Genomic DNA, 72089 nt, shown 5'->3' with positions numbered 1-72089 from the left:
ATAGAACTGCAAAAGAAAGTACTCCAGTGATGGATGGGCTGGAATTAATGTTGTATTTTATGGAATGTAAGTTAATACCTGCCCTATTGAGTCACTCAAGGGAGACCAGACACATTTCCTAAAATTGGCCATTTGGAGTGGAGTTTATAGAACTTTAAAGAAGATTAGCATCAGATGCTGAGTCATTTCCAAAGACAAACTCCAAAAATTTCTGAAAGCAGTATTGATTGGAGATTAGAAAGCAGTAGGAGCTAGAAAATGTGGTTTTTCATGAATGAAAATGTTTGTGCCAGCAAATTCCTTAGCAGAGTGAGCTATGTGAAATTCGTTTCGGAGGTCCAGAGCAACTCAAAGGGAAATTAACCCTTTCTTCTTTTCATGTTGTTAGTAAGAAAAAACATCAAGCCTCACAAATGCTAGGCAAGAGCTCCACCACTACTGAGTCTCGTTCCCAGCCTGGGAAATTTCTTTAAAACACTAGTTACGTACATTTCTGTTTTCCACTTTTGTCAATTTCAAAACTATAGGAGAATCCACTGTTCCTTTATTTGAACAGAAGGGAAGCAATAACCAGTCCATAATACGGAAGTCTCCACATTACCAGCATAGGATCCAGACCATAGTTTCTGAATTTGAATGCTATCCCTACCATTTATTAACAAATTGGGCATGGACTCTTTGATAATCTCCCTTTCTCATAAGTTTACTCATTCAAAAGATAGAGCTAGTAAATCATAGACTTTATTGAGCATGGAAAATTAACTACATTTCTTGCTTCACAGTCATCTTCTCTGGAGTAATCCAGTGCCTCAGGTCTAGAGAAGCCAGAGAGGGTGACAACTTTAAGGGAAAAGGTCTAAATAAGGATGCTAAAATTAGGCAACATGATTATGTATTGTGCATTTCTGACTGATAGTCCTCATTTTCTGACTTTTGACTTTCCTGGAAGTCTGGATGCTTCAGACATTTATTTGTGTGTAAGATTAGGGACCTAATAACATTTACCCCATCTATGACCTGCAAGAGTGTGGGAAGGGACTAATCCCATGAAACCATGGCTGCAGGATCTCCTTGACTTGGGACAACAGGAGATGTTGGAGAGGAACGTTGGTGAAAGTCCTGGGTTTTTTTGTTTGTTTGTTTGTTTGTTTGTTTTTTGTTTTTGTTTTTTGAGACAGGATTTCTTTGTGTTGCTTTGGTCCCTGTCCTGGAACTCGCTGTGTAGACCAGGCTGGCTTTGAACTCACAGAGATCTGACTGCCTCTGCCTCCCGAGTGCTGGGATTAAAGGCATGCGCCACCAACACCCAGCGTTTTTTTTTTCAATTTTTTTATTTTACATACCAATCCCTGTTCGCCCTCTGTCCTCTTCTCCTGCCCCTCTCCACCTTCTCCCATCCCTCCCCAACAGCTCGGGAACTTGCATGGACTTAAATAGGCCCTCTGAATGTGGGTTATAGTGATGTGGTCTGATCTGTTGGGTGGGGGAGTGGCAGTAGGAACAGGACATGGGAATTATCCCGGGTGTATAAACTGGATTTTTGTAGGGCTCAGTTTTGATGGTATACAAAAGCCAGAGGCCTTACACCTGACCAAAACCTCAATATACAATGAGCATTTGCAAGTAAAGCTGTTTGGGCAAAAGGGTATAGAGCGTGATACACAGCAGCTCCCAATGCCACTAAGATGAATGATGAAGTTACGGGGAGGAAGGAAAGGCAGAGTAGCAGGGTGTTTTTCCTCTTTTACAAAATTATTATTATTTATTTTTATTCTTTTTTTAGATTTCCTTTGGGGAGGCATTACAAGGGTGAGGGGTGGATATGGAGGAACTGGGAGACAAGCTGGATTGGGGTGCATGATGTTAAATTCCAAGAATCAATTTTAAAAATTACAGGTCTAATTTCCAGTAAGTTCCAGTTGGTTCAGGTTTCACAAGAACATTGGAATTTTTTTTTTTTTACCAGTAATAACTTATTTCTAATTTTTTGGGTACCAATATCTGAAGGCTTTTTGTCAGGAGAGAAGATATTTTATCTTCAGTCCAGAATCTATTGGACTAGGAATGCTCATGCAGAGAAAGCTCCTACTGAGTACAAAAGGAACTTCACCCCCCAAAAATAAAAAAAATATAAAAACCCTGTATGACTTGGCACACTGGGGATATACAATCATTTCAGGGAGTTTTGGAGATAGAGTCAGTATCATTTTCCTTCAGCTACTGCCTCTGCTGGATGTCCTAAACAAATACACTACCAATGATCTTCATACTCCAAGGGGAAAAAAATCCATTCATTCCAAATGGTTCATTAGGCTGGACTAAAACATTGATATAATCAGAAAGGAAAAGACTACATGATTTCAATGTCATACTATAGTGAAAAAGAAATTATTATTTTTACAGAAATAAATAAATCAACTTACTACTCCCTGGAAAGTACCACAAAATAAAGGAGATTAAATTTAGTAATTATTCAGTCAAACATGTGTCAAGCATTCATTTGTCTTTAAATCAGTACTTGACATAGTATGTATGGTTCTAGGATCTAGAAAAAGTGTATGTAAAATAAATATTAATTGTTTCACTGAGGTATTTTTCACAGGGAGAAAAATGTGACTACCATGGATAAAGTGAAAGTAATTAATATAAATAGCATAGTATGAGGAAATTATTAAGTGTGCATTAAATGATAGTTTATACTTTTATTTTTAAGGCTTTATTGAGATATTTTAATGTACAAACATTTCAAAGTGGTCTTGGAAAATTCATGGGAATTTAAAATTGTCACTGCAGTCTGTTTTCTTTTTTGCCCATGAAAATATCTATTGACAGTCAATTGTCATGCTTATAAACTAAAGACCTTGGAGAACATTAGACCCTGCATCTTTGCACATTTGGGTGCTTTATATAAATTATATCATACAATGCAGGAAATTGCTTTCAAGGTTTCTCCTGTAGTGTGTATAAGAACTTCATTTCTTTTGATTGATGGTTTGTGTTGTGGCAAGGTTTCCTATGCTGTTTATGCAGTCATCAGTGTAACAAGTCCTTCCCTGTTACTCCAGCCAGCTCCCACATAATGGCATAGAAACGTCTTATAAATTATGAAAGTCAGCCTATAGGTTAGGCTTGTTCCTAACTAGCTCTTATCAATTAATTTAACCCACATTTTTATGAATCTGTGTTATGCCATGTGATTTTTCCTCTATCCCATTCTGTGTGACTGACTCATCTGGCTGGCCTCTCTGCCTCGCTTCTTCCTCAAATCCTCTCTGTGTCTTGAAATCCCGCCTATACCTCCTGCCTAGTGATTGGCCATTTATCTCTTTATTAAACCAATCTGAAGGCACACATCTTCACAGTATACAAAAGGATTATTCCACAACATATCTGTTCATATCCATCATTGTTTCAACTCTATGTTTTCATTGCCCTTGGTACACACCTAGGAATAGAAAAGTTGGTTCATATGGTAAAGTAATGTCCAGGTTATGCCAAATTTATAAGAGTTGCATTGTGTGAAAATCCATATTTTCCCATGTCTAGGTTTACACCTGACTTGGTCTGTATTTCTTAAATTTAGCTGTCGTAGTTGTGTGAAGTGCTGTCTCATCTTGTCAATGATTTGCATTTCCCAAATGACTAATGAACTGAATCTTTCTTTTATGTGTACAGTGGACATGTATATTTTCTTTAGAGGAATTACAAAGCAAGTCTGTTGCCCATTTTTAAACTGAATGGTTTTTCTCTTGACTGAAATATTATTCATAAAAGTTTTTTCCTCTGCTTTTGAAATGAAACTGTTTTAAAAGTTTGTGTAGTCTGATGTATCCTTATTTTTTTTTTCTGCTTGTGATTTTGGTATTTGGTGGCCTATCTAGAAAATTTATATTAATGAGCTACCATTGGCATTTATCTCTTTAGTTCATCATTTCATGTCAGCTCTTGTTTTTTTTTTATTTTTTTGGTTTTACTAGACAGGATTTCCCTGTGGCTTTGGAGGCTGTCCTGGAACTAGCTCTTTTAGACCAGGCTGGTCTCAAACTCACAGAGATCCGCCTGCCTCTGCTCCCAAGTGCTGGGATTAAAGGTGTTCGTCACCACCACCTGGCACATGTCAGCTCATTTATATTAGCACTATCATTTACTTTGAGTTACTTTCTCTATATGCTGTAATATAAAAGTAAAAATGTAATGTAAAATAAAATATAAATGTAACAAATTCCATACCAATTGCAAAAAGAGTTGAATGGTCTTGATATAGTCATTAAAAATCAGTTGATGTCATAGTGAAAACATCTACATTTACAAGACACAAAGTTTTACCTTTTCCTATTTTAATCTGTAATCGTACAGCTTGTCAGTGATAATTGCTAAATATAATTTAGTTTTCTGCAGTGTAATAATTAACTTCTGGCTTATACAAGTATGCAGACAAAAGACTTGCTTTCGGCAACATTGGTTGTAACTAAACTTTTGTTTGGAATAAATGTCATTTTAACATAAGCCTTCAACACGAATTCAGTTTCCTTGAGTGGGCTTGGTGATTCATGTTTTTAATATCCCACCACTCAGGAGGCAGAGGCAGGCAATCTCTTTGTGTTCCAGGCCAGCCTAGTCTGCAAAGGGAGTTCCAAGACAGCCAGGGCTATAAAGAGAAACCCTGTCTCAAAAACCAAACCAAACCAACCAACCAAACAGACTATTGGATATACATAATTTTTGTATTTAAATTTCATTCCATCAATCTATGAGTTTATCCTCATACCAGTATCACACAATTTTGATTATTGTTTTGAAATGAGGAAACATGAGTTTTCCAATTTATTCATTTTTTAATTATTCACTTTGAGGTTTATATGTAATTAAATAATTGCGCTTTCACTTTTCTCTCTCCAATACTCCCTCCTTGTTCTCTTTCAAATTCATGATATCTATTCTCATTAAATGTTACTTATATTTATATTCCTAAATATTCATTGTATAATGTTACTTGTGTGTATGCTTTAGGGATGACCATATGGTATTAGATATCAAACTGGTGTTTTCTTCCCTGGAGAGTATTTCTCCCACTCTTAGAATTCCTTAGTTTTCTGTAGTTCTTTGTATAGGTTTGAGTTTTTTTGTATAGGTTTGGGTTTTCCTTCTTCTACAGAAGCATTGTATCATTGTTGTCCTTATTTAGTTCATGTGGGCAGTGATGTTGTTGAGACTTTATAGGTGTAGGTTCTGAAATTACTAGGAGACATGATATCATAGAAAATTCCTGATCTTATGGCTCTTATGATCATTCTTCCCCTTCTTCCACAATGTTCCCTAAGCCTCAGGTGCAGAAGGTTTTTGTAGATGTATTCATTGGGACTGGGGTCCACAACTCTGCATTTTGATTGGTTGGGATTTTACATAATGGTCTCTGTTGAAAAGAGTAGTGCCCTTCATGAAACGTGAGGACAACACTTATATGTAGGTATAAGGATAAATATTTACAATGTAGTTAGGTAATATGATGGTTTAGTAAAAAAGAAGTTACAGATTCTTCTCCAAGGGTCATGACCTCATAAGCCCAGGTAGTTGGATAGATTTCCAGTACCACACATTGTTTCCCTCTTGTTGAGTGTATCTTAATTACAATTAGAAAATTATTGGTTAATGCCATGGTATGTCAGACACTACTGCAACTTTAGGGTTGTTATGTCATGCTGATGTTTTTGTGTCTCATAAGCATAATAGCTAGGAACAACTCTCCTTCTTCTCTCCTTTGGAAGCTTACATGGTGGCAGTCCCCATGGAGAAGGCTTTCAGGTCAATTCTATCTGAGGGACTTCCGGTCCCTGATTCTGAAATCCATAGTGTCTTCCACAATAGTGTCTTCAAATTCTGGGTATCAACCAAAGGTAGTGTTTGAGAGTCTCTCAGACAACTCTCAACAACAATCCAAAGTAGGCCTTCTTAATTTCAGTGTTGAAGTTTTTGTTAGTTGGTTTTAGGTTTGGGGGGGGAGCATTGCCATGCCAGATAAGAAAATTTATTTAAACTTTACATATATATATATATATATATATATATGTGTGTGTGTGTGTGTGTGTGTGTGTGTGTGTGTGTGTGTTTTATGCTTTTTAAGGTAGTTAGATAATGTTATGATTTCTTATGACTTTTTCAGACATCCTTATTGTCATTTCACCTTCCTCTCCCCTTCTTCTGTGTTTATTTACCTCACATTTCCATTTCCCTGATCAGTTCACTTATACCCTACTATTAGTCTCTATTGTTCTTCCACCCCTATCCTGGCAATGGGTCTTTTGTTACTATCCTGATTTCTACAGTTATTCTAGTGTATGCATACACATCTGAAGCAAGAAGCCTCTGATAAGACAACATGGACATTTTTCTTTTTAATTCACTTATATATTCATTTCAATTATGTATTTCAGTTTATCTTTATCTTTTCATTCTTTCTGTTTGTTTTGGATTGAAGTTGCTTTTTACTTTTGAGCTTACTTTTGAACTATTATATAAAAGGATTTATTGTTTTTAAATATAAGAATTTACAACAAAAAATAAAAAAAACTAATATTTTGGTATGCTATATTTTATTGTTTTGTTATCTCACGGCACTTTTAATTCCCTCTTTAATTTTAATGGCCCATTGAGTGCTAAAGAATTTAGTATTTAGATTTTATATATGTGTTAACTTAAAAATTTTGTTGTTTTCTTTTTTATTGTTTGGCATTGTAAGAATATACTTTATTATTTCAATCATTTGAAACTTACTAGTGTTTGTTTTGTGGTCTTGCCTGGACCATGTTTTAAATGCTGGTCAATTCTTTAAATTCTTTGTTGATATTCTTCGCCTTTGATCTATTCATCATTTACATTGGTTTGGTGAAATCTCTATACGCTTATTAAGTACTATAAGTTATAATGTCATATATGTTTGAGCTCTCTCGTTAGGTATATTTTTAATATAATTATTATACCTTGATTATGGATTTGCCTATTTATGAAATATAACTTTTGATATAAAATATTTTTCATGTAAACTGTTATTATCTATGGTTATTAATTAAGCATTTATAATTGTTTGTTTCTTTACATATAGAAACTGAAGAAGAACTTTTATTATGAAATTCCAGGACCAGGTCCATTGGTAAATTGCTTACTGTATAAACACAAAGACCCATGTTTGATCTCTAGAACCGAAGACAATAATCAGGTACCATGGCATGTGCTTGTAATCCCAGTTCAGAGGACCTAAAGACTGGCACATTATTGGGGCAGTCAGCCTAGCACAATCCTGGAGCTGCAGGCTAGTGAAAAATCCTTGTTCAGAGGAATATCTGATACTGCCCTCTGGCCTCCACACTCATGTGCTCATGTGCATCTTCACACATGCCCATGTGCACATACATACACATTAACAAGGACACCCATGTACACAACTATATACATTGAATATTTCATCTATAACATAGACACCAATTGCTTAATTTATCTTTACATGATTTATATTGTCTTTGGGAGCATTGTGGTGACAATGCAAAAGTCATGACCTGGTATTGTACTAATTATAGCTGCTAGTGTGCCATAACATGTCGAAGCTGGTCTAAATTGAGAACACCTGTTCCTACACCTGCGTCAGGTGGTGGATTATCATAACTTGAAATGAGTCTAAGTTGGAGTGTTTGTACCACACAAGTAAGCAAAGGCTACAAATGAAAGACTATTTTCTTTACAACTGTTTTGTAAGTACACTGCCAATCATTGATGATTTGTTTGCATTTACCTTATTAAAAGTCTAGTTTTGTTAGTTGGCACACGGTTGACTTTCTTATGAGAGTATTTATTTTTTGCACTTGTATTTATATTTTCAAATTCATAAGTGGGTTTTGTCAAAAAGATTCACACTTTTTTATTGTTAGACACATGGAATTATTAAATTCTTCAAGCTATAAGCAATAAGCACCTTTAAGCTCAAGGTCAGAATACCTTCTTGACTAACATTTGACCAACAATCTCATTTTCCTTTTTAAATTATCTATGGTGATAAAATTTTAACATGACTAGACAGAAATTAATGTTCAGACCCTTCTTACACATAAGCATTTTAGCTGAAATAAATGGATGTGTAATTTTTTGTCTGCTGGCTGTTTGCTTACTTTCTTATAGTTGCAAATGTACAACAATCATCTTCTGGAAAGCATAAAGTAAATATTTAAGTTGGATGTCTGGTTTTGAATTACAGTCAAGCGAAAAAAGTAGCCTTATTCAGAATCCCAGATTCTAGTTAAGTTCACTGAAAAGGAATATTTATTTTAAGGTTGCTCTTGTGTTCTAACCTTTATTGATAAACCTCTGCCCAAATAGATTGATGATGACTGAGTTACAAAGTGTCCCTTTAGCATTCAAAATGGAAATGCTGACTGTGTGTGTTTTTAGGACTGCTAGATTAGCAGGTGTGGCACAGCTGTAGTTCACAAGACAGTGAAGCAAGCATTTGAAGCTGGAAAAATTATTATGAATTTCTTCACATAGATATTTATCCATGGAACATTCTTTTTCCACTTGGAACTTAGGAACTTATTTCAGGAAAGCAGATACCATATGTATGATAGATGATAACTAAAATTAAATTAGAAGAACTATTTAAATATATTTTTTACTTTGTCTATATTGATATTATGCATTGGCATTTGTCTAGGTCCATAAAGCTGTGTTTCCCTTTCTTCCTTAAATGGTGAAAATGAGTAATTTCTTCTAAGTGACCAATTGAATCTATTTCTGTGAAAATATCTGTGAATGTATTATAATAATTTCTATAATTATCATTTCTTAAAAGTAGGATACTATTGTAGCCCAGTCTTACTTGGAACTCATTCTGCAGCCCTTTTTATTTTTGGTTTTTCAATACAGGGTTTCTCTGTGGCTTTGGAGGCTGTCCTGGAATTAGCTCTTATAGACCAGGCTGGTCTCGAACCCAGAGAGATCCACCTGCCTCTGCCTCCCAAGTTCTGGAATTAAAGGCAAGTGCCACCAATGCCCAGCTTCAGGATGGTCTTTAATGCATAGCAAACTCCTGCCTCAGGATTCTAAGTCCTAGGATTCTAGGTATGGGCTACTATAGCTGGCCATTTTTCACTTCAAATTGCTCCAACAGAGATTGTTCTATTGTGTTCCTTCTTTTCTTTCTGAGAGTCTTGGAAATATTTCCCATGTTTTACCACCTTTAAACTTTTACATCCTGAAAGTATGTGTCATTATAACCCCCATTTCGAAGAAGAGGAGTTGTAGTTGGCTGTGTGATAAAGCTAGGGTTTATGGTGGAATTGGGATTTTGAACTAATATTTTGTTTCCAACATATTCATTTTAAACATTTTTTCTCAGTTTGTGTCCTGATGTCCAGAATTGCTTGACTTTAGCTGAAAATGCCTTTTGTTGTCCTACCTTACATGTACTGAGAATGTAACAGAATCTCCCATTCTCATGTGTACTCATGTTCACTTAAATGTTAAGAAGTCATGGACAGAAATGTGAATCCAGTTATCCAACATATGTATTTTTTCATTTGAAATTAACAGTGTACTACACCACTAGATAAACTTGTACCTAAGAAAAGTAAGAAAACAAAAAGGTGCATATATCTATACTGTAAATAGCTTTGAACTCAGGGGCTGGAGAGATGACTCAGCAGTTAAGAGCACTACTGCACTTCCAGAGGACCTAGGTTCAATCAACAAAATCCACATTGCAGCATACAACTGTCTGTAACTCACATATATGTTGCAGTTTTATATGCAGGCAAAGCACATACAATATGCAAATAAGTTAATTAAAAATAACTGAACTCATGGTGAGGACACAACTATGTTGTCAGAAAGCACTATGATCTAGCTGGCAAATTTCCCTAAGGATATCAAAATAAATTTCCTAGTATAAACTGTAGGAAAAATTATAGCGTATATACTCTGTGCTCATTGAAACTAAAGGCAATGAACCAACCTCCTTGTCTTTGGGTCTCAACAGGGACAGAAATTGAAAGGGGAAATAATATAAAATTGAGATATTATAAAGTCATCCGAATACAAAGAGTTTGGGGTCATGGTTCCTATAATGTAAGATGTGCTCAGCAAATTATAAGTGAAATAATATATAGGCCTTTAAACATTTTGTGTGTTTTAAAGTAATTCCAAATAAACTCAAGTTAGCAGAGGAAGAATTCTTTGCTCATCTGAGAGTAGATGATATTCCATAAAAATGATCCTCTGTATGCCTGTTAGGAAAGCTATTGAGAAAATCAGCTGTTTCTCTTTCTAGTGAGGAGATGGGACTTAGAGTATAGTCACATCCATTGTCTAAGGGAATTAGGGGTTTAATATGCCCCTTCTAGTGATGTCTGCAGATGTGAGTCTCTTTTAGCACTTAGCTGAAATTGGAAGCACTCTAGTTTGACAAAAGGCAGGAAGTAATTAAAGAAGAAGTTTCCCCTCTATTGAAGTTGAGTGGTATTTCTCTAGGGAAGAGCATCAAGGGACTGGACTTGAGAACTTGAAAGACAAGGCTTTGTGGAAATGATTGGTTAGTGAGGGAAGAGAAAGCAAAGGGAGTTTGATGAAAGAATGTTCACATGCAATTTCTTCCATGTTTAGAAGAGTTTCTCTTCCATGAAACAAGGGAACAGTCAAATACAGTAAGTTCACAATTTCTGTTGGCCCAATATTGTGTTAGTGTTTTGAGTTGTATATATCCTCTGCATAAATAATGTAAAAAGGCGGTTCAAGGAGAAATAAATAATGCAATTCTCTTAGAGACTGAATTGACAGCCAGGGAGCCTACATGGGACTGACCTAGGCACTCTGCATATATGTTACAGTTGTGAAGCTTGGTCCTTTTAGGGGACTCCTAACAGTGGGAACAGGGGCTGTCTCCTACTCTTCTACTGGCTTTTTGGGACCCATTCCTTGTACTGGGTTGCCTTGCCCATCCTTAGTACGGGGGAAGTGTTTAGTCTTATTGCAACTAGATATACCTAGTTTTATTGATACTCATAGGAGACTTGTCTATTCCTGGATGGAGACAGAAAACAAGGGGACTGGAGGGGTATGAGGGGGAAATGAAGGAGAGGGTTTGGTAGGGGAGGATGGATGGAGGCTGCATCTAGGATGTAAAATAAATAGATGAAGATAAAACGTATTGTATTTTAATATGAGTTTGATCTGAGGGAAACTGGAGAAGTCATAGAAATTTTCTCCCAGTTATTTTCATATACTCCACAGATACTAGGGATTTAAATGGATCAGAAATCCTAGCCAATAACTAAGTGGGGTTACTATGTATTGAAACCAGTGATAATATCTACTTCTCAGAAAAAAAAACTGAGTAGTTTTATGACTGGTTAGCCATGGTAATGCTAACTAGAAATTAAGACAGGCATTAAAAATTCTGTTTTGCTCATATCTTAAAAGCAATAAAACTTCAGTTCATTTAGAAAATTTATTAACTCATTGATAATTTTATACATATACATAATCTATTTTGATCATATTCATACCCCACTCCTTCCCATAACTCCTCACATATCCATCTTCTAAAAATCTCTTAAGGTAGATGGCTCATTCTTGCCATCACCTTTGCTATATCTGAAAGGTCAATCTCATTCTCATGTGATAAAAAGGTTGGTATTCAACTTTCTACTATTGGAAAGATTTCATTCTAATTGAAATATTAATGTCTGTCTTTTGACATATTAATTCCCATCTTATGGAACCCCTAGTAAAGAACACAAAGTTAAACAGCCTGAGATATTAAATGTGTATTATGTTACACTTGCTATGTTTCTATTATTCTTTGTACAGATTGTCTTGTTTTCGATGCTAGGTTTTATTTGATTCATTCAGTATTTCTTTACTGAATAGCTTTCAACACTGCTGACTTTTTCACTAATATCACCAATTTAAAATTAGTTTGCTGATGTGGACCTTCCTCTCTGAGTCCCGGGTTGAATTCATCTACTTGCTTATATCTATTTTGAGATCTTGATCACTTTTACTCGTAAACATATGAAAACTTTACTATGTATTTTCTCTATTTTGATATTTTTTAAATTCAGTTATGACATTGGGTGTGGTCTTGTTGCCTTTCTTTCTGTTTCCTGTATTCTTTTTGTCTTATATTTATTCTTTTAGAATTTCATGCAACAAGGTTTGATCATATTCCTTCTCTTATTCCTATTTCTTGTATTTCTGTGTTGTGATTTTCATATCCGCTTCTTTGGATATGTCTCCAGTTTTATTTGGGCATCTTCTAGTGATAAGCCTATTCTTTCAGACTCAATTTTCAGTAGCATTGAAAGAAGAGAAAACAATATGATATAATAACAACAAAAGGCATGATGCAGAGATACATCTAAAATTCCGATTTTCCTCTTGCATCTTAATATTTATTAGATACTGCCCTAAGGGGCTTTCAGGCAAAAAGTCTCAGGCTAAACAACTTTCCCAAGCACTTTCCTGAACAGAGGATTTTAGAGACTCTGTTATCTCAAATAAGTCAGAATGTATCAGGGTATAATAGTCAATCATTTACGAGACGGTTTTGTTTTTGCTTTGAGACAGGGCTTCTCTGTATTGCTTTGGATAGTGTCCTGGAACTAACTCTGTAGACCAGGTTAGTTTTGGATATTTTTATTTTTTAATTTCTTTATTTTAATTAGAAAGAAGATTATTTTACATGTCAAATCTAGGTCCCTCTCCCTCACCCTCTCCCCTGCCCCACAATACTAACACCCTACCTATCCCATACCTTTCTGCTCCTCAGGGAGGGTGAGGTCTCCCATAGGGGGTCTTCAGAGTCTGTCAAATCCTTTGGGATAGGGCCTAGGGCCATCCCCATGTGTCTAGGGTCAGGGAGTATCCCTCCATGTGGGAGGGGTTCCCAAGTGCATTCTTATGCTAGGGATAAATACTGATGCACAAAGGGCCCCATAGATTTCTGAGGTCCCTACATTGACACCCACATTCATGGGGTCTGGCTCAGTCCCATGCTGATTTCCCAGCTATCAGTCTGGGAATCAAGAGCTCTCCCTTGTTCAGGTCAGCTGTTTCTGTGTGTTTCACAAGCCTGTTATGGACCCCTTTGCTCATCATTCCTCCTTCTCTGCAACTGGATTTCAGTTCAGTTCTAGGATTATCTGTAGATGTCTGCTTGTACTTCCACCAGCTCCTGGATGAAGGCTACTGGATGGCATATAAGTTAGTCATCAACCTCATTTTCAGGGGAGGGCATTTAAGGGAGCCTCTGCTCTGTTGCTTAGATTGTTTTTTGGTGTCATCTTTGTAGCTCTCCAGACATTTCCCTAGTGCCTGATTTCTCTATAAACCCATAATGTCTCCCTCAATTATAGTATCTCTTTTCTTGCTCTCCTCTGTTCTTCCCCCAACTCAAACTCCCTGCCCCATCATTCTTCTCCCTGTCTCATTCTCCTAGTTCCCTCTCCACTCCCCCATGCTCCCAATTTTCTCAGGAGATCTTGTCCCTTCCCCTGCTTCAGGGCACCATGTATGTCTCTCTTAAGGTCCTCCTTGTTTACTAGTTTCTCTGGCAGTGTGGACTGAAGACTGGTTATCCTTTACTCTATGTCTAAAATTCACATATGAGTGAGTACATACCATGTTTGTCATTTTGTGACTGGGTTACCATGCTCAGAATGGTTTCTTCTATTTCCATCCATTTGCCTGTGAATTTCAAGATTCCATTGGGATTTTTCACACTGAGTAGTACTCCATTGTGTAAATGCACCACATTTTCTCTATCCATCATTCAGTTGACGGGCATCTAGGTTGTTTCCAGGTTCTAGCTATTACAAATAATGTTGCTATGAACATAGGTGAGCAGATGTTCTTGTTGTATGCATGTGCTTATTTTGGGTACATGCCTAAGAGTGGAATTACTGGATCTTGTGGTAGACTGAGTCCCATTTTCCTGAGGAAACCACCATACTGATTTCCAAAGTGGCTGTATGAGTTGGCACTCCCACCAGCAGTGGTGTCATTGGTGTTATTGATTTTAGCTATTCTGACAGGTGTAAGATGGCATCTCAGAGTTGTTTTGATTTGCATTTCGTTGATGGCTAAGGATATTGAACACTTTATGTGTCTTTTAGCCATTTTAGATTCCTCTATTGAGAACTGTCTATTTCTAAAAACTGTACCCCACTTTTTAATTGGATTATTTGGTGTGTTGGAGACTAGCTTCTTGAGTTTTTTTGTGAATTTTGGAGATCAGCCCTCTCTTGGATGTGGAGTTGGTGAATATATTTTCTCAATCCATGGGCTGTCATTTTATCTTGTTGACTGTGTCCTTTGCCTTACAGAAGTTTCTCAGTTTCAGGAGGTCCCATTTATTAATTCTTGTTCTCAGTGTCTTTGCTGCTGGTGTCATGTTCAGGAAATTGTCTCCTGTACCAATTCTTTCAACGGTATTTCCTACTTTCTCTTCTAATAAGTTCAGTGTGGATGGATTTATGTTGAGGTCTTTGATCCATTTGGACTTAAGTTTTGTGCATGGTGATAGACATGGATATATCTGCAGTCTTCTACATGCCAGCATCCAGTTATGCCAGCACCATTTGCTGAAGATGCGTTCTTTATTCCATTGTATATCTTTAGCATCCTTGTCAAAATTCAGGTGTTCGTAGGTGTGTGGGTTAATATGTGTTTTCAACTTGATTCCATTGGTCTACCTGTGTAATTTTGTGCCAATACCAAGCTGCTTTCAGGACTATAGCTCTATAATAGAGCTTGAAATCAGGGATGGTGATGCCTCCGGAATTTCTTTTATTGTAGAGTGTTATTTTGGGTATCCTGGGTCTTTTGTTTTTCCATATGAAGTGGAGAATTGTTTTTCCAAGATATGTGAAGAATTGTGTTGGGATTTTGATGGGAATTGCATTGAATCTGTAGATTGCTTTTGGCAAGATTGCCATTTTTACTATGTTGATCCTACCTATCCAAGAGCATGGGAGATCCTTCCATTTTCTGGTATCTTCTTTAATTTCCTTCTTTAAAGACTCAAAATTCTTATGATACAGGTTTTTCCACTGTTTTGGTTAGTGTTACCCCAATGTATTTTATGTTGTTTGTGACTTTGCTGAATGTGTTTATCAGCTGTAGGAGTTTCCTGGTAGAGTTTTTTTGGTTCACTTATGTACTCAAGTATATCATCTGCAAACAGTGAAAACATGACTTCTTCCTTTCCAATATGTTTCCCCTTGATCTCCTTTTGTTGTCTTATTGCTCTATCTAGAACTTCAAGGGCAATATTGAAGAGATATGGAGAGAGTGGACAGCCTCATATTGTTCCTGATTTTTGAGGAATCACATTGAGTTTCTCTCCATCTAGTTTGATGTTGGCTGTTGGTTTACTCTATACTGTTTTTATTATGTTCGGGTATGTCCTTGTTATCCCCGATCTTTCCACTACCTATATCATGAAGGGGTGTTGGATTTTGTCAAAGGCTTTTTCAGCATCTATTGAGATGATCATGTGGTTTTTCTTCTTCAATTGGTGTATATGGTGGATTTCATTGATAGATTTTTAATGTTGAACCAACTCTGCATCCAGGGGATGAAACCTACTTGATCATGGTGGATGACTTTTCTGATATGTTCTTGGATTCGGTTTGCCACTATTTTATTGCATGTTTTTGCATCAATGTTCATGAGTGATATTGGTCTGTAGTTCTCTTTTTTAGTTGTGTCTTTGTGTGGCTTGGGTACCAAGGTAATTGTGGCGTCTTAAAAAAAGTTTGCCAATGAACCTCTGCTTCTATTGTGTGGAACAATTTGAAGAATGTTGGTGTTAGCTCTTCTTTGAATTTCTGTAGAATTCTGCACTGAAACCATCTGGCTTTGAACTTACAGAGATCTGCCTGCCTCTGCCTTCAGAGTGCTGGGATTAAAGGTGCATGAGAGCAGCGACAGGCCCATTTACCAGATGTGACATCACAATTACATGTTTGCCAAGGAGGAAGGAATGGTTCTGGTAGGAATGGTATATGAATAGATGAAAGGAAAGAAGATTGTTCTTCATCTCTCACAGCATAGGTTTGAATGACTGGGTTAAGCAATTTTTAAAGGGAGGAGATAAGTGGACAGCTGGGGGCAATGATCAAGGGTTAGGCTCACCCAAATCACACAGAATTGTAGAAAGAACCAAAGTATCAACTTGAGTCCTCAGGAGGAAAGTTGGAATAAGGGTGCTTCACCCATGGGTGGGAATAGCCCAAGGCTTCTCTTCCAGACTAATGAAGGGGGGGAATTGCAAAATCCCTTCCCCTTCAGAGATTTCAAAATGGTCTTTCTGAAATAGTGTGTCTTCAAAATGGGGTATGGTGAAGCAATATAGACCCAACCTAGACTACATTTCTTCCCATTCCTAGATGCCCTGCCCAAAGAAGCATAGAGTCCTAGACTCAGTGCCTGCTCTGCAGACCCAAATGAGAGAGTACAAACATGAGTACAGCCATATATAACATTGTTTCGGGGAGAAGGAAGAAGTTAAATGTCCCTAAAGGGATGCCTTCACCTAACAATAAACTGGCCTGTTTTTTTTAATCACTTTTTATTTGAATTAGAAACAAGATTGATTTACATGACAATACCAGTTCCCTTCTCCCTCCCATCCTTCACTAGCACCCCCCAACTAAAACCCTACCTATCACATAACCTTTCTTCTATTCTTCACCTGACTCAACCTGTTTCCTCATGACCTCTGTATCCTTCCTCCTCTTCTCATTCTCATAGCTCCCTCCCCCCTCTTCCCATGCTCTCAATTTGCTCAGGGGATCGTGACCCTTTCCCCTTCTCCAGGGAACAATGTCTGTCTCTTTTAGGGTCCTCCTTGTTTATTAGTTTCTCTGGCAGTGTCCTGAGTAGGCTGGTAATCCTTTACTCTATGTCTAAAAACCACATATGAGTGAGTATATATGATGTTTGTCATTTTGTGATTGGGTTACCTCGCTCAGAATGGTTTCTTCTAGTTTCATCCATGTTCCTGCAAATTTTAAGATTCCATTGATTTTTCCCCTGAGTAGTACTCCATTGTGTAAATGTACCACATTTTCTCTATGCATTCTTCGGTTGAAGGGCATCTATGCTGCTTCCAGTTTCTGGATATTACAAATAGTGCTGCTATGAACATTGTTGAACAGGTGTCCTTGTTGTATGAATGAGCTTCTTTTGGGTATATGCCTAAGAGTGGAATTGCTGGATCTTGTGGCAGACTGATTCCCATTTTCTTGAGGAGTCACCATACTGATTTCCAAAGTGCCTGTAAAAGTTGGCACTCCCACCAACAGTGGAGGTGTTATGTTCAGGAAGCGGTCTCCTGCAACAATTAATTCTAGGGTATTTCCCACTTTATCTTCTAATAGGTTCAATGTGGCTGGGTTTATGTTGAGGTCTTTGATCCATTTTGACTTAAGTTTTGTGCAGGGTGAAAGGCTTGAGTCTATCTGTAGTTTTCTACATGTTTGCATCCAGTTATGCCAGCACCATTTGTTGAAGATGTTCTCTTTTTTCCAGCATATAAATTTGGATAGTTTTTTCAAAAATCAGGTGTTTGTAGGTGTGAGGGTTAATATCAGTGTTTTCAATTTGATTCCCTTGGTCTACATGTCTATTTTTGTGGCAATTCCAAGCTGTTTTCAAGACTATAGCTCTGTAATGGAGGTTGAAGTCAGGGATGGTGATGTCTCCAGAAGTTTCTCTATTGTACAGAGTTGTTTTGGCTATCATGGGTCTTTTGTTTCTTCATATAAAGTTGAGAATTGTTCTTTCAAGGTCTGTGAAGAATTGTGTTGGGATTCTATTTGCAGATGATATGATAGTCTACATAAGTGACCTGAAAAACTCTACCAGAGACCTCCTATAGCTGATAAACACCTTCAGCAAAGTGGCAGGGTACAAGATTAACTCAAAAAAATCTGTAGCCCTTCTATATACTGATGACACATTGGTGGAGAAAGAAATCAGAGAAACATCACCCTTTACAATTGCCACAAACAACATAAAATAAATTGGGGTAACACTAACCAAAAACATGAAAGACCGTACCATAAGAATTTTGAGTCTCTAAAGAAAGAAATTAAAGAAGATACCAGAAAATGGAAAGATCTCCCATGCTCTTGGATAGGTAGGATCAACATAGTAAAAATTATAATCTTGCCAAAAGCAATCTACATATTTAATGCAATCTCCATCAAAATCTGAACTGGCCTGTTTGTAACAACAAAAACAATGATAGAGTAGTTTTTACAGAACAGATTCTCAGCTCGTATGGCATAGTCTTGAATGAGATATAGAGAATTTGGGGCAGACAGCTCCCAGAGATGACATTCCTGCCTCAGTTCCCATGAGTCCAGATGTTCCACGTGGCACAGACTAGGGGAAGAAAACATGTTGAGTTTCAAATTATCAGACAGTGTTCACCACTGGAACCTGGTGGGCCCTATAGACTGAAGGCATCCAGGTCATAGTTGAGGCAAAGATGCATCTGCCAAGCTAGCTCTTTTGGAGGATGGCTCAAATCCTGTAGTTGCTGCATCAGATGTAGCAAATCTCAAAAGGAGCCCTGTGAGTAGCCTCACTGTGAACATCTGTGTCTCAAACTTCTTATATTTTCTCAAATCACTTTGCTGCTGCTAACTTTCCAACTGCTCTGGAGGAATCCATTCCTGGTGCCACTGCAATGATCCTGATTACTTTTCTGTGAACTCCTTTAGTGATGGGTATAGCATATTCTTAGTCAGTAGGTCCTGCATGACACTCTGCATGATGGGGAGAAGATTCCTTCCCCATCTCTTTCATCTATACCCAGCTATGGTCAGTTCCTCTTTTGACAAGCCCAAGTTCTGAGGCTCAGTGACATTTTTTAGCTTGTACACTTAATATCTCTCTAGGGAAAGAAGAATATGTTCCTGAGGGTTTGCATCATTGCCCACTCTCCTAGCTGCTTCTGAAAGATTTTGGTACTGTTTCAATAGGCAGGGCCCTTCTTCGGCCATTTCTTTCATTGCCTCTAAAATCCTCAGTGGCTTGGGAAGCCAGATAGCTGTCAAACAGTTGTTCCTGGAAATTTTTCTCTTGGGATGTGAAGAAGGTATCTTGGCAGTGTCACCTGGTGATATCTTCTGGAGCCCCGAAGAAGCAGGAGCTGAGGAATGGGAGCTGGGAGCCAGGAGCTGGGGAGGGGTTGTTTTTTTTTTTTTATCAAAATCATCAAGGGTAATCCAATTCCTGGTCTGATTTGATCCTAAACTTCTGCAATGGCCACCTAAAATTCTTTAAAATCCACTAATGAATCCCTGCTGATAATAATATAGAAAATGGTAAAGCAGATGCAGAATAGGTATGAAGTTAGACATTATTGTATCTAAATATGGAAGTAGTAAATTAATGATTTGGAAGGATGTGGGGAAGGGAACATTGAGGAGCAAGATTAAGTGAATAAAAAAAGGAAGGAAGGTGATTATCATGAAATGAAAACAGTAAGTGATTAGAAAAATCCATAAACAGCAAGAAACAAAAAAGATTGTAAAATAATGAGAAAGTCTGAAAACAATATTAAATAAATGCAAGAAGGGGCTATAAATCTAAAACCATGAATACTTTCCTTCACCTGTTTGAATTTTCTTTGTTTTATTGTCATTCTTTAAGGAATTTGTTGATTTCAGCTAATATTTGTGTTGCCTTTTCCTGCATTTCCTTAAGGTATTTTTTAATTTCCTCTTTATGGACCTCAATCATTTTAATAAGTTGGTTTTAAGGTTGATTTGTTGTGCTTTGGATTCATTGGAATACTCATGTCTTTCTTGCTGTCATAGAATAGCTGGGCTCTGGTGGCACCATATTGCCCTGGCTCTTACCGATTTTGTTCTTAAGCTGGCATCTAGGATCTGGGTTGGGGATGATTAGTTCTGAATTTGTCTTTGTTGGATGGATGTTTTGTTCCTTGGTTCTTGGGGGTCATAAATATCTCTCCATATCAGTGGACTCCACTTACCAATAAAAAGACAGATGCTAACAGAATGGATATGAAAACAGAATCCATCCATCTGCTCCATATAAGAAACACATCTCAACATCAAAGAAAGACATTACCTCAGAGTAAAGGGTTGAAAAAAAGAATTTCCAATAAAATAGACCTAATCAGCAAGCTAAATGCAACTAGCTATCCTAATATATAACAAAATAGACTTCAAAACAAAATTAATGAGGTTTCATATGACATGTGTCAGAATGACTAAGGTAAAAACAAATACAAGTGACAGTTCATGCTGTAGAGAATATGGAGCAAGGTGAACAGTCTTCCACTATTGGTGGAAATGCAAACTTGTACAGCTACTTTGGAAATCAGTATGGCGGTTTCTCAGAAAATTAGGAGTTGATCTACACCATCAATACTATAATACTCCTGTGCATATTCCCAAAGGATGCTCCACCGTACCACAAGGACACTTGCTCACAAATGTTCATGGCAGCATTATTCATACAAGCGAGTACCTTAAAAAACCCAGATACCACTCAACTCAAGAATGGATTAAAAAATGTGGTACATTAAAACAAAGGAATATTATTTAACTGTTAAAAATAATGACATCAAGAAATTTGCTGGCAAATGCATGGAACTAGAAAAGATTATCTTGAGTGAGATAATCCAGGCCCAGAAAGACAAACATGTTGTGTACTCTCTAATAAGTGGTTATTAGCTGTTAAGGATAACTCTGCTACCGTCCCACAGACCAAGACAAGTTAAGTAACAAGGAGGGATCAAGGAGGGAATGTGTTAATCTTACTGTGAAAAGGAAATAGAACTGACTTTGCCAGTGCATGGGAGGAGAATGTTAGAAAGGGTGATAGGGATTGGAATAGGAGGTATCAGGTTTGGTGATGACGGAAGGAGAGACAACTGGAATCTGTGTCATCTCTGGCATGAGCTAGAGACCCTGAGCAATGGAATCTTCCAAGAATCTACGAGGGTGACCCTAGTTAAGGCTCCTAGCAATAGAGGATATGGAAGAAGCCTGAACCAGCCATCTCCTGTAATTAGGCAAGACTTGAATTGAAGGGACTGGGGCAACAATCCAGGCACAAACACCAATTTGTCCTGCCTATAAGATGTTCTGGGGTAAAGGTTATGCAGAAATTGTGGGAGTGAACAAATAATGACTGACCCAGCTGGAGACCCATACGCTGAGAGGGAACTCACCACAGAGGGCCAGGACCCAGAGGTCAGATACCTCAGAGACCTAGATAAAAACCAAACATGACTGGCCAAAAATGTCAAGGAAATGATTCCTAACTCTATTCCCCTATACTCAAAGATTAGTGCCTAGCCCAGCTGTCATCAGAGAGAAGTCATCAAGCAACTGGTAGAAACAGATGCAGAGATCCACAATCAAATTTTAAGCAGAGCTCAGGAAATCCTGCAGAAGAGTGGGAGGAAGGATTGTAGGGGTCAGTGAGATAAAGGGTACTACAAGAAAACACACAGACTCAACTAATCTCAACTTATCTAGGTCTCTGAGGGTTCTGGTTCTCGGAAACTGACTCAACAACCGGGGAACCTGCATGGGACTTACCTAGATATTCTGCATATATGTGACAGTGTATAACTTGTCTTCTTGTGAGACTCCTAACAGTGAGAGCAGGGCCTGTCTCTGACTTTATTGCCTGCTATTAGGACCCTTTCCTCCTTCAGGGTTGCCTTTCCAGCTTTAATAGAAGAGGGGGTGCCTAGTCTCATTGCAACTTGATAAACCATGACTGACTGGTATCCATGGGAGTCCCTCCTGTAGCTGAAGAGAAACAAGAGGAGGAGTGGGTAGGAACTAGAAGAAGAGGAGGGAGGGGAAACTTTGGTTGGGATGTAAAAGCATCAACAACAGCAAAAAATAAACAAAAATGAAAACAACAAAAACCTAAAAACATGAAAAAATACAATAGTATAAAATCAAAATGGTCTTTAAAGTACAGTAGAGAGAAAAAAAGGATCCACAGTAATTTAAACATAAGAGGAGAGGCAACACCAAAGAAAGAAAATGTGCGTAGGCGGTAGCAATAGATAAATGAGCGCCCTAAAAGGCAACTTACGATCACAAGATCTCCCAAAGTCCACACCTATGCTAGTGATAAGTGCTCAACTACTACAGGACGTCCCTCACTGAAACCCACGTTCCTGGGGTCTGGATCAGTCCCAGTTGGGGGGTAATAGGGGAGGAGGAGAGGGAGTGGGAACTGGGATTGACATGTAAAACCATCTTGTTTCTAATTCAAATAAAAAATAAAGAAAAAAGTCAAAAGATCTGCAGCTAAACCCTTTATGTATCACAATTTTTTTTCCCCTGAGGATACATAGCACACATGTCGATTCACCCCAGAAAGGCAAACCACAACAGACCAATGTAATGACTGCAACACAGTTCAACCTGATGAACAAGAGAGCTTCTATTGGGATTACTAATGTGAGTCTGAATGTGGGAAACTTACGGGACTACACCAGTTGATGCACCAAAAAGAGCACGTGGACTTGGAAGCTCTAACCCTGGAGGTCTCTATGCAATCTCCAGGCTGCTCAGGAGCTGTTTGCGAATCCATTCATCTCTGCACATGGGCTATTCAGAGTCCATTCTTCTAGCAGTTGTTTACTCCTTCTGTAACACTGGGGCAGCCTTGGAGAATCTTGCAAGTTTCCACTTTCTCAGACACTTAGTAATTTTGTTTGTTTTCAGAGTCTTATGAAGCTCCAACTCTCTCCTAGAGGAAATGTTTCCATTTAGAGGAAACTGCTCTACAGCACGCCCTTATTATTTTCTTTAGAATCAACTTAGTGCGGCTCCTATGCGAATGGCTATAGGACCATTTACTAAAATGTGGGTAACCCATCAAGAGGTTCAGTCAAAGTAAACTGACTCATTTTCCACCAGCAGCTGAATTATTAATAATTTCTCCGTTAGTGTGTCTTGCATCCATGCATTAATTTTGGCTGGCTTGATCTATGCAGTTCCTATGCATGCAGTTACAACACAGAGGCATATGCGCAATGGACCTGGTCAAAGTGAAGAGAATAAGAAACTGTAGAATTCTCAACCATAAACTGGGCATTAATATCATATCCCCTGTCCTCAAGTCTCAGAGATCGTCACAGAAGAAGGTGAAGAAAGACTCTAAGAGTCAAACACAGTGGTGAACTGCTGGGGAAGTGTTTTCTCACAGGGCAAGAATACTACCTAGGAATTGTTTATCTGTTAAGTGTTTTTTAGTATTGCTTTATTGTGCTAAATATCGCTGTGATAGAAAAAAGAAAATTTCAAATTTCATTTGAAACCTAAATTTTATTTAGCTTATTATTAATGATTTCACCGAGTAAACCTCTACAAATTTTTCTCACTCAATTCTTTGATTCTCTTCTTCTGAATTTTTTTTAATTTTCCCAATATTAGATGACCCCTATTATGTTATTCTCATTTTCATTGCATTTTCCTTATTCAATGTACATTTTAGGTTACTGCCTGTTTCTAGGAAGATATATTTTGTTTTCATTTCTTCTCTGGTATAACATTTCTTTTATAATGGTTTCACATTCCCATGGAGGAAAGGAGCTCTCTAGATTCCAACTCCTTGTAGCCTTTTTGTGTCAACAACATGAAAAAAAAAGTAAAGAATGTTGAAGGATTTACAAAAGTACACTTGAATTTTGGTAGAATGATGATATAGCTGGGGAAAATTCCTTACAAAATTAGAAACACTTGAATGGTCCAGCCCAAGTTACAGGCTCCTGGAAATATGGAGATACAATCATAAAACTGCAGAACTCTTTTCTAGCCCATACTTTACAACCACATCAACAAGGCACTAAAGTAGTTAAAGTGTATTCTACTTGAAAGAGCTATAAAAACAAATATTTCTGTTTTTGCACTTCTAGGGAAGACAAAAATCAAGGCAAAAATATAAAATGATATTATAGTAATTTGTGAGAACTACAATACATTTCCTAAACTGTAAAAATTAAATCCCACTTGCCACAATTATTTCTTCCTATATATTTCTAAATTTCAATAAAAATCTATAGGGAGCCAGGTGTTGGTGGCGCACGCCATTAATCCCAGCACTCGGGAGGCAGAGGCAGGCTGATCTCTGTGAGTTCGAGGCCAGCCTGGTCTCCAGAGGGAGTGCCAGGATAGGCTCCAAAGCTACACAGAGAAACCAAAAAAAAATCTATAGGGAATGTTAGTAACATTAAAAAACAGAGTGAACTTACTAAAAATGTCAGTTGATTCAAATCTAAAACACATTTTGTGGTTATTGGGCATCAAATTTCAAGTGAATATAAGTATTTTCAGTTTTATGAGAAACATAAGCTATATGCATTTAAGACAAAAAGGGAAAAGATGTGTTTGCTTGACAAGGGGTGAAGTCTATACTCATCTGTGGTTATAAGGACAAATGTTTATAGATTGTTGTTTGGGATTATGCTGTTTTAGTAAATTATATGTTGTAGATTTTTCAGTAGCCATTTAGTATTGACTAGTTGGCTACGTTTCTAGTACCAGGCATAGTTTTCTTCTTGTTGAGTGGGTCTTAAGTCCAATTAGAAAGCTGTTACTGCCATAGTATTTGTGCCAGTACTACCCCTTTAGTATTATCATGGTATGTTGGTCTTTGTTGTGCTTCATAAGTATCATAGCTGGGTAGGAATTTTGTTTGCTTCCCTCCTTCAAAGCTTGCATGAGCCTTTCTAATGCCATGAAGGCTAGTCTTGAGAAAGGAGGTAAGTTACAGATCAGGAGTCTCTGTTAGCTTTTATTTCTGAAGTTCATGTTGTCTCCAGCAATAGGGACTAACCTTTCACCTCTTGTGAGTAACCAAAGGTAATAACTATAAGCTGTATATTTGGGGAGTCCCTTAGCCATGACCAACAACTCAAAAGAAGACATCTCATGTCTGGTATTGTGTGTGTGTGTTTTTTTTTTGGTTAGGTGGTCTTTGACTCTAGAAAGGTGCATTGTCAACCCAGATGAGAAAAAAATTCACTTAAACTATATAGATATATTATTTCATGGAATTACATATATTATATTTTTTGTTTGCTTGGGTAAATAGTAAATAATATGATTCCTTGTGACATGTTCTCTCTTACTGGAGAGAACTTACTTACCAATCTTCTGATGTGACTATATAGTATGTAGTAACTACAGAAACCAAGAAAGTAAAATAGGACCACTGTCAGGACGGGGGGATTGGGGAGCAATAGAGGTGGAATAGTGGAGGGAAAGTGATTTGATCATGGAAATGGAAAAGCAGAGAAAGGAAGGGAGTAAATAGAGAAAAGGGTGGGAGGAGAATAGCAGGGTATAAATGACGTGACAGGGGAAACACTGTTTAGGAAGTAGAGGGAGATAAATACAGAAAAGGGCAGGAGGAGAGTAAAGGTCAGTAATAGGATACAAGTGGCCCTGACAGAGGAAATGAAAACTGGGATTCTCTTTAGGGAAAGGGTAGGGAGGAAAATACAGAAGGTGGAGTGAAGTGGATAAAATAACAACAAGGATATACTGTCCAAAAATGAACTGAACAAGGAAGCTAGTCAAGAGCTATAGGCAACTGAGCAAAGCTCTGGGAGACAGAGGTGTTCTTTGCTAGGTAAGAGTATACCAACCTGTTGACTGGTGACAAATGATTCAAAGTGAATACTTACGTATAAGTAACTTTATAAAGACTGAGCAGGTTGTGTTTAGGAATACTGTATATATGAATGCAATAAAAATTCATGAAAAAGAAGCCAGAAATTCAAAGGTGAATGTAAAGTGATATATAGCAGGGTTTTTAGAGGAAGATTGGAATTATATTATAATCCTCCAAAAAGACTTGATGGGGAATGAAAGTTGAGAGCTAGAATCTCAAGGAAAAATCAGCAAAGAAGTAGAAACACTAACACTCCCATGGAAATAAAGTATATCACTGCTAAGTTCATCAGTAAATGAGTCACAGACAAGAAAAAAATCAATGACTGTAAAGAAAGATTAACACAAGCTTACCCAAAATGCTGAGGTTAAAAATAAAAAATAGAAAATTGAATGAATGTGAGAAATTGTAAAATAATATAACATACACAATTGGAATACTATAACATGAGAAAATAAAGCATAGGACATTTGAAATAATAATCCCAAAGACCTTCCAGATTTAAGGAGAGAAACAAAAGCACAGAATGAAAGAAACTCAAAGAAGCAAGATTAGAAACTCAGACACGCGCACACACACACACACACACACACACACACACACACACACACACACACACACACAGTCTACACCTAGTCATGTATTCATATTACAAAATAAGACAAAGACAAAGATTAAACCTTTAAAGAACACATGCCACTCGGGAGGCAGAGGCAGGCGGATCTCTGTGAGTTCAAGGTCAGCCTGGTTTCCAGAGCGAGTGCCAGGATAGGCTCCAAAGCTACACAGAGAAACCCTGTCTCAAAAAACCAAAAAAAAAAAAAAAAGAACACATGCAGTGAGATCTTATTTCTAAAATAATGAACACATGAAGAAATATATTCTTTCTGATTAGATATGAGACCCATTCCACAAGGGGGATTTAATGTCCAATACTATAAACATGGCCAAGAGCTCATGACTGGGGAGACAATAGGTCCTAGCAGGAACCTGTCATTTTACTAAGTGGTCATGCTGTCAAACTATATTATAAATTTATTCTTATACTTGTAGATTTGTACTGCCCTCAACTTTGGCCAGAGGTGCTTCATTTTGCAGTGGGTCATGGTTAATACAGAAACTAATAAATCATCAGAATGCCAAGTATAAATAGCACTAAGTGCTCATTTGTGGATATGTTAACCTTTGCAACATTTTATGGTCTAAGGCTCAGGAGAGGAAATCAAAGAACATAAGAGCCATAGGTAAGGAAAGACATTTCTGAAATATAGACTTCTTGACCTGACATGATTGTTCTACATATCAATTCACAATAGCTATACCTACCTGCACAACATTAAGCCAGTCAAAATTCCGGCATGAGTGGAAGAGGGTTCCCTCAGCCATAAGTCTATCAGAGGAGCTATTAGCAATTGATGACTGCTGAGTGAGAGATGAATTTAGCCTCCTCTGGGAATGTGGAAGCTGGGATGTTGCTCATGCTAGTGGATTGCTACACATCCATGAAGATGTGAACAGCACAAATTCATTTAAGGGGTTATTAATAACAATAAAGTGGAAGACATGAAATTGGGGAGATATGGGGTAAGGAGCACTAGGGGAATTGGAAAGAGGCAGTAATAGATAATTATGACCATTATACAGTGTATGAAATTTCTAAAGAATGAAATTTTATTTAAAAATACGGTATTTGTCTGGGACATAATCTTAAGCCATAGTCCACACTGTCTCATGGGACTTATTACATAGCCCCAGTTGTCACTGACTTTATCATATCATCTACCAGATTCAATGACTTGAGTGCTGGGATTATTGGAGTGAGCTACCTACCATAAATGGATCACACTCTTCTCATCACAAACTATATGCAAGAAAACATACTAAATGTTCTGAAATAAATATGTAGAAAACATATTCAGTGACTTTACTATTCAAAAGTAGGGATCATGCTATATAATGAGACAGTCCCAAAACTGAAAGAGAAATAATAAAAATTTCAGAAAAAGAGTCAAATTAATAAAAACAGAGATGAAAAGGTGTTGAGTACACTATGTCATTGTGTTCAAAGATAATCACTTAGGGAAACCAGGAATGTTAAACAGTCAGAGTTGTCTCTTCAACGAAAGAGATGTATAGCCTGTTTTCCACCCAGAAGGTTAGGAATAGATGTGATTAATAGCCTGGTAACCTCTGTGCTATCTATATGGCTAGGCCACATCTGGCTACCCTAGACTCTTCCTCCCTAGACCCTTACCTTGAGCATTGTTTTTCAGTCAATAGAACCCATCTTTATAGAAAAGGCCATATTACTTTGGAAAGAGTTTCAATGTAATCATATCTTAAGATTTGTTGTATACATGGGATTGAGTTCTTATCAGAAAACTTTTTTTAATGTGTTGTGCTTAATACACTTAAAATAAACTGTGTGGTGTCACACTCTTGAAGTTTGAACCAACACAGGCTACTTAGTCATGTTGAACTGAATGTCCTTCTTTCCCCATGCAGATTGTTATTCCACTGGCCATGGTGGTTGCAGAGACCCCACAACAGAGGGATATTACAACAAATACCAATTCAAATCAGAAAATTACTAGGGCTATAACTTCAAAACTCATATTCCATAAAAATGTAAACTCTACAAGAAATGGATACTTTTCTAGGTTATTATGATCTGTGAAATTTAAATCAATATGAGATAAATAATTTAAACATGTCTATAGCAAACAGCAATGTTTATGCTGTAATTAAAACATGTGTCATAGAAACACATTCAGGTACAGAACTATTCATCAGTGAATTCTACCAGACATTTAAATAATTAACAGTGGCCTTTAACCTAGTCTGTAAAATAGGAAAGTAAGAAACACTATCAACGTCTGTTTTTATGAAGCCGGTATTATTCTGGTACCCAAATCAGATAAAGTCAAAACAACAAGAGAACATTATAGGCCCATCTTCCTAGTGAACATAGTTGTGAAAAGTATCAAGAATAGTTTTGTTGGGGCAGCAGTGAGGGAAGAGTGTGTCTATGCAGGAGAAGGGAAATTACCTCAGCAGTCTTGGAAGCCCAAGATCGAGGACCAGCCTGCACATGTGGTGACGTCACCTCTGTACCACTGTTTACCCATGCTGCCACCATGTCTGGAGCTGAGTGGAAAATGGACACGGTTACTTTTCTTTACATGGACTTGGAGACATAGTGCACACCTGGACTGAGACCTTCTCTATCCCCTAGTATCATCAAGTCAATTATACCTGTCTCCATTCACCCAAGATCCCCATGACATTTAGCATGGTTTGACCTGAAAGTGCTGAGTCTAGACAGTCAGGGGATGAGGTTGGCATTAAGGAGGCAACAGAGAATGTCAAGGCCTAATTGAACATAAAGTGAAGAACAGGATCCCTGTCAATTGAAATGTCCTAGACAGATTTTTACAAGGCAAGATTCTTACCTGTCCTCATCTTCTGGTGGCATTGAAGCATTAAGCTTCTAGCTACTGCTTATTAGAAATTCCCCTAGGCAGCCATTGTTGTTCCAAGGACATGACCATCATTCAATGTCATGGCAAGCTGACTCCATGGTGCTCATCAATTTTGGGCTCTGACAGCTGAGAAGCTCTGATGTGTTGTCACACTTGCCAAGATCCAGTTCAAGATGTATCCCAGTGCCGTGCACAGATCCTCCCTCAGGAATTGGAAACTGTGAAGGAATTTCTGGAGAAACTACTGCTTACATGCTAGCCATTTCCTGGCCTGAATTTCTGTACCACAGCTCATAGGATTTTAGCCAGAAAGTACTACATCATATTGCATCTGAACCAGTATAACTTGTCTTCTGTAGTTCAAGACTGTCTTCTTCTCACAGACGTCTAAGGTAGGTAGCAGAGGATGTCCATGCCTTCGCTGTTTGCCTAGGCCATCTGAAAGTCAGCAACTGGGGTAGACTGCTTTCATTACCCCACTCCTCTGAAGGTAGGGGCCTGGCAGCAGTGCTGGGGTTGGGAGTGGCATGAGAGGCAGCAAGAAAAATGGTGTAGTCACTGACCCACTTACTCAGGAACTTACTTACTAGTCCTGTTTTGGGCCCTGTCTTGTAAGCTCTGGTTTGACATGTGGGATACTCCTGGAACCTTACCTGTGGTCTCCCCTAATAATTTTTTCTTCTCCTGCCTTACTGCAGCTGCTACTCAGTCATAATTGTACTCTTGGCTGGTGTGCTGTCTGCTCTTGGGAAGACATGTCTGTCAGGAGGTAGTGTTTCTTAAGTGTCTCCCCTTAATATTCCATCTCCATCCCCACTCCCTGACCCACTGACTTCCTATGGTCCTCCCATATAGGCCTAGGGCCTGCTAGGATGATGTGGGGTTCCAGGCTATCTTATGCCACCCTGTCTTATTCTCCCAACCCCAAATGGTGGGGGAGGAGTTGTGTTTTCTGTTTATGGTTTTGATTATTTTTTCCTTGTTTTGTCTTGATTTTTAAAAGAATTAAAAAATTGTTTCCTAAAAAATTCTCAGCAAAATACTTTCAAACCAAATTTAAGGAAATACCCAGCTGATCATTCATAACAATCAAGTAGACTTTATCTGAGGGATACAAGGACAGTTCAACATATGCAAATCAATAAATATAATATGTAAAAAATGCACTCAAGTATATAAACCACATAGTCATTAGGACAGATGCAGAAAAGGCTTTACAGAAACATGCCCTCCCCACATTCCTTGAGAGTATTGTTCAGTGAATTTTGTCATATTCATTCCTTTCACCAATTCTTACAACATACACATCCTCACTACCCACCTGTGGTCCTTTGAATGTGAATTGCCCCCTCAGGCTCAGATATTTGAATGTTTGGACATAACTGATAGAACTGAAGTCTTAGGAGGTGTAGTCTTGTTGGGGTAGATGTGGCCTTTTGGGAGGAGGTGGGTCACTGGAGTTGAGCTTTAAGGTTTCAAAATCCCACATCAGGCCCAGTCTTGCTGTCTCTCTGCCAATAACCTCTGGATGTTAGCTCTCAGCTACTGCTTCAGTACCATGCCTGTTTATGGACCAACACTGTGAAACTTTAAGATGCCCCCCAATTAAATGCACTTACTTTTAAGTCACCTTTGTCATTGTATCTTCTCATAGTAATAGGACAGTAACTAAGATACCACTCACCTACGTGTTCTTTAAAAAAACAACAACAAACCAAGTCCTGTCCACATATTCTTAGGTGTGTGGTCTTTCACTATAGTGTGGTAGACTTATTAAGTGTGATATTCTTAGACAAAACTGACCATCCATCTCCCAGAAGCTAAAAGTTACCAAAAGCTCCATTACTAGGGTGGTATTTTGTATCTAACTCCCTTTTCCACGCTGGGATTGGGTCTGGCTTAGTCTTACACAGTATACAGGTGTTGTGTATGCTGTCAGAACTGTGAATTCATATATGTAGCTTCACTGCTGTGTCCAAAAGATACTGATTCATTAGTGTCTTCACCATCTCTGTCCTTCATGCTCTTTCTATCCCTTGTCTTAAAATTATCTTTAAGGGGGAGACAGTATATATGTTCTTTTTGGAATAAGCACCCCACAGCCTTTTATTAGCTGTACCTGGGCCAGTTGTCAGTCACTGTGTAGATTACCATCTATTACTGCAAATAGAAGCTACACAGATGAGAGTTTAGAAATGGATTCATCAATGGTTGCTATTATAGCTTAGAGTGCTTATACCTGGCTAAGATGGATGGTTCATTTCTCCTGCTGCAATGTGCACAGAACCTTACAAAACTATGAATGCTAGTTAATAGGAGTGAAGCTTATAGATATTAGTTATGCCAGCTTAACTTTTCCATGTTTGATGATTGAAGTATATGGTGCCTTCATGTATAGAGCAGATTGGGTTGTGGAAGGGAGCTAACAAATAGCATTTACAATAGGCTTCAGTGTTTGGGAGTTTGTCTATGGGAACCCTTGGGCCAATGACTCAAAAAGAGGTAAACCATTTCTGGTACTGGGGGGGGGTTATTTGATAGTGCATCATATCTAGTTGTGGCATTAAATCTTCCATCAAGCGATTATGCCGTTTAATTCCTTTTACATATGTATATATTTTAGGACACTTCCACAGTGGTGAATTTCCATATGACTTTTCCAAAAAGGTGTTTTGTGTTAGCTATCCCTCCAAATAGGTCTATTCTTAAGCAGTCTCAAGAGAGTACTCTGAAGCATCTATGAATTTATGGATGGAATGACCACATCTTGCCCAGAAGATGACATTTTATAGTCTTTCTTCCTGCTCTGGCTTTTGCATTCTTTCTGTCCAGTTTTCACCAAAGTTCTCTGAGTCTTTCAGGGGATGGTCTAAATCACTTATTTAGGGCTGAGCATTCATCAGTTATTCTCTGTATCTTGATCAACCACGAATCTCTGAATGCTCTACTGTTGACTGGAAAGTGGGGGTTCTCTGATCAAGACTAATGGTAACATCTATCTGCTGGCATAAATCTAAATATTTAGATTTCAGCTTGTTGCTGTGTCAATTTATCTGAAACATAGTTTCAGTCCTCCCATATGGCCTATTATTTTGACTAACATGGGTTTTTGACAATGTGTACAATACTAGGAATGAATTCCCTTCTGTAAATTGGACCTCAAATTCAATCAGATTATAGTTGGTTAGCCCTATAACAGTTGTGACATTATTGCACAAATGGGCTCAAAGCTTGGCTGGTTAAGTACAAAAAGTATTTTAAAGTAATGAACAAATGGTAACATGATACAAGTATAGGTACATGAGAATTGACAAAAATAAAAAGCCATGGAATAGACTCAAACAAATGCAGTCAACTGAGCTTTAACATAGACACAAAGATAATACAATGAAGAAAGAGAAAACTTTTCCATAAATTGTGCCAGAACAGTTGTTCAATAATTTAAAAAATGAAATTAACCACAAAGGTCATCTGGTCCATAATATCTCAAACTATAAACCTCCTAAAATATAAGATAAAACAGTATGATTTTGATGATGTTAATTATTACATCTATGAAGGGAAAATTATTGGTTGGACATTAATAAAATTAGAAGTATTTGGTTTGCAACGATGCTATTAAAAGATGAAAAGACAAGACACAAACTGGAAGAAGATGTTTGTGGAACTCACAAGTAATAAAAGACTTGTATCCAACTGCTATGAAAAATTTAAAGTTCATAAGAGAAAAGCAGTTTAAATTATAAATGAGCTGAAGACTTATCAAAGAACATCTACTGACAGCAAATAAGCATATGGAAAGAAAACCAACATGATATGTCACTAAAAAATAAACGTAAATAATACCATTCTAGTACATACCTAATAATATACTTAAAATCTTAGTGACTTAGTTCAGCAAGTCTTGACAAAATTATTTAGCAACAGAAAATCTCATTTATTGCTGATGAGGTTGAAAAATTCTACAGAGACTTTGAAAAGCAGTTTGGAAATTTCTTGTTAACCTAAACATAGTCTTCCCATATGACCTAGAAGTCATACTCCTTGGGATTTGCATAATCATTTTGAACATATATAGCAGCTTGTAAATGGATGTTTCCTGTCCTGACTGCCCCCGTCCCAAATAATCACTCAGAGTCTTATATTAATTACAAATTCTCATCTGATAGCTCAAGCTTCTTACTAGTTAACTCTTACATTTTAAATTAACCCATATTCATTATTTATGCTCTGCCACGTGGTGGCACCTTTCTTAGAATGGCACATCCATTTCTTGCTCCCTCTGTATCTGGCTGATGACTCCTCTGACTCCACCCCTTCTTTCCCACCATCTTTTGTTTGGTCACCCTGCCTATATTTCCTGCTACTGTCCAATCAGAGTTGTATTAAACCAATTAGAGTGACAAATTTTTACAGTGTATAAGAGGATTATTCCACACTAGTAGCTTCATTAACAAATCTGAAATGATGAAAGCAAGTTCTCCAGTAGCCAGACGGATAAATGAATGGTTTTATGTCTAAGTGATGTGATATTACATGGTAATACATAGGAATTAGCTTTCAAGTGATGAGGAGACATAGGTGTATCTAAAATGGATATTTATAGATGAAAGAGGCCAAACAGAAAAATGATACATAATGTATGATTCTATTTTTATAGTAATGTCAAATAAACAAAAACTAGGAGATTATAGGCAGATTAATGCTGTCATAGGTTCACAATGGGGTTTGAATGGAGGAAGCATTTGAATAAATTCAGGGCAATAGAATTCTTATTTATGGTTATCAGTGACTATATTGTAGTGCTTATTCATTAAAACCTTTAAAATTACAAGAGAACCAGCTTTAATGTATATAAATTTAAAAAATCATTTAATCAGGAAATCCAAAGATAGTGTGAAGAGTGTAACACAATTATATAAATGTATTAAAATATATTACAATGCCTCGAATATATATATATATAATATATATAATATATATATATATATATATATATATTCTGTGGGGTATTCACCAGAGAAGACTGCTCAGATAGGGGTTTAAGCCAATAGAATGTCTTTATTAGCAATCCAGTGACTATACTGGGTTCAAGGTTTGTATATTTTGAGACTTTCCCAGAACTATATGGACTTGGATGGCTTAGGCCTTGATTTTATTTTTTGGCAGGTGCTGAGTTTTAAGCCTCAATGGCATTTCCATCATGAATTCAGTTGTGCTAAGGTATCAGGACCTATTGAGATCTGGGGCCCTGTTCCACACAAACAGTCACACATAAACACACACACACACACACACACACACACACACACATACACACACACACACATATATATATGTATATATATATATATATATATATATATATATATATATATATATATATATGATCATGACATTAGAAAGGGGAACATTGAGAAGAACAATTATAACACCTTGGTATGATGGTTAATGTTGATTGTCAACTTGAAGGGACTTAGAATCAACATGTAAACAAATCCCTAGGCAAGTCTGTTTGTGTTACATTCCTTGAGGTGGGATGACTCACCCTAAACCTGGGCAACACCATTTTATCATCTGCTTTTCTAGAATGGATAAAAAGAGGAGAGTAAGTGTTTTAGTAAGGATTCTCTAGAGAAACAGATAAGAGAGATTGAATCTCAATATCACTCACTCATAGACACATGCACACACACACACACACACACACACACAACACACACACACACACACACACACACACACACACACACACACACACACACAACTTATTGGAACTGGTTTTGTTCCTACCATTCCAACACTTGCTGCCTATAAATGGAAGGTCTAAGAGTCCAGAAGTTGTTCAGTCCATGAGGCTGGATATCTCATCTGGTCTTCTGTATAATCCAGAATTCTGAAGAAGTAGGCTCTAAAAGAATGAAATTGCAATGAGTGATGGCAAGCTGGCATCAAGAGCAAGTGCTTTCTTCTCCCATGTTGTTTATTTAGGCTGCCACCAGAAGGTATGGCCCAGATTTAAGGTGGATCTTGCCTCCTAAAAATTTGAGCAAATAGGTTATGTCTTCCAATTTCAAATAATTCAATCAAGAAAAACCCTTCACAGGTGTATCTAGCCACTTGGGGTTTAGTTAACTACAGATATAGTCAAGTTGACAATCAAGAATAACCATCACAAATCCACCCTTTATCAACTTGACACATAATCATATTTCCTTATATCATGCTTAATTTCCAGATGAAAACAATCATGCCACAATTACACCTAACATTATATATCTATTCTGAATTTTAAGAATTAAGAAATGCAAGGACAACTGATAGGATATCATCTATTTGATCATAGTGATGACACAGAAAAATTGTTGATTTTGCTTTCACTGTGATTACTTCTAAATATTGCTCCCAATTTTCTTTCTAGGCATCCCTTTTATAGGAAATTATGTTTTAGCCACCATCATAACCCTAATACCTAACCTAAATAGTTCTGCATTCCAAAATTGATTGTTAAATATTTTACTTTCTGTAATGGAAAGTAAATTCTCATGTCCTAGGAAGCAGTTATAAAATAGAAACAGGAAAGTTATGAAACTGTAGTTGAAGTTATTCACTTGATACTCTGGTAGAATGGCTATACCAAATGAAATAGTTTATATTAAAACTTAAGGGAATCCCCATGTTATTAGGACACTCAATTCTTTTTTAATAAGGGAGGATTATAGGGTATAGCACTCAAGAAAATTCTGGGGTCATGGAATTATTCAGTACTGTAGCGTTATGGTAGACACATGCAGTTGTCAAAACTCATGAAGTTATATACTGCAAAGATAAACTGGAATGAAAATGTTACCTGCATGCCTAGTTAAAGACCCAAAATGTAGTACAAGTTTGCTAAGTGCAGCAAGTACATAAAACAATATAATATAGAAAAAGTGTGTCTAGTAGGATATATAGATTTCATTATCTACACATTTATCCTGTATTAAAGAATTTTTTGAATTTAATGGGCATATTTTAAAAGAAGATAATGTCTCCTATTAAGAAGAAATAGAACCCTGAAATATGCAAAAGTATGATAGCCAACTATCTGTTTTTAGGCTTCAAAATATATGGTGATTGTGTGCTTTGGGATAAAAATGCCCTTCCAAAATGTTTGTTTCTATGTTGATATCTGAAATTATGTCACAATATTCTTGTCATAACAATCATAAGAGAAAGCAACTTTTTTCCTATGATGTAGGGAATAATTGCATATATGTAATTACAATTTGCTTAGCCTCAATAATGTTACTCTTATGTATATGATCTTAGCGATGACTATTTGGTATTGGACAAACAATTTCTGTGCTCTTCCCTGGGGAAGACTATTTTCCTGATCTCACCATTCCCTAGTTGCTTGTTGTTCTTTGTGGAGGGTTGAGGCATCCTGGACTCTTCACTCACAATCCACATCTATGTCCACCTTAGCATGTCTATTGTTTTGTCCATGTTCAACCCTTCAACCCAAGTTTGGATAGTCATATTGGTGAGATTTTATAACTGTAACTTTGAAATTCCTAGGAGACACAATTTCATAGCAAACTCCCCAGTCCTCTGGCTCTTACAGTCTGTCTGGCCCACTCTTGTACAATTTTACCTGCCTTAGGTGCAAGAGTTGATTTGTAGACTCAGCCATAGGTATTGTGCTTCACAACTCTGCATTTTGATTGGTTGGGGTTTTCTCTAATGGTGGTCTCCATATGTTTCAAAGAGTCATTTTCTTAATGAGGGGTGAGGACTACAATTATCTGTGGCTATAAGGAAAAATTTGAAAGTATTGTGATTGTTTGGTAAAATGATAGCTGTAAGTTTTTTTCCAAGATTCATGGCTAAATTGGCACTTGGTCATTCACTATCTTTCTAGTACCAGACATGATTTTCATGAATTAGTCCTTTTTGTTTTGTTTTGTTTTGTTTTGTTTTTGTTTTTCATGAGTGAGTCTTAAGTCTAGTCATAGAGCTATTGGTTACCAGCAAGGTATACATGCTACTATTGCACCATTATGATTATCATAATTTGGTCATTGTTGTGGTTAATAAGCATCATATCTGGGTAGGAGTGTTGGTTATTACTTCCTTTGGAAATTTGCATGGCACCTACTGGCATTATTAAAACTAGAGTGAAATTTTCTTTTGAATTCATTTTTTGTTTGGTTGTAGAAGAAACAAAATAATAGGAAAAACCCATAAGAGTGTTTTCTATTAGGAAAATTAGAATCATTGTATGCTTTCATTTTCATTTTAGAATGTCTTGGCATCTCCACACTATCCAATATTCCTGAGCAATATGAAATGCTGGTATTATTAAAAATTCAAAGAAACCTTAAAACATTAAGTATCTAATCATCTTAGCATCTACAATAAAAGAAATAAGTTTTATATTTAATATAATTTTTGAAATAACTTGAAATTTCCTGGATTTAAAGAATATATTTTTTAACTTTGATCTCATTACTTTAATGGTTTTACTGAATTCTAAGGTTTTGGTATGAATTTTGTTTACTCATCTTAATTTCAAGTTGAAGTAAAAATACTCATGAAAAATCTCAGAGATAAATTATAGGATCTGGTGCCATATCATGCCCATGTGTAAAATGATGTTGACTTGGACTACTCACTCATTTTGATAGTGCATATATTCTATATGTACTGGTATCACATGTGCCTAATAGGTGCATTTCACGGGGGTCTTTTATTACCTTTGCTCAACCTTTTAATATAAATTTATTAGCATAGTAGCAATATAAAGGATGCTTAATAATGTCTCCAACTTTCATATTCTAATTCTGCAAGTATTTTTGATACTGGGAAGCAAAACATTGAATTGAAATATATATTTATCAAATAATGAAATATAGGTACTTTTAACATGTCTCTTGCTTGGCCTTGAGTATGATCATGTGGAGACACATTCCTGGTAAGGCTAAAACTCTGTAATTTCACTGTCTTGTATTTTAGTTTATCCTGATAAACAAAAAGTTCTAAATACTATCATATTCTGCTGATATTATTATGTTGGAGACTGTTCATCTCCTGGGAAAGTTCTGAGATCTATTTGAACTTGTGTCTTCAGTTGATGAGACAAACAGATTAATTGCTCATGGAGCTAATGCTGTTAGGTTTCTTTCAAACCCTGGTTGTCATAAGAAAGGGAAAATGTCTGTTTCATGTACAAGTGAAATTTTGATTTCTGGCACCAGTGTTTTTTAATTAGGGGGTTCTAAGTAAACAGACAAGAAAGTGCATCTTTGAATGAATTGAAACATCTATAGAGATGAGACTGATCTGAGAGAAAAAATTGAGATTACATCCCTTTGCTAGTCAACAAGAAACACCAAAACCCTGAAACTGGAGTTACCTATTTGAAAGACCAAAAAAAAAAAATATGTTAGGTGCCTTTGGCACAAATTTTAATGAGGTAATCATTCTCAGACCTATGCCCTCTTAAATGAGTTAGTTCTTCCTTAATATCTTATTTCTTAGGAACCTGAGACACCATTGTGTCCTAATCCTGGAAATATTCAATTTCTATGTATAAACATACAACACTGATAATAACCTGATATACCATTGTGTCCTAATCCTGAAATTACTCAACTCCTATGCATAAACACACAGTACCGATAATAGGAATTGGGATAAAGGTCAAATTAAAATTCTAGTTTATTCATGAAACATAAAAACAGTGTTTAAATACTATCTTAATTTGTGGTTCTGTAAAAAGCTTAAACATTGAAAATTAAAGTAATGAACATAAAATCACAATAAGATCAGACATACATGTTTTTTAAACCTGCTGTTATATACCAATTCTCTTGTACTAATATGGATAGCTTTGCCTAGAATCAGTAAAATTAACATGTTACTAAGCCCATTCTGTACCTCAGTATCTGGAATTCAGTGCTTAGGGATTCAGTGGAGTTGAAAAAGAAAACCCACTGAAACACACACACACACACACACACACACACACACACACACAGAGAGAGAGAGAGAGAGAGAGACAGAGAGAGAGAGAGAGAGAGAGAGACAGAGAGAGAGAGAGAGAGAGAGAGAAGAGAGAGAGAGAGAGAGAGAGAGAGAGAGAGAGAGGGAGGGAGAGATTGCATGCGTCTACTTTAACTAGATAACTTTAGAGAATTATTCAGCCTCCTTTAGTCTTTTTTTTTTTAGACCTGGATTCCTCATTTGAAAAAATTGATAACATCAACACAAGTGTACTTGTGAAATGAGAAGACATGTAAAGCAACTATGATGTCTGGTTTATATCTTAAGTTTGCTGTCATGTCCTCTTTAGAAGTTCTTGTGCAGACTGATATTGTTCAGAGTGACTTTCACTACTTTCCTTTTAATAGTGAGGGGAGATTTGGTCCTCTGGAAAAGGAACAATATGTCAACTGCAGGTCCAGTGAGAGGTCACTTTTGTTTTTCACAGTACTTTATTATAGACTGTGCTAAGATAGTACAAATACTTATGATGGTTTTCTGTGAAATAAACCTGATTCATTAATTTTGATTGGTATTAAACTGCAAACAGAATGCATTTCATAACTTCTACTGTCAGGTTAAGAGTGCTCATTATTGATTGGTGCTGCATATTCCCCTTATATATCACATTTTTTCCATATAGACCTCAACATAAAATTTTGAGTTTGATGATTCTATTGATTTCATACCACTGGCTGGTTTATGACTCTAATTTCTGTTACCTTTGTGACTTTGTAGAAGTTACAACCTTTTATACTCTCTGATTGGAGTGCAATGTGTATTTGCAATGATGGGCAAATTGCAGCAGTGTGTGCTATTGATTTTAGTTAATGAAAAACTTGTTACTCTCCTCTTTTAATGGGCGATTGCCAGGATTTTATAACTGTAGGCCTCTTCTTTATGAAGAGTCCCAGTACTCTGAAGGATTCTCAAAGCTTATAAGCTATAGTGAAAATACTGAAAAAACTGTCAATATTATCCTAGGGACTGTGATTATAAACTAAGCTGGTTTGGCAGCAATAATATTGGGAGAACAGACTCCATTTTTATTAATAAGCAGTTTGCTTGCAGGTTGTGTTCTACTATTTATTTGCTTTTTCAATTTCTCAGCATACGATAAATGAGTGTTATAACTAATTTAATTGCAGTATAGTTCTAATCTCATTTAATACAATTAAATTGAGGTAGAGGGACAAACTGAAATGATTCCCCCTTTCATCCATAGCACTGCTTTCTGGAGAGATAGGTCATCATGTACAACTCTTTTATAGAATATTAAATTGTATTTCCAGAAATTAATAATTTATATATTAAATATATAATCAGAAAATATATTGAACAATATAATTAAATCTCATGCCATCTCATTCTGTCCTCTCTAGCACATTAATTATCACTTTGATTACATACCTTACCTACCCATTGGTCATTAGAAGCTATTTCAGGTATGAGATTGACTGTTAAGACCTTATAGGACTTATGCTGAGCAACCATTATATAATAACCCATTGCTGCACTACAAATCCCTACATCATTCATCTCATCTTATTATTACTTTTGTATTGTCTCATAATAAGAAACATGATACAGTATAATAGGTATTTTATAGAGACCAAATTTAAAATATTTTTATTATAATGTGTATATTAGTAATTTTCTCATTGTGACAAAATGCCTGAGAAGAACAAGTTGAGGAAGGACAGGTTTGTTTTGGCTCACAGTTCAAGTGTAGAGAGTCCTTCACAGTAGAGGAATCAAGGACATGAGCATATAATTCAAATTGACATTTGCAGTTGGGAAGGAAGCAAAAAGAAATGAATGCAACTGTCAGGTCAGTTTCTCTTTTTCATTCATTCTAGAACTACTGATAATGGAATGGTGCTGCCCATTTTTAAGGTGGGCCATCCTGCCTCAAATAAGCTAATACAGACAGAGCTATATAGGGATTTTTTTCCATGTTGATTCTAATCACCTCAAGTTGACAGTCAAGATACCATGGTGTTATAATTGTTACTCTCAATGTTTTTCTTTCATATACATACATACATACTGTGTGTGTGTGTGTACTTAATATATATAGCATTTAATTATAGAAGTAAGATATATTTTCATGTGTGTGTGTGTGTGTGTGTGTGTGTGTGTGTGTGTGTATGAAAATAAAAATCTAGAATACTTATCTGAAAGAAAATATATCAATTTCTTTCTTAGTCTGGTTTATTTTACTTGACATTATTTCTGGTTTCATCCATTTTCCTGCAAATTTTGTGATTTTATTTCCCTTTTTAGTTGGATCATGTTCCATTGTATATATACGATACATTTTTGTCCGTTTCCATATCACTAAACATCTAAGGAGGATCTACCTACATATTAGTAGTAGTGTAACAATAAATGTAGATGTGCAAGTATTTCTGTAATAAGACTTACAGTCCTTTGGTAATGTAACCATTATTGATATAACTAGAAAGTATAATAGTTCTATTTCTAGTTTTTTTTATAAATTTACATACTGAGCAAGTGCTCCCATTTTCCCATATCCTTGCAAACATTTGTTGTTAATTTGCTTCTTGATTTTAGCCATTGTGAAAGGGATAACATGGACTGTTAAAGTAGTTTAGTTTGCATTTCCATGATTGCTAAATATGTTGATCTTTTTTCAAATATTTGCAGGCTATTGTCTTTCTACATTTGAGAACTAGCATCTGGAAACCATGAAGTATACAACATGTGTATTAATGAAAGTCAGATATAACATGTCCATTTCAAAAGATACCAAAAACCCATTTGATAAAGTACAGTATTCCTTCATTGCAAAAGTCCTGAATTAATAACAGAAGGGATATTTGAAAAAAACATTAAAGACTGTATATAGGAAACCTATAGCCAGAATATCAATTTGGGAAAATCAGTGTTTCCAATTACATATAGAATGGGACTTGGGTAGTTATTCTCCACATTTCCTTTTTAATATAGTGTTCAAAGTCTTAGCTAGAGCAACAAGACAGAAAAAGAAATAAAAGAGATATGAATAAGGAATGAAAGAGTTAAATTATCCCCATTTGAATATAAATGTTTCTACAATTAAAAGACACTAAGTATTCTACAGTAATAGTCTTAGATCTCATAAATGTTTTTAATAAAGTAATAAAAAATAACTTATTAGCAATTCTATATGTCAATGCCAAGAAAGAAGCTTTGGAAACTGCCCCTTACCAATCTTAAAACAACCTAGGAGTTATTTACTACAAAAACCAACAAAACAAATAGAGCCTTCATCCAGCAGCTGATGGAAGTAGAAGCAGATAAACACAGCTAAAAACTGAATTGAACTGGAATCCAGTTGTAGAGAAGGAGGAGTGATGAGCAAAGGGGTCAAGTCAAGGCCAGGCTGGAGAAACCCACAGAAACAGCTGACCTGAACAAGAGGGAGCTCTTGGCCCTCAGACTGATCACTGGGAAACCAGCATGGAACTGATCCAGACCCCATAAATGTGGGTGTCAGGGAGGAGGCTGGGAATCCCATTTCACATAGAGGGATGCCCCCTCAGCCTAGCCACACTGGAGAGGACCTAGGCCCTATCCCAAAGGATATGACAGCCTCTGAAGACCCCCCCCATGGAATGCCTCACTGTCCTTGGGGAGCAGAATTGGTATTGGATAGGTAGGGCCTTAGTGGGGGACAGGGGAGGAGGGGAGGGAGAGGGAACAGGGATTGACATGTAAAACAATCTTGTTTCTAATTTAAATAAAAAAATAAAAAAGCAATCTCAAAGCCACAGTGACACACTTCCTCCAACAAGGCCTCATCTCCTAATCCTACTAATCCTTCAGAAGATTTCCATTCCCTGGTGACTAAGCATTCAAACATGGCCTGTGGTGGCCATTCTTATTCAAACTACTGCAGCCACCTTTATTTTCACATGGATGTGTAAAGCATACTTTAGAGAAAATACATTCCTTTAGAAATTATGTTGAAAAGATACTCATGTGCAGAATAAAATTAGATTCATACCTCCAATCTTTTGCAAAATCACTTCAAAATGCATCAAAGACATTAATATAAACTAGGATTTCTAAAATTGCTAGAGGAAAAGCACAAGAAAAACTTTCTGAGACATAGGTACTGGCATGAACTTACTGAAAAGATTATAATAAAACAAGAAAAAATACCAAGAATTCACAAATGATATTACATGAAATTAAAGAACTTCTGCAAAGCCAAAGATACAATTACCAGTGTCAAGAGCCAGCCTAGAAAAATGGGAGAAAATCTCTGCCAACTGTACTTCAGGTAGGTGGTTAACATCTAGAATTCACAAAGAACTGCAAAATTAGACACCAAAAGAATCTTCCAATCAATGAATGAGCTAAAAAGAGAGTTCTTAAAATCCTTTGGTGTCAATTTACATTTTGTATGTAAATTAGCCTTCGATAAATCTGTGTTTTTAAGATGCATGATAACTAGATAGCAAGGAAATAGGTAATCAGTCTGAAAAGACACATGCTGTATCACAAATTCTGGTTGCATCTTTAGGGTCAGAAATGGCTGGCTTTGAATATTAGGTCCACATTCACTAACTGCATAATCTTGGATGAGTTATTTAAATTCTCTGAATACTGATTTCCTTACCAGTAAACAAGGCTACTATTTCTCATTGCCATTTGAGGATTACATTGACCTAGTGCCATTATTTTATTGATGCATCCTTACTTTTATTATTTAAATTTTATAATACCTCTATTTACTGTATTACCATTATCATTGGGGATGGGGGAGGCTGTGTTTATATGTGATAGAATGGTAATAGAGGTCAAAGCATAATTTGTGTGACACAGTTCTCTCCTTCCACTAGTTGGATCTTCTGGATAAAACTCAGGTTGTTAGGGTAGGTATCAAGAAATTTACCAACTAAGCCATCTTGTGGGCTTCTCTAACTTTTCTTTTCTGCTTTTTATCAGATAGCATAGGCTTGTCTCAATCACTATATAGCTAAAGGTAACTTGGAGCACCTTGATTCCCCTTTTGGGTGCTAGAATTACAGGCATGTACTACATATGTATTTATCTCCCACTATTTGAAGTTATCTTAATTCAATTGTTAATTTTCTTGGTGCATATAGGCATGGGTTTCTGTTTTGTGAGCCCACTTCTGAATACCTACACAGAGACTTATTACTAATTATTATTATTTTAAATGCTTGGCCGATAGCCTAAGTTTGTTACTAACTAGCTCTTTCAACTTAAATTAATCCATATTTGTTATCAAGTACCTACACATGGTGGTACCTTTTTTTGGTATGCTATGTTCATCTCCTGCTTCTTCTTCTGTGTCTGGTTGGTGACTCTGCCCTCCTTCCCAGCATTCTCTCAGTCTGTCTCTCCCACCTAACCTCTTCCTGCCTAGCCATTGGCCAGTCAGCTCTTAATTAACAATGAAAGCAATGTATCTTCACAGTGTACAAAAAAATTATTCCATAGCAGGAGCTCAGGGAAAAATCAAGTGAATATAGAATATGATAACCACAAAACATCTATATTTAGTTGATTTAGTCTATATAATTATAATAATGGGCTAACATAAGTGCCATAATGCTTAGTATGAACTAAAAGTTTCAGTATAACATCTTACTCTGTGATCAGACTATAGCGAATACTAAATTAAGGCTGATTTCATTCTCTATTATTTTTTCTTGAAGTATGTTGGGTTACCTTTAATGAAAAATACTGACTTTCAGAAAGCTGCCAGGTAGAAAAGTAACAGTGCTACTTTCTAAATATTACTGTTTATTAGAAACTTTGATTTGTCTATTTGTTCATATATTCAGTGCCTAGTTACGTATCAGGAAGTGTTAAAAGCTGAAGATAATAATGATGAGTAAATAAGAGATTTCATCATCTTTACACAATGCTTTTATTCAATATCTTTGGGAAAATTCCTATAAAAGATAGAAATTATTACTACAAAGAAATGACAGTATGGCTTGGAATCCTACTCAAGCTTTTAAATACAGAAAGAGGCATGAAAGGTCTAGAACAGCTTTGTGGAAAAATATATGGATCCCAGCAAAAAGTCATGTTCCAGTTAGAGGGAAAGGGTATTTGGTCTACTGATGCTTTTTCTTGGCCATATGCCAGTGCCTTCTCAGCATTTGAATGCAATCATTTCCTCTGTCCAAAATTTATCAGAGGTCTACTGCAGGCTTGTGCTTAAAAAATCAGTCATTACTGACTAAAGTTTCCTTGGAACTGCCTTGACAGAGACAGAACCATAAATTGTTTGGAAAATAATATGGATGAAATTGCCTTTGCAGTTTAGGCTGCAGTAAAATGAATCCTCTTATTTGTGCACTTAGACTGTGCACAATCAGTGTAACTCTCCCAGGAGCCTAATCAATATCTTCTTGTTTTTCATATTGAGTGCTGCAGAAATAAACCTGAAAGAGGAATAAATACCTCCTAAAATTATTTTTACTGGGTTTGGCTATAAGAGACAGCCCAGGGGGATTCAGATATTTCTATCTGTGACATAATTATCTCATATATATCTTGGGAGATGTGTGGACAGGAAGATAGCCATACCTGTCAGGTTAAATTATTCAAAAATAATCTACAACGAAGTCTATATAAACCTGACAAAATGGATGTGAGGAAAATGTAGTCAGAACTGTGGAACGTGGCCCTGTTAATAAAAGTATATGGGGAGAGACTGTGGATGCCTTTCTGGTACTTCCTGATTATCTTAAGATTTGTTGTAAGGATTCCATTATACAATGCAGGTAAATATATTTTGTACATTATAAACAGACAAAAATAATATTCATTGGAAACTATGTTTCAATTATTAGCATATATTTGGATAAAATATCTTTCTAAAATAAAATTTACTTATTTATTGTTTATTTATCCGTATGTGTGGCACATATATGCTGGTGCCCACAGAGGCCAAGATCCCTTTAGAAGCTAGGATTATAGGCAGTTACGAGCCACTCAGTTTGTGTGCTGGGAACCAAATTCTTTGCTCTTAAGAGAACAGTAAATTCTCTGAAGCCTCAAGGCATCTCTACAGCCCCAGACAAGCCATGCTTTGAAATTCTTATTTCCATTGTAGTTTATTTGTCACAGTTCTTGATTTTCATGATCTCAGTTAAATTAAATCTCTTTCTCTTTCCCCTCTTCTTGATCCTTTCTTTCCCATTTATCCCCTCATCTTCCCTGTTCAGTGCTACATCAAATAGAACAAGGCCAAAAGGAGCCCAATTGGTAAAACTTCACTAGGTGGTTTCGTGTGTGTGTGTGTGTGTGTGTGTGTGTGTGTGTGTGTGTGTGTGTGTGTGTGTGTGTGTGTGTGTGTATGTATGTATGTATGTATGTATGTATGTATGTATGTATGTATTCCTATAAGCTGAACATCTCAGATACCAGAGTGGTATTCATATTATGTGGCTTCAGGTTGTCAACACAGAACACAGCTCTCACTTCAAAGGAAATAAAACATAGTTTAGTTTTGAGATAAATATGAAGGACTGTGTCCTGGGAACATGGATCCTGGTTGCCCAGAATGTGGAAATTGCTTCAAGAAGTTTTTATATTTATAAAACAATAGAAAGTAATAAATCAAGAAACCTTACAAATGCATTCATGAACACATTGGGAAGCCCAGTCACAGCAAAATGGAGAATTCTATAATGCATTTCAGTTTCAGATGCTATGTGATGGCATTTTTTTAGCCCTTGAATTTGTGGAAGCTAGTGTCTAAATTAAGTGTTCTATGATGGTTATTATTGTCAATTTGACAGGCTTTAATACCATCATGGAAACAATTCTCTGGTTTATTAGGGCTTATATAGATTAAGCTAATTGAAGTAGAAAGATCCACCTTAAATGTGGGCAGACCCATTCCACCAGCTGCTCCTGCCTCACAAAAAAGTAGAAAATTAGCTGAGCACTGGAATTCCTTGCACTCTACTTCCTGGACCAGGTGTCTCAAACTCCTGCCACCCCCAGTTCTCCACCATGATGACCTTGAGCCTCAAATTGTGAACCCAATAAACTGTTCATTCCTTAAGTCACTTTTGTCTGGTGTTTTGTCACAATAAGAAGACAAGTAAGAAACATACATTCTGAAGGATATACTTTATCATCAAATGGATGTTAGGCCTGATGTAGACTTGGGCAAAGATGTCTATTAACTGGACTAAAGAAAGCCCAGCATGAAATCTGGAATTTAGTTGAAGAGAGGGAGGAATGAAGAGCGAAGGGGTCTGTACCATGTTGGAAAAACCCACAGAAACAGTTGGCCTGAACAAGGGAGAGCACATCGACCCCAGATGCTGTCTGGGAAGCCAGTACAAGACTGATCCAGACCCCTGAACATGGATGTCAATGAGGAGGCCTCTGCACTCCAGGGAGCCTCTGGTAGTGGATTAGTACTTTCCCTGGTGTAAGAGACTTTTCCCTGGGACTTTGAGAGCCCATCCCACATGAAGGGATACATCCTGGCTCTGGACACATGGGGAAGGTCCCGGGCCCAGCACAGGAAGATTTGGTGGACTTTGCAGAGCCCCCGTTGAGGGCCCTACTCTGCCTGGGGAGTGGAGGGTGGATGGGGTGGGGGGTAGTTTGGGGGTAGGGGTAAGGGATGGGGTGAGGGGAGGGAGAGGGAGAAGGGACTTACATGTGAAACAGGCTTGTTCCCGAACTTGAATTAATAAATAAATAAAAAAAAGAATCTCAAAAAAAAAAGAAAGAAAGCCCAGAATATTTTGGCTGTAAATGTGCAATATTGGAACTCTTCATAATCAAAAAATTTTATCAATTAGTCCCTTAGAATTTTTAACACACATATATAGGTTTTTTTTTTTCTGGGAGATTTCATTAATAAGGTGGGTGTGGCACCTGATACATTTGAAACAGAGCTAGGACAATATTTTACAATCAGATACAGTTTATATGCTCAATTTTATTGTAAGGCTAATTTAATAAATTAAACAAAGTCTGTATAGATTTCTACCTACTAGGAATATTAAAATTGAGTATATTTGTCTTTCAAATAAGAATTGTAATTGATCTGGAAAAGAAAATTGTTCAGGTTATGGGTTCACTTCATCTTTGTATTTGGAAATAATGTACATCACTTTTGATTATATTTTTATTATTACATAGCAAAAACATAAAACTTATTTATTTAAAAATATTACCATTGATTATAAGGTCTGATTTCCACCTTAAGGTTGTATATAGTAGAGATTTTCTAAAATTGATCTTACATTGAGTTAAACATAAAATATTTAAAAAGGAAGTTAATGAGTGACTTTAAAATGTTGTAAAATAATAACGTATGTATGAAAACAATTTTGAAGTTGTCAGAAATTCTTAGCGGTTAAGTAATCCTGAGTTAGAGATAAAATTTGCTATTTTATCAAGGCATGACTTGTCAATGGATTTTTAAATTCTTCGTATGGCGCATTTTAAATTTGTGTGGTGCAGTAGGGTGTATTTTACTATCCTGCCTTCCTTCCAGACCATGATTTGCATTTTCTTTTCTTTGTTTCCTTGGGCCCTGCTCTGAACATTGAACTTCTGCTTCCATAATAGCTACAATAAAATTAAGGCCATTAATTTCTTGATATTATATGGGGATCAGCTTTTAGAATGTTAATTATATCATAGGCTAATCAAAATAGATGAAAATCAGTTTGGAGTGGCAAAAGTTACTAGTTTTGCATATATTTTGCATATGTTTTAAATGGTTGCTTTTTGCAATTTAAAATACCCTGTGAGTTTAAATTTGTATACTGTTGAAGTAAAGCTACTTTCGTGAGATGAAATGCTGCACATTCAATTGGATCAGAATTTCTCATCTATGACTCTTGATTTCTAACTTCAGTGTTTGTGCATTTATTGAGTGTGATTCAATGTGCAACAGAAATGTTTTACTTTGGAGTAATGAAGGCAGAAAAGGATTGGTATAAACAAACAAAAACCATTATAAATATCTTAGGCTTTTCAGAAAATATTGTTGTTAGAGTTCAGTGTGTTGTTATAAATTGGTTATTTTGATTTTATCCTTGATTTTCTTTTCTTTTTTCTTTAACTGGGGCTACTAGGCTGAGTGTGAGTGAAGACTGGGGGATAAAACACAAATTAATCATTCTTTTTTGTAAACTTAGAGAGAGTACTGTTTATTTCAAGAGGCTTCAGCAAGAAGAAACAAATAATGCAGCATTCTAACATTAAGGACAAAAGAGGGGCTGTAATTATAGCCTGCAATGTCAAATAAGGCATAACAACAAAACTATACCAAGTTCAAATGATATTAATCTCTAATATTTCTCAAGAACTATAAAGGCAAATGAGTTTTATGCCATACTCAGAGTCATGTACATGGAAAAATCTTGAACTGAAAAAGCTGGTTGCATTATAATTTAGAAAATAAATATTCTGTGGCATTTATCATTCCAGAAAGATTCAATTGGTCCAAAGCATTGATACCAGACTTCATTACTGTTTGCAAAGACAAAAAATAAAAATCTCAGAGTCATTTTGATTTGCATTTCCCTGATGTCTAAGGATGTTAAACATTTCCTCTGCCATTTGAGATTCTTCTGTTGAGAATTCTGTTTAGATCTGTACCCCATTTTTAATTTGATTATTTGTTTTTGTAATGTCTACTATCTTGAGTTCTTAATATATTTTGGAGATCAGCTCTCTGTCAGATGTGGGGTTGGAGGAGATATTTTCCCATTCTGTAGGCTGGCATTTTGTGCCATTGACAGTGTCCTATGCCTTACAGAAGCTTTTCATCTTTATGAGGCTTCATTTATTATGCATCTTAGTGTCTGTGATACTGGTGTTCTGTTCAGAAAGCTGTCTTCTGTTCCAATGCTTTCTAGGCTATTTCCCAGTTCCTTTTGTATCAGGTTCAGTGTAACTTGATTTATGTTGAATTCTTTATCCACTTGGATTGAGTTTGTCATCTAAAAACCTCCATCTAGTAACTTGTAGAAACAGATGCAGAGACCCACAGTCAAATATTAGGCTGAGCTCAGGTAATCCTGCTGAAAAGATGGAGGAAGTATTATACAAGTGAGGGGCCAAGGACATCACAAGAAAACGCACAGAGACAACTAACCTGGGCTCACAGGAGCTCAGTCTGAACCAACAACCAGGAAGCCTGCATTGGTATAACCTAGGCCCTCTACGTATATGCTAGTTGTGATGTTTGGCCTACTTGTGGAATTCCTAACAGTGTGAGCAGGGCTGTCCCTAACACTTTGGCTGGCTCTTGGGAATCTATTCCTCATACTGGGTTGCGTTGCCCTGCTTTAATGCAAGGGGAGGAACTCAGTCCTAACACAACTTGGTACACCAAGCTTTGTTGATACCTATAGGAGGCCTTCCCCTTTCTGAACAGAAACAGAGGAGGAAACGATTAGGGGGTAGGCAGGGGCAGGTGGAGGGATATGAGGGAAGGGAATGGGAAGAGAGAATGCAGGGAAAACTGCTGCAGGGATGTAAAATAAATAAACTCAATTAAAAAAAACAAAATCTAAAATAGAAAAAAAGCCCTTATGAATTTTAAACTACCACTGACAGTAGAGAATCACTATTTGTAGTGGTTGAAGAGTTGCCCCCCCAAGTTAGAAAAATGAGATGTTCCCAGAAGCATTGAGAAGCAAATAGAACAAAATTATTTGCATTATATTATGAATTTAAGAGTCTTAAAATGAGAACATTGGTACTGAACCCAGTGACAAGGAGAAAGAACATAATGACAGAGACACAAGAAAAAATGATGTGAAGAACACTTGGAAATTTGTCTCTGAGACATTGCTAGTATAAAAAGCAACTTTACAGAGCTACATATGCAGCACAATTCAGGTATGTACTATCTTAGTTTATTTTCCTGTGGCTATGAGAAAGTACCCTAGAAAAGGCAATTTAAGGGAGAAAGGGTTTATTTTAACTCACATTCAAGGTACAGTCAATCATGGCAGGGAAATTAAGAAGGCAGGAACTTGAGACAGCTGATGAAATTCCTTCCAGAGTCAGAAAGAAGACCATGGTGAATACTTGTGCTCATCTGGTTTTCTTTATTTTATACAATCCAGGATTCAATGCCCAGTAAACAGTCACAAACACAATTAAGGTGAGTCTTCCTACATCAATTAATATAACCAAGATATTATTCCCCCATAGGCATGCCCAAAACCCCATCCCAGTTGATTCTATATTTTGTAGAGTAGACAATAATAACCATCATGTGTACCCTTCAGACATTCCTGAAAAGTATAGAGCTACACAGAAATTTACATCCATAATAGTTTATATAGTTATCTGGTTATCAGTTACCGTATGACTAACAACTTCTAAGTTTAATCACAAAACTACTGTTCTAAAATTCTACAGGTATGTTTGGAATCAGAATGATCACTGGAGTTTTGCATACACACTTTCAGGCAATGGTGGCCAAGTTTGGATTTATCTAAAGTCTAAATTTGATCTAAATTTAATTACATGTCTCACAGTTCATGCTGACTGCCCATAGTGAATTCAGTTGAGAATTTTAAAGGGTGTATATTTTGAGTGGTTTGAGTTTCCCTAAGGTGTAATGGCAGGTTTGAGATGGAGAATCAGTAAAATAAATACAGTAAGAAATCTATGTAGATGCTATAAGTTGTCTTTTTTTTCACTTCTACAATTTTAATTTAAATTAGAAACAATCTTGTTTTACAGGTCAATACCAGTTTCCTCTCTCTTCCCTCCTCCCCTGACCCAACCGACCCCCTATCCCATCCCCTTTCTGCTCCACAGGGAGGGTAAGGCCTTCCATGGGGATCTTCAAAGTCTGTCACATTATTTGGAGCAGGGCCTAGGCCTGCCCCTATGTGTCTAGGCTGAGAGAATATCCGTCTATGTGGAATGGACTCATTTGTATTCTAGGGATAAATACTTGTTACACTGCCAGAGTCCCCTTAGATTGCCTAGGCCTCCTCACAGACACCCACATTCATGACATCTGGATCAGTTCCATGCTGGTTTCCCAGCTATCAATCTGGAGACCAAGAGTTCCCCCTTGTTCAGGTCAGCTATTTCTGTGGGTTTCACCAGCCTGGTCTTGACCCCTTTGCTCATCACTCCTCCGTTTCTGTAACTGGATTCCAGTTCAGTTCAGTGTTTAGCTGTTATGTTTTAAAAAGTATTTTGTTTTCATAATTTCCCATAAGAGCACCATATTTATAGACTTTGTTATATTCTATTGGTCAAAAACACCACAGGAAATTTCCAGATTCAAGAACCATGGATAACACAGAATATTAATAAAGAGAAGAATAACTTTTGGTAGGGAGAAACTTTAAAGGTGATCATATATTAACTTAGAAAAATCTGGGAATATTTATCCTATCATTTGTTGTTGGAAAGGCTTGGAGGCTAAGGTCTAATGAGCTGGCTTAGAATTCCCTATGTACTCATTGGTTGCTTTGCTTTGGATTGTCTTTACTTTTCAAATTCTGTATTATATATAAGGGATATAAGGTGTGGCCTAATATATATATATATAATATATAATGTATAATGTATAATGTATAATATATAATGTATAAATATATAGACATGCATATGTACATAGATCCATGCATACATACATATATAAGCTCTGGTCTGCCAATTTAATGCTGTTCTTTAGCATGTAGTTCACAAAAGTAGGATAATAAGAAAGAAAAAGTGGCTAGAAAAGGGGGGACTTTTGTTCTTGCATAATTGTCAAAAGAGTGCATCATTTAACTCATTTTGCCTTATCCTCATTTACAGCTAAAATATAACAAAAATGTACTTGGTATTCAGCTAACTTAATACATACATTTATTTCAAAATGTTAGCAAATGGGTGATTACTTGCCCTTTGAGAGACTGGGTGAAATTAAGAATTCTGTAGTAGCACTAGTATTCCCCTTTGGAGATTTACAAATAATAGTAACATAATAAATTATATGGAAAGAATTTAAAAAGGTAATTTAGTTGTTTTAACTTTTCCAAAAGAATTTTATAAAAATATTTCTTCTTTGAACCTATATTGATGTGTAATTTTGTCATATTTCTTAGAACATACTTGGGAGTGTTATTTTACAAATATTTCTATTAACATCAGAACAAAAACATATATCTCTATTGCACTAGTAACATAAAATAAATTCTAAACAGAGTAAATACAAAGAAGGTCAGCAAGGAGGTTCAAGACCATAGTGGGAACACCACAGAGACAGCTGACCTGAGCTAGGTACCTCATAGACTCTGGGACTGACAGCTGGGGAACCTGCATAAGACCAAATTAGGCCCTCTGAATGTGGATGACAGTTATGTGACTTTATCTGTTGAGGGGGAGCTGGTAATGGGACCAGGACTTATCCTGTGTTCACAAACTGGCTTTTTGGAGCCCATTTCCTATGGTGGGATACCTTGCTCAGCCTTGATACAGGGGGGAGGGGATTACTCCTGCCTCAGGTTGGTGTCCCATGCTTTGTTGACACTCCAATGAAGGCCTTAACCCCTATAAGGAGTAGATGGGGAGTTGAATGGGGGGAGATGGAGTCAAAGACAGGGTAGGAGGGGGCTAAAATGTCTGATGTGTTTAACATTATAGAAATTGGGAATAAAAAGGTAGTTATTGTTACTTTAAGATAGAAAATAAAGGAGAAGTATGAGGAAATGTTGAGCAATGGGTGCAAGGTCATAGGACAGCCTTCTTATGGTCTTTAACATCAGAACAAATGAAGGTAATGGTAACTTCCTGTGTATTTCATCAAACACCAGAAGAATGAGCAGTCATGCTTGTTCACACTTGTAATCCCAGTACATAAGAGCTAAGGCAGGAGATTATAGGATCTTGGGCTGCATTGGTTGGTTGGCACCCCCTTTGATGCATAACAAACCATTCCAAATAAGAAGGAAAGGATTTGTTCTATTTCCCCATGAAGAAATTCTGAATATTAAAGGAGAAATATGTGGTAATATGGATTTTAGCATTCCAAAATGCATTCATGTATTGAAATATCACATAGTACCTGATTAATATGTGTAATTTAATTCCAATTAAAAGGCTATTAACTATTGTTAAAAAGCCTAACATTCCCCAAAGACAAAAATGGAAATAGTTACTGACTCATAGATAAAGTTGAAAGAAACAATAAATGGAAAATATTTAACATTTTTATTTATATCAGTTAAATACTAATTAAATATTCTGAAAACCAAACCTTACAATAGTATAATTGCCAAAACAATTCTTATAGATATTAAATTAATTTTCTGGAAATAAAAATTGTGCATATACTGATTATTTTTTTCTGTTCTAAAAATCTCATGTCTAACATTTCTTAGGCTTTGATTTTAATCAATTACTTAAATTTTTATTTTGTTATATTTTTCAGATCTACTTTAATTCTATTCATATTCTTTCTAACTACTTTGTATGAAAAGCCTGAAAACAACTTCTTAGTGCATTTTAGCTGCACTTTGGAATGATCACAAAACTGCTTACTTTGCTGACACTTCCAACCTCAGCTTGGTTCACATTTTTGTGCTCTACTGCATGGTGTTGCTTGAAAACTTATCATCTCCTGTGGTGCAAGACTCCAATACAAAGAGAAAGCAGTTAGTTATCCCATAACAGTTATGCCAGTGTTGCACCAATGGGAACATCTTGCCTGGGAAGTTGGTATAATGTAGTAATTTATAAAGTTCATCCAGATGATGTAAGACTTTCCCAATACCTGCAAGAGGCCAAAAGTAGAGCAAAGAAATACGAAATAAAAATAATTGCATCAAGCCGGGCATTGGTGGAGCATGCCTTTAATCCCAGCACTCGGGAGGCAGAGGCAGGTGGATCTCTGTGAGTTCGAGACATGCCTGGTCTCCAGAGTGAGTGCCAGGATATTCTCCAAAGCTTCACAGGGAAGCCCTGTCTCGAACCCCCCCCCAAAAAATAATTGCATCAATAATAGAATAAAATTAGCTTCACTAAGAAGATACATCTTCATATTAAAGAGATCTCTTATGAAAAAAATTGAACATATATATCAATCATTTTAACTATAATATAAACCTACGACATTCAAAAATTATGTCTATACAAGAAAAACACTGTCATAGCACACTACAAATATTTAAAGACAGAGAAATATAAATATTTCAAACACATAGGGATCAGAAAATCTTCACTCACATTGTCTCTTCTGGAAAATTAATTGTGACTAGGTTACCTGAATCAGAATGGTTTCTTCTAGTTCCATCCATTTGCCTGCAAATTTCAAAATTCCATTGCTTTTTTCTGCTGAGTAGTACTCCATTGTATAAATGCACCACATTTTCTCTATCCATTTTTCAGTGAGGGGCACTTGGTTGCTTCCAAGTTCTGGCTATTACAAACAATGCTGCTATGACATATATATATATATATATATATATATATATATATATATATATCCTTGTTGTATGAATGTGCATCTTTAGGGTGTATGCCTAAGAATGGAATTGCTGGATCTTGAGGTAGACTGATACCCATTTTCCTGAGAAACCACCATACTTATTTCCAAAGTGGCTGTACAAGTTTGCACTCCCACCAGCAATGGAGGAGTGCTCCTTTTTCTCCACATCCTCTCCAGCATAGACTGTCATTGGAGTTTTTTATTTTAGTCATTCTGGGGATAGCTCAGCCATTAAAGGCTAGGCTCACAACCAAAATCCAACAATATCTTTATAAAACATATTGATCATGATGTTTTTAAAAGGTGGCAAAGTCTGGTAAATCTTGGATGAGTTGTAGAGGGGTGAATATATCAAATATGTTATGCAAGAGCTAATAAATATTTAAAAGGAAAAGAAGAAAGAAAAGAAAATGTCATTATTAATAAACAACCACACTACTAATATTAATTAAGAAATTATGTTAAGTGGAAATGATGTATGATAAATAAATGAATGGAATGATAAGTCGAGATCTTGTACGTGTTGTCACAGCTACTTTTCTATCACTGTAATGAGACACCATGACAATGACAACTTATAGAAGAGAACATGTAATTGGGGGCTTGCTTACAGTTTCAGAAGCTAAGTCCCTAACCACCATGACAGGGAACATGGCATCAGGCAGGAAGGCATGATGCTGGAACAGCACTGAGAGCTTCCATCTTATCTGCAAATTGGAGGTGTGGTGGGGTGGGAGGAGAGATAGAGACAGACATGCATCTTGCCATAGGCTTTTGAAAAGTCAAAGGCCACACCCAGTGAGATACCTCTTCCAAAAGGATCATGCCTTAATCCTTCTCAGAAGAGTTTCAACAACCAAGAGCCAAGCATTCAAATATGTGATCCTTTGAGAGCCACTTTTTTTCAAACCACTACAACCATAAAATATATGATAGTGTTCAACTGCTTCATATAATCACTCATCTTGAATTTTTTTTGGAAAAGTCAGTTTAAGAAAGGAAGAGCCTAATTGGAAATGACACAGAAAGTTTAAATAAAAGACTGTAATAAGTTATACCTGACAATTCAAATCAAGTATAAAAATGTTAATTCGAAATAAATTTCAGTGGGGAAAATGCACTGACTGCAACGAAGAGATGATTTAAATTGCTAAAAAGCGTAACCAGCCAAAGAACATATGCATTAGCTATGAACTTTAGAGACTAACATGATACAATTGAAATCCATAGAGGAAAAAAATGAATAAACAAAGAAAGAAAACAGTTGCATTATCAAATTGTGAAAATGTATCAATTAGTGACCTTAGTGGCCAAAAATAGACTTGGATTTGGATAAGTTTTAGCAAGATTATGTTTCTTTTAATTCCAAGTATTAGGTAATTTGCAAAATTACTGGGAGAGCTAAAGAGACAGATTTGAATCTAAAGATCTTAAAATATTTACAGAATCAACTACTGATAAGAACAACTTGATACTAGTCAAGACAGAAAAAAAATGGAGATCCACTAGCAATTTTGTCCATACATTGTCAATTTACAAATCTCCCATTGGTAAAATTTAGTTTACATTTCTGCAATCAAGCTGCAAAGTAGACTAAGGAAGAATATTCCCAGTATATTATCTTAGACTTCCAAGGTGATCAACTGTTGGTATAAGCAGAATGTTAGGCACCATTCACTATATGTTCTATCTTCCTCAGCTGTTCGTGAAAACAGTATATGCCACTGTACACACACCTCAAGCACCAACAGTACAGTCCTATTTAATTCCACACAAGCACCCTACAAATACATTCGAAATCTCTCTAAAGATGGAGACTTAATAGTCTTATTGAAGTACCAGATCTCTGGATAGTGCTCATATTTTTAGTCAACATACTCATATTCAAATAAATTCTGAAGCCTTTAAAGTAAATAACAAACTTGTCAAGATTGTCATTAAGCTATTCTTTCCATTTTAATTTTGGATGTCGGTTCTTTTCTTTCCACAATGTAGGTCCCAGGTAAAGAACTCAGGTAGTGGAGATTGACAGCAAGTGTCTTTATTTCCTGAGTGACCTCAGCAGCCATAATCATTGTGTTTTCAATTGGTCAGAGGCCACATTTTAAATTAAAATAGTTTTATTTTTTTCACACAATATATCCTGATTACGGGTTCTCTTCCTCTAGTCCTCCTAGGTTCTCGCCACCTCCATCCCATACAAATACAGGCCATTTCTTTCTCTCATTAGAAAACAAACAGACTTCTAAGGGATAATATACAAAATATAATATGTAATATAACACGATAAAAGAAAAAAACTAACACAGCAGAATTGGACGAAATAAACAGAAGAAAAGGCCCCAAGAGAAGGTACAGGAATCAGAGACCCCCTTGTTTCCACATTCAAGATTTCCATAAATGCACTAAGTTATAAGACATAATATTTATGCAGAGGACCTGATGCAGACTCATAGAGGCCCTGTGTTTGCTGCTTCAGTCTCTGTGAGCTCATATGAGCTTTGATCATGTTGACTTAGACGGTCTTGTTTTATTGGTATCCTCCACCCCCTCTGGTTCTTACACCCTTTCTGCCTCCTCTTCTGCAGGGTTCCTTGAGCACTGAGGTGAATGATTTAATGGAAACACCCCATTTTTCACTACGTTCTCTCACTATGCATATATCTGGCTGTGGGTCTCTGTATTTGTTCCTATCTGCTTCATCAGGAAGTTTCTTTGATTACAGCTGAGCAAGATACTAACCTATGAGTATAGCAGAATGTCATTAAGAGTAATTTTATTACTACATTTTTTCTGGACAGTATTATTTGGTTTTACCCTAGGTCTCTGAGCTATCTAATGTTGGGGATGGGTTCCATCTCATGGAGTGCACCTTAAGTCAGATCAGATATTGATTTTTTGCTCCCTCCCACAAGTTCGTGACACCATTGTCCTAGCATATCTTGCATGTAGGATATCATTGTAGATTAAAGGATTTATGGCTGTGTTGGTGTTTCCATTTCTCTTTTTGGAGTATATTGAGTAATTTCCTGTAACAACAACACTGGAATGTATAAGTACAGTTTCTATGTAGGCACCAGCTCTACTTCTCCATATCCAGTGATCCTGTAGGTGTTGTCTTAAGCAGTGAGGTCTTGCTGTCAGTTTTTGAAAAGCATCCTATGGTCTTGAAAACAGCTTGGGTTGTTTGGGGATTCCTATGGGACCCCTTTGGCCAACAACTTAGTTAGATGTAACCCAACCCAGGTAAAGCAAGCTTGGTTTGGTGACAAGTGGTGTCCAGTTGGGGCTCAGTCTCCCTCAGTGATTTCCTTCAGATTGCCTTGCTATATGAAATATTTTAGGAAGTTTCTACACTACTAAGTTTCCAAATTACCCCTCAAATAGCACTTAATTTTAGCTCTCTTTCCCAGTATTACCTCTGCTTTATAACTGATGCCATAAAAAACTTCCATGATTTCTTTACATGGGAAGACTGAATTTTGTGTCTAAAGTATCTATTATTAGTGTGCCTGTCTATATGGCTTTTCTGATTTACCTGAAACATCTTTCTGTCTTCCAGCAGTTTGTGACAGAAATCATACTTCTCTTTGCTAAGTCAAATGATAAATATTTATGGAATGTTTTATATATGCCAGGTACTGTGCTTGGCACCATGAATGCATCAGTGATCAAGACAGAAAATATTATAGCATGATGTCTCATAGGATGAAAAGAATTATCATTTACATAGTAATGTGATAAAATACTGTGAAGAAAGGTAGAAGAAAGATGAGGTATAGGAAAATAATAATACTGAATGTGAATATGAGAGTTGTCAATATTCAGCAAGATTTTCAAGAAAGACTGCTATGAAGACAGTATTTTTAGATGTTTGCACATTTCTTGAAAATATAAATCTAGTTCATTTACAATGGATGTTTGATTATTAGGTGAAACAACTGTGTCTTCCCGTGCATCAGTACACATCCTTATTTGAGGTCTTTGTTTTGTGAGGCATGGAGTTAGTCAATGCACAAATTTAAAGGACAGACCACAGCAACAAGCCAGTGTAGGTAAAAGCACATGTGACTATAAGAGAAATGCTCAATGCCCAGTTCACTTTCTCCATTCTTATAGTTCAGGATGCCCTACCCAGGGTATGGGGTCTTCCTACTAATTATGATAATCCACCCACAGAGGCCCACATACCAACTTAATCTAGATAACCCTATTTTGAGATTCCCTTCCTAGGTCATTCTAGGTGATGTCAGGTTGACAGCCAGAACTAAAAACCCTAGTCATAGAAATTTTTCTTGAGAAGCTGTCTTTTGGAACTGAATGCTCATTCTAGGAGAAAGCCAAGTAATCTGTGAAAATATTCCCATGCAAAGTCATTGAAATGCATAATCTTCAGTTGCTCCTGAGTTCCTGAGAAATGGTCCATAGTGATGGCTAGTCAGAAAAGTGAGCCATACTAGAGAAATGACTCTTCCTATCCCAATTTGAACTGCCCTGTCTGATACTGCTTGAAACAGGATGTGGCTTCACTACTAAAACTTATGCTGTATTGCAGATTTGTGAGCTGACATATGGCTATTTCAAAGCACTGGGTTTGGCTGTTAAGTGATATTTAGTAATGATAACTTCAGTAGTGACTGAGTAAGAGTAGTAGTTAGTGGTAGGGTAAATATCCTGTTGATCATGATTCATTATTGCTGCTGTCAAGATAACCTTATGTATGAGATTATTGAGGAGCATTGGAGAACACGGAGATGTATCATCTCATCTACTGTATTACTTGCAACTTTTGTATAAATAATGGTATGTCAGTGAATACTCAGAAAAGAATAAGGATATTTTCATATTCTTGCAAATTATAACACAATAGTTCACATATATCTTTGCTAAAATCATTGTTACTGATCCTTCAATATGTAAAATGTTGTATAAGGTATAATGTGGGCAATGTAATATTTGCTGGTCAAGAAATAGCATATATCCAGCTTGCAGATAATATTTCATTAAAATCAGTGGAAATACACTTTATTCTTATAGTTCTTTTTATTTCATAGTTAATCCCTTTGTTACTATTCCTCATGATCAATATTAAATAAGAATGGAATATTGAGATAATATACTTTAGGAATAAAACACCATACTGAGTCAACTTACTTTAAAATGAGGCTTTGTTTCTCTTCTTAAGGAATTACCCATGGATACTTTTTAATATAAATTTTATTTAAATTAGAAACAATCTTATTTTACATATCAATCCCATTTCCCTTTCCATCCCTTCTTTCCATGCCCCCCACCAATCCCCCATCCTATCACCCATCCACTCCCCAAGGGGAGGAGGTCTTCCATTAGGAATCATCAAAGTCTGTCACATCTTTTGGGGCAGGGCCTAGACCCTCCCCATCTATCTAGGCTGAGAGAGTATCCCTCCATGGGGAATGGGCATGGATTTTATATATGGGGAAAGTGGGTAGTGGAGAATGATGACAGTTTAAGAGATACAAGCACACTGTCTTTGTAAACCATCTTCTGTGGGTCATGTAACTTGCATGTGTCTTCAAGACAATCCTCAATACTACTTTCATTTGGAAATGCTTTAACACTTTGGCATATATAATTTGAGTTGGCCACAAAGTTTAAACAATTTCTTTCATTATCAAGAATTGAGTCTCTATCAAACCTAAGTAGCAAACCAAAATCCACTTTCATAAAAGAGAATGTGTGTTTACAGCTGTAGGCTGAAGTTAGCTTTGAAATTCTAGGAGTCTCTGCTGTGATTCTCATATTGACATTGGTTGTTTCACATATTCTATATGCACTTTATGAATTAGATGGGTTTATCATAATGAATAAGTAACAAATTTGCTTCAACAGCTTTATAGGCTGGAATATCTCTAGATACCTCTATTGTTTTCATGTCTCCCAAAAGGTATTATTGGCTACTCAATATATGAGTTAAATCACTGTACCAAATTTAGTTTATATAAACAGTAACACCAAGTTCTATACTTTTCTCCTAAGCTTAAGAAAATAAAATTAGTGACTTGCTTTTTGGTTTGAAACAAATTTCATATCATCTGGGAGAAAATAACCACTAAGCCAACAAGTAAAATGGTTGTAAATTCCTAAATTGGCCTGGATTTACCATAACCATCAAGCCAACTAGTACATTAGTTGGAGATTCCTAAATTTTTCTGAGATTTAGTCTACAATTTGATGGATATGTATCTGACTAAGGCATCTTGGATAAGTGGTACTCTCTCCTATTTTTGGAGGTAAAAGTATTTGGCTGCATTATTGTTACATATGAGATGTTAGAGACTACTATTTTATTCCTCAAAATTGACTTCTCTAAAACTGTGGGAACAATTGAAATTACTATCTGAATGAGCTTAAAATAACTAACTATTCTGTTTAAAACTTAGCTTTGTTTTTAGTACAGGTTAAATGTGATTTATATGAAGAAAGTAAGGGATACACACATTTCACATATTTGGTAATACTGTTAACAACTCTGATTTCCTTAAATAGCTTTTAAATTTTTAGTTAAATTTTTTCTATTGTATTTATCATGAGTCATCATTCCATAAGCCAGGGAACCAAAGATAGGACTGTGGTAGTTTGTGTACATGTCTATTGACAATGTTCAGTGGTAACTTGTTTAATTTCAGGATAGTTTACCAATATCCTTAGATGGAAGACTTGAGAAGCATTTTGAATTTTCAATTATTGAATTTATAATATTTAAAGTATTGACTTTATTACTATTGATAGTAATCTTAGTTGGGGTTATCCTTGTGAATTCCTGGAGGTTTCCCTGGCACCAGGTTTTTCAGAAGGGGATACCCTTAACCAGGTCATTGCATAACCTTATTGGGCAAGCAAGGCTGACTGCAGTTCATTTTTTAATATTCTCTAAAATTGTTGATGATACACATTCTAGAGTCATGTGCACATGCAGGGGAGGAGGGGAGGGAGTGGGAACTGGGATTGACATGTAAAATAATCTTGTTTCTAATTTAAATAAAATGGAGAGAAAAAAGACAGTTTGGGAACCATTCTTAATGTTTGATATAGCACATGATTGCTTTTTTATTAAAATAATTTTATACAATATATTCTGTTTATGGTTGCCCCTTGCCCAATACCTTCCAGATCAGGGGCAACTTCCAACCCTTCCAAATCCACAACCTTTCTTGATGTCCTTCATCAGAAAACAAACAGGCTTCTAAAAACACAGAAAAAATATAAATCTCTTCTCCTAAGGCCTCTAAATATTTAAAACATGTTTGTTCTTCTAGCTTATCTTTATGAAAACCTTGGTTATATTTAGTGATTTTTATTTTTAATCAACACCAGTGGAAATACTATTTTCTCACTGACTTTGCAATGGCAAATATATTTTTGAATAGTATTTTTGTAAATATATCATTTGTATAAGTTCAAATATTTACTGTTTTTTGTTTGTCTTATACTTTCCAAGAAATTTTTGTCTAGATTATGAAAGTACAATCATTTGCAGGGTTTCCAGATAATGCCACTTTAATTTGAGCTATGTGAGAAAGTTATTTACTGTCGGCTAGTGCTGTCTGAAAACTTTACCTAGGTAACTCTATTTTGTCCCGGGCGATCGTCTCGCCAGCAAGAACAACACAGGACACTCGGATCCTTCTGCAGTAAAGCTTTAATGCATCTTGAGAGACAGATGATCAGCTTCCGATTAGGGAGACCCCGAGCCAAGAATCCCGTCCCCTTATAAAGGCTCATAAGCTCCGAGCAGTGCATGTACAGATGGGATAGGTGGATGACTCATCACCCTATATGACGCCACGGGAGAGGCAAGGCTAGGCAAGTGGAAAAACACTGGGCACATGCGCACCAACGTTGTTTACTTGATCCAGCAGCGGTTGTCAGCACCATCTTGTAATGGCGAATGTGAGTGCGGCTCCTCACACTATTTTTTTACCACAGCTAAAGTTCTTCTTTAGGGTGATTTATTATGTATTCATTGTATTTTTACCATGTATGTGTGTGTGTGCACAAATGCAAATGCATGCTCATTGCACAACATTCATGTAGAGATCAAAGGCCAGCATTCAGATGTTAGTTACCTTATGGTTTCCAGGGATTTAATTGGAGTTGTTTGCTTCTAGAAAAATTTCTTTTACCCACGGAGCCACCTCATGGACCGTGACAATAATTTTGACATCTATCATTTATTCTGAGAATATTAGCACCTTGATCAGAGAGACTAGTTTTTCCTCTGCACTGTCAAGAACTTAGTCTAGTGGTTAGCCTGGATTAAGCCATTAGTAAATAACTGAAGCAATGTAAGAATAAAAATAGGGAAAGATAGAACGATGAATCAATGATTAAAGAGTTTTAATTAAAGTGAGTTCAGTAGAAAACACAAGCCTGATACGAATGACAAGACAATAATTAGAGGGCTTGCATGGAATTACTCCTAATGAATTTGAAGGGCCTGAAATAGGATAAACAATGAAATGAAAAAAGATATTAACTAAAAAATACAAATGGCCAACAAATACGGACAAAAAAAAAAAAAACATTTCCACTTCATTAGCAGTTAGTGAAGTATATATCAAAGCTGAATTGAGATTCCACTTAACCTAATCAGAATGGAGTTTTTAAATAAACAAAGAAAATCAAATACTAGTGAGGATGTGGACAAAGGAAACACTTATTCACTCCTGGTGTGAATATAAACTACTTTAGTAATAAAGCAATCAGTCTGGAAGTTTCTAAAAAGAAAACTACAAATATATTTCCCAGATGACAGAGACTTAGCTACTAGTCCTGGGTATTTACTAAAAAGAACAAAGGTCTACTTGTCATAGAGGTAATTCCACATCAGTGTTTATTTTAATAAACAATAATATATAAAAATGATATCTAAGTTATGGAACTAACTTAAACATATGACAGTGGAATGGAAAAGAATATTTGAAGCTGGGCGTTGGTGGCGCACACCTTTAATCCAAGCACTCAGGAGGCAGAGGCAGGCAGATCTCTGTGAGTTCGAGGCCAGCCTCATCTCCAGAGCGAGTGCCAGGATAGGCTCCAAAGCTACACAGAGAAACCCTGTCTCGAAAAAAAATATCCGCAAAGAAAATTTGAAAATCTCTACAGAGATTTCTTAGTGGTTAAGAGCACAGAATACTCTTTCAGAAGATCTGAATTCATTTTCCAAACCCATATGGTAGCTCACAACAGTCTGTAACTTCAGTTCTAGAGGATATAACCACTTTTATTGCTTCTTCAGGCAACAGTCACACACACTGTAAACATACATACATGAAGGCAAAGCACTAAATATCAAATAATAAAAAAGAGTATATGATATGTATATATGTTTTATGTAAAGATAAATCTGTTTTCTCTCATTTGTGATTCCTAGACTTTCTATAGATACATAAAATCATCCACATATATACGTACAAGTGAAACTGGCTAGAATAACCAAGAAAGCTATATGTAGGTTGAATGGCTGGGAAATGGAGAATGCATACATCTATCAAAAGATCCAACAGACCTTTTTAAGAGTTTACATCCAAAGAAAATAAAATCACGCTGTATAAGAGGCATCTACATTATTTTTTTTTCCTTTTTTAAAACTCAAATTAGAAACAAGCTTTTTTTATATGTCAATCCCAGTTCCCTTTCCCTCCCCTCCTCCCCTGTCCCCCATCAATCCCCTATCCCATTTCCTTCCTGCTCTCCAGATAGGGTGAGACCTTCCACAGGGGATCTTCAAAGTCTGTAATATCATTTGGAGCAGGGCCTAGACACCCCACTATGTGTCTAGGCTGAGAAAGTATCCCCCTATGTGAAGTGGGCTCCCAAGTTACATTCGTATACTAGGGATAAATACTGATCTACCCCCAGAGGCCCCATAGATTAACCAGACCTCCAAACTGACCTTCTTGTTCAGGGAGTCTAGAACAGTTCTAAGCTGGTTTTCCAGCTATCAGTCTTGGGGCCATGGGTTCCCCCTTGTCTAGGTCAGCTGTTTCTCTGAGTTTCTCCAACCTGGTCTCGACCCCTTTCCCATCACTCCGCCCTCTCAGCAACTGGATTCCAGAGTTCAGCTCAGAATTTAGCTGTGGTTGTCTGCTTCTGCTTCCATCAGGTACTGGATGAAGGCTCTAGATTGGCATATAAGGTATGCCAATCTCATCATCAGAGAAGGGCATTTAAGGTAGCCTCTCGACTATTGCTTAGATTGTTAGTTGGGGTCAACCTTGGGGATTCCTGGACATTTCCCTAGTGCCAGATTTCTTTTTGAACCTATAATGGCTCTCTCTATTATGGTATCTCTTTTCTTGCTCTCCTCTATTCTTCTGAAGTCCTCCTCTCCCCTCCTCTTCTCCCTTTTTCTTTCTCCTAACTCCCTCTCCCCTCCTCCCATGCTCCTAATTTGCTTAGGAGATCTTGTCCCTTTGGCCTTCCCCTTCTCCTCTTAGGGCACTCCTTGTTTCCTAGCTTCTCTGCCAGTGTGGATTGTAGGCTGGTAATCCTTTGCTCTATATCTAAAATCCATGTATTAATGAGTACATACCATGTTTGTCTTTTTGTGACTGGGTTACCTCGCTCAGGATTGTTTCTTCTAGTTCCATCCATTTGCCTGTGAATTTCAACATTCCACTGTTTTTTTTTCTGCTGAATAGTACCCCTTTGTGTAAATGTACCACATTTTCTGCATCCATTCTTCCATTGAGGGGCATCTAGGTGGCTTCCAGGTTCTGGCTATTACAAATAATGTTGCTAGGAACATGGTAAAACATATGTATGAATGTGCATCTTTTAGGTATATGCCCAAGAGTGGAATTGCTGGATCGTGTTGTAGACTGTTAAACTCATACAGCCACTTTGGAAATCAGTATGGTTCCTCAGGAAAATGAGACATCCATCTTTTCGTATTCAGTGCAGCATTATTTACAAAAGCCAAGGCATAGAAGACACCTATGTACCAATGGAAGAAGAGGATAGGCAAAATACGCTCAACATATAATATATACGCTTTATGATACCTTACAAATAAAAATAAATAATTAAAAATGTATGAACAAGGCAAGGATGCACACTCTGACAATGTGTAATTAACCAAATAATATAAGTCACAAGCATAATAAATAAGCCAGAAAATAAATAAATAAACAAATAGCACTTCCAATTTGAAAAACAGGTAGTATGTGTCTATATATGACATATTTGTATATAAAAAGAACCTCATCGCCCGCCCTGGCAAATCCCGCCCTGGGATCTGCAGGCTGACTGAATCCTTCCCTGAGGACCCTGGGATCCTGTCTCTGCTGAGATCGCTGGGCCATTCCAGCCCCCACAGTGTGCAGAGAGTGCAGAGGTGAGCTGATTCGGCCCCTAACTTGGGCCCAACTTCCGCCTACTCACCCTGGCAAACCCTGCCCAGGGATCTTCCACAGGATGACTCGATCCCTGAGGACCAAACAACCCAGAGTCTGCTGACATCTCTGCACCAGTGCTGCTCTCACCCACCTGGAGAGCAAGTGCCTCAGACCTGCCTACACCCAACTTGAAACCCATCAGAGTATCAAAGTCAATTGCACACACCTGAAGAGAACACCAGACCCATAAACACCGGGAAAGGAAGTGACACTAACTGTACCCACTGGAACAAGAGATGGGAAAACGACAATATAAGAACACATCCAACAACAGGAAAACCAATATGACACCATCAGAGTCTAGGGACTCTACACCAGCAAGACATGAACATCCCAACACAGAAGAAGCAGAAGAGAGCAACCTTGAAAACAACTTCGTGGAGATGATAGAGAACCTAAAAGAGGAAATCAAAAAATCCTTCAGAGAAATGGAAGAAAAGACAAACCAAAAGATGCAAGAAATCAAGGAAAGCCAATAAAGCCAAGAAAATACAATTAAATAGCTGAAGGAAACAGTTCAGGACCTGAAAACTGAATTAGAGAAAATAAAGAAAACACAAACTGAGGGAATGCTGGAAGTGGAAAAGCTGAGTGAACAATCAGAAACCACAGATGCAAGCATAACCAATAGAATACAAGAGATGGAAGACAGAATCTCAGATGCTGAAGACAAACTAGAGGAAATAAACTCGTCAAGCAAAGAAAATCTGAAGTCTAACAAATCCATAACACAAAGTATTCAGAAAATTTGGGACACTGTGAAAAAACCAAACCTAAGGATAATAGGTATAGAAGAAGGAGAAGAAACCCAACTCAAAGGTGCAGAAAACATATTCAACAAAATCATAAAAGAAAACTTTCCCAACCTAAAGAAAGACATGCCAATGAAAGTACAAGAAGCCTACAGAATGCCAAATAGAGTGGACCACAAAAGAAAGTCCCCATGTCACATAATAATTAAGACACCAAATGTACAGAATAAAGAAAAAAATTATTAAGAGCAGCAGGGAAAAAGGCCAAGTAACATATAAAGGCAAACCTATCAGACTTACAAAAGACTTCTCCATGGAAACTCTGAAAGCTAGAAGGACCTGGATAGATATTCTACCAACTCTGAGAGAACATGGATGCCAGCCCAGACTACTATACCCAGCAAAGCTTTGAATCACTATAAATGGAGAAAACAAGATATTCCATGACAAAACCAGATTTAAACAATATGTAACCACTTATCCAGCCCTACAGAAAGTACTGGAAGGAAAACTCCAACCTAGGGGAATTAACTATACTTGCATAAACACAGGCAATAGATAATCCCACTCTAGAAAAACACAAAATAAAAGGCAGGGTAAATCCACATACAATACCAGTACCAACAACAAACCAAAAACAAACAAAAATAAACACTGAATGGAACTTAATTTCCCTCAATATTAATGGTCTTAACTCGCCTATAAAAAGACACAGGCTAACAGACTGGATACGAAGACAGAATCCATCCTTCTGCTGCATACAAGAAACACACCTTGAATTCAAAGACAGACATTACCTCAGAGTAAGGGGTTGGGATAAGATACTCCAATCAAATGGACCCAAGAAATGAGCCGGGATAGCTATCCTTTTATCTAACAAGATAGACTTCAAACTAAAATCAATCAAAAGAGATGAAGAATGTGATTTCATATTCATCACAGGAAAAATCCATCAGGAAGAAGTCTCAATTCTAAACATTTATGGCCCAAATACAAAGGTACCAACATTGGTAAAAGAAACATTATTAAAACTCAAATCACAAATAAGGCCACACACAGTTATAGTGGGAGACTTCAACACCCCACTCTCACCCCTGAACGGAACACCAGACAGAAACTTAACAAAGAGACAAAGGAACTAACAGAAGTTATGACCCAATTGGGATTAACAGACATTTATAGAACTTTCTATCCAAACAAAAAAGAATATACCTTCTTTTCAACATCACATAGAACCTTCTCAAAAATTGACCACATTCTTGGCAACATAGCAAACCTCAACAGGTACAAAAATATTGGAATAATCCCCTGTGTCTTATCAGACCACCATGCTTTAAAGATAGAAATCAAAAACAAATCAAAGTGCAAAAAACATACCAACTCATGGAAATGGAACAACATGCATTTGCAACATTCCTGGGTCAAGGAAGAAATAAAGAAAGAAATTAAAGACTTCCTAGAATTCAATGAAAATGTTGACACAACATACCAAAACTTATGGGACACTTTGAAAGCAGTACTATGAGGAAAGTTCATAGCTCTAAGTGCTCACATGAAGAAACTAGAGAATAGCCACACCAGAGCTCTGACATCACGGCTGAAACCTCTAGAAAAAATGGAAGCAAATTCATCACGGAGGAGCAGACGCCAGGAAATAATCTAACTGAGGGCAGAAATCAATAAAGGTGAAACAAAGAAAACAATTCAAAGAGTCATTATAACAAAGAGTTGGTTCTTTGAGAAAATCAACAAGATAGACAAACCATTATCCAAATTAACCAAAAGGCAGAGAGAGATCATGCAAATTAACAAAATCAGAAATGAAAAGGGAGACATAACAACGAACACTGAAGAAATCCAGAGAATATTCAGGTCGTACTTTGAAAACCTGTACTCCACAAAATTGGAAAATTTAAAGGAAATGGACAATTTTCTGGACAGTTATCACCAAAATTGAATCAAGAACAGATAAGCAACTTAAACAGACCTATAACCTCTAAGGAAATAGAAGCAGTCATCAAAAGTCTTCCAACCAAAAAAAGCCCAGGGCCAGATAGATTCACTGCAGAATTCTACCAGAAATTTAAAGAAGTGCTAATACCAATACTCCTCAAATTGTCCCACAAAATTGAAGCAGAAGGGACATTGACAAACTCTTTTTATGAGGCTACAATAACCTTTATACCCAAGCCACACAAAGACACAACTAAGAAAGAGAACTACAGACCAATATCCCTCATGAACATTGATGTAAAAATTCTCAATAAAATCCTAGCAAATCGAATACAAGATCATATCAGAGAAATCATCCACCATGATCAAGTAGCCTTCATGTCAGGGATGCAAGGATGGTTCAACTTACGAAAATCCATCAATGTAATCCACCATATAAACAGACTGAGAAAGAAAAAAAAAAACCACATGATCATCTCACTAGATGCCAAAAAAGCCTTTGACAAAATCCAACACACCTTCAAGATAAAGGTCGTGGAGAAGTCAGGGATAACAGGAACATACCTCAACATAATAAAAGCAATATGCAGCAAGCAAACAGCCAACATCAAATTAAATGGAGAGAAACTCGATCCAATTCCTCTAAAATCAGGGACAAGACAAGGCTTTCCACTCTCTCTATACCTGTTCAATATTGCCCTTGTAGTCCTAGCTAGAGCAATAAGACAACAAGATGAGATCAAGGGAATACAAATCGGAAAGGAAGAAGTCAAATTCTCACTATTTGCAGACGATATGATAATCTACATTGGTGACCCGAAAAACTCTACCAGGGAACTCCTACAGCTGATAAACACCTTCAGCAAAGTGGCAGGATACAAGATTAACTCAAAAAAATCCGTAGCCCTACTATACACCGATGATATATTGGTGGAGAAAGAAATCAGAGAAACATCACCCTTTACAATTGCCACAAACAACATAAAATACCTTGGGGCAACACTAACCAAAAATGAGAAAGACCTGTACCATAAGAATTTTGAGTCTCTAAAGAAAGAAATTAAAGAAGATACCAGAAAATGGAAAGATCTCCCATGCTCTTGGATAGGTAGGATCAACATAGTAAAAATGACAATCTTGCCAAAAACAATCTATAGATTCAATGCAATCCCCATCAAAATCCCAACACAATTCTTCACAGAACTTGAAAGAACAATTGTCAACTTTATATGGAGAAGCAAAAGACCCAGGATAACCAAAATATCCCTATACAATAAAGGAACTTCTGGAGGCATCACCATCCCTGACTTCAAGCTCTATTACAGAGCTTTAGTCCTGAAAAGAGCTTGGTATTGGCACAAAAATAGACTGGTAGACCAATGGAATAGAAAACCCTGATATTACCCCACACACCTATGAACACCTGATTTTTTGACAAACAATCCAAATTTATACGATGGAACAAAGAGAACATCTTCAACAAATGGTTCTGGCATAACTGGTTGCAGACAGGTAGAAGACTGCAGTTAGACCCAAGCCTATTGCCTTGCACAAAACTTAAGTCAAAATGGATCAAAGATCTCAACATAAATCCAGCTACACTGAACCTATTAGAAGACAAAGTGGGAAATACCCTTGAATTAATTGGTACAGGAGACTGCTTCCTGAACATTACACCAGTAGCACAGACACTGAGGTCAACAATTGATAAATGGGACCTCCTGAAACTGAGAAGCTTCTGTAAGGCAAAGGAGACAGTCAGCAAGACAAAAAGGCAGCCCAGAGACTGGGAAAAGATATTCACCAACCCCACATCTGACAGAGGGCTGATCTCCAAAATATACTAAGAACTCAAGAAGCTAGTCTCCAAAACACCAAACAACCCAATTAAAAAGTGGGGTAAAGAATTAAACAGACAATTCTAAATAGAGGAATCTAAAATGGCTGAAAGACACATAAGAAAATGTTCAACATCCTTAGCCATCAGGGAAATGCAAATCAAAACAACTCTGAGATACCATCTTACTCCTGTCAGAATAGCTAAAATCAAAACACCAATGACAGTTCATATTGGAGAGGATGTGGAGAAAGGGGAACACTCCTCCACTGCTGGTGTGAGTGACAACTTGTACAGCAACTTTGGAAATCAGTTTGGCGACTCCTCAAGAAAATGGGAATGAGTCTACCACAAGATCCAGCAATTCCACTCTTAGGC

The 72089-nt window shown here is 36.7% G+C and overlaps 1 pseudogene; it reads right to left on the bottom strand.

Moving 5' to 3' along the window:
• Window positions 1-18460: 18460 nt before the first annotated feature.
• LOC113837813 lies at window positions 18461-27123 on the bottom strand (annotated as a pseudogene).
• Between the last annotated feature and the right edge of the window lie 44966 nt (window positions 27124-72089).

The sequence above is a fragment of the Cricetulus griseus genome, chromosome X (genome assembly GCF_003668045.3).
Source record: "Cricetulus griseus strain 17A/GY chromosome X, alternate assembly CriGri-PICRH-1.0, whole genome shotgun sequence".
Classification (NCBI taxonomy): domain Eukaryota; kingdom Metazoa; phylum Chordata; class Mammalia; order Rodentia; family Cricetidae; genus Cricetulus; species Cricetulus griseus.
The sequence above is the reverse complement of the archived record's forward strand: the minus strand, read 5'-3'. Positions and strand labels throughout refer to the sequence as shown.